The sequence below is a fragment of the Diabrotica undecimpunctata genome, chromosome 1 (genome assembly GCF_040954645.1).
Source record: "Diabrotica undecimpunctata isolate CICGRU chromosome 1, icDiaUnde3, whole genome shotgun sequence".
In the NCBI taxonomy this organism is placed as follows: Eukaryota; Metazoa; Arthropoda; class Insecta; order Coleoptera; family Chrysomelidae; genus Diabrotica; species Diabrotica undecimpunctata.
Window position 1 is genome coordinate 202,003,351 of NC_092803.1, and position 72,089 is coordinate 202,075,439.

The following is a 72,089-nucleotide window of genomic DNA, read 5'->3' on the forward strand; positions in this document are numbered from 1 at the left end:
CCTTCTTTACTGACTATATGACCCAGATAATTGACTTTACCTTGAAATAGCTGGCACTTCTTGGGGTTTAGCATCAATTGGGCAGCTTTAAGTCGATTAAAAACGTTTTCTAAATTCCTCAAATGATCTTCGAATGTCTCCCCCAAGACGATTATGTCATCTAAATAAACCAGGCATGTTTTCCAAGATAACCCTCTCAACACATTTTCCATAAGCCTCTCAAATGTCGCAGGAGCATTACAAAGTCCAAATGGCATAACGTTGAATTGCCACAATCCAGATCCTGTGGTGAAGGCTGTCTTTTCTTTATCGACTGGGTCCATTTCTACCTGCCAGTATCCAGACTTCAAATCTAAAGTAGAAAACAATTTACTTCCAGCCAATGTGTCCAATGTGTCATCGATCCGAGGCAGAGGATAACTATCTTTCTTGGTAACGTTGTTCAGCAAACGGTAATCCACACAGAACCTCGTCGTTCCGTCTTTCTTCTTAACCAGGACCACCGGAGAGACCCATGGACTCGTAGAAGGTTCTATCACCCCGTCTTTCTTCATTTCCTGAACAATCGTTTCAGCTTCCTCTCTCTTCGCCTGTGGTAATCGTCGAGCTGTTTGACGAATTGGCTTAGCATTACCAGTATCAATTTTATGCTTAACAACGGTAGTTCTTCCCGTCTTTTCTCCTTTCGGTACGAAAATATCACGATACTGCCGAAGAAATTCCCTTAATTTCCTTTTCTCCATCTGATTTAGAGACTGTCCTGCAACTGCAACCATTTGGTCGAATTTGTCGTTGGAATTATCAGATGTTGTCGCCTGACGAATTATGGATGTCACAGGTACACAAGTTCCTACTTTTGTCTCTTTCTTTATGGTCACTGGGTAGTCGTTGACATTGATAAGTCTCACAGGAATTTCTTTAGCCGAAGTCACCAATTCCTTTCCAATTATGATTCCACGGCCAACCTCATCGTCGTGGTTCCAAGGCTCCATCATAACAGGTCTCCCTTCGTCTACAATTCCCTGTAGTCGCGCTACTATGATCGTTTCGCTTCTCGCAGGCACGACTGTATCTTCTGTAATGGCTGCTTGCACAGTGTTGTCATTATGTGGATGGAGAAATACCTCCTCGTTGCCAACTTTGATTACCTTATTCTTAAAATCCAATTGGAATCCATGCATATTCATTACGTCCATTCCTAATATAACCTCCTCTTCGATGTCAGCAACTATAACAGTATGGACAAACTTTTCTGCCCCAATTCCCAATTGTACCTGGATTTCTCCATGAATGTTGGCATTTTCACCTGTAGCGGTCCGAAGTCGTAACCTCGTTGGTAACAGTTTCTTTCGGCTGTTTATAACTGTCGGGCGTATAATGGTTCTGGTCGCTCCGGTATCCACCAACAACGTATGCTTTTTACCATTTATGTCTCCATCTACATATACACTATCTTCACGACATTTCAAAGAAGCTATTAGTATGAGAGGGTCTTTGGAAAAGTTCTGGGTCGAAGCTGCCCCCCTAAGGCTGACCCGTTCTAGTTTTCCTGATGGTGAGTTTCTTGATTTGCGTCGTACCTAGGGTGCTTACAGGAGCTTCGTACGTGTCCTATTTCGCCACAATTCCAGCATCTGATGGTCTTCGTTTTCTTGTATGTCATGCTTTTCATCATATTAACGAGCTGGTCAAGTTTATCTTCATCTCCTTCCTCTTTTACAGTCCTAACTTTACTGTACCCGCCAGAGGCCTGCGTAGCTGACTCGTATTCGAGGGCGGCGGATAGGACATCAACCAGCGTCTTGTGACGAGCTAATCGTAGTGTTCTCTGCATTTCATGATCACGAAGACCATCAATAAACGTTTGAACGGCCAATTTTTCCATCATGTCTTCGGGAGCTGTTGGATAAGCATATCGTACTAATCTGGCAATATCTACCTCATATTCTTGAAGAGCCTCATCTTTCTTCTGTCTACGATTTTTAAGCTGTGACTGATATACATGCTCCAAATGTTCGTGGCCATATCGCATATTTAACCTCTTCTTCAGTTGTTCGAAATCATCGGTCTCCTCTACGGCTATGGTCTGAAGCACATCTAAGGCATCTCCTCGAAGAGCGATAGTCAGGTTTACAGCCTTTTCTTTTTCAGACCATCCATTTGCTCTTGCGGCTGATTCGAACTGTTTCATGTAGTTGTTCCATGATGATTTTCCGTCGAAAGTTGGGACTTTAACATGAATAGAACCTCCACTTCCTTCAAATTTCGGCCGTGTCTCCAACTTAAATTTCGTCTCGTCTTCTTTTATCTCCACTGTAATCGGATTGTTACCTCTCTCTGCTGTCCCTGTTTCTTCCATCTTCCTTTCCATCTCTTTAATCTTTTCTTCGAAGGCCAACTTATCGGCAGCAACTTGGTTTTTTAACGAAGATATTCTATCGTCCAGGGCAGACATCTCAGAAGTGACTTTAGAGATTTCCGAAGAGATGTTAGCAGAGACTTTGCTTTCCAGAGAAGAAATCTCGTTAGAAACTTTGCTTTCTAAAGAAGCGATGTCGCCGGATACTTTGTTCTCCAATTTCGAAATCGACGAGATGACAGCATCATGTTTGTCTTCAAATATATAAGTCTCTGGGTCTAGTCCTTCTTCTAGCAAAGCGTTCTTTAGTCGTTGGACTAACTCAGCCTTTTTTCCGGTGGAAGATAATTCTCTGTCTTCAAGATGTCTTCTTAAATTAGTCACTGTCAGCTCATAAATCGTAGCCATTTTCACAATTTATTTTATATTCACTTGTATTATTATTATAAGTCTAATTTATGTTCGATCTCACTCTGACACCATTTGTTGTGAATTTATTAAAAGGTTCAATATTTATAACACTTACGGATTTAATTTATTTCTTTATTTATATTAACTTATCTGACAATAATTTATTAATATCCGTACGTGACAAATTCGCGAGCGCGGGTGTTCAGAATTAACTGGCCCTCCATATAAAAATGTTGTATTTATATACGAAATCCTGATATACTAGAACAGCATCGAAAGATCGCTTTGTCTTGCATCGAAAAATCGAGAAATGTCTAGTTGGAGAATTCACCATAATTTTGAATCTAGAACCTCCGCCAAATTTCTACAACAAAACAGAATATTATTAGTCATCATATATTTAGGCCAGTATATATTTATCGTAACATTACCACTTAATATTACATGACCAAATCAACATCAGTTTTCTGTTTAGGACAAAACTTTTTTGGCTAATATCAACGAAATTTCGTATATAATCATATCCTATTGACAAAATATTTTATTTTAAAATTCCAAATTGGCATGTATTAGAATAGTCCTTGACAATAACCATTAAGGTTAATTTACATCATTAATAAACTGAAAATTTAACATCGAATAGCTATTTTTAACAATTTAACGAACAGCTTTTGCAAAAAAGAAGAAAATCATTAGGATATCTTAAAATTTTACTACAAAACATTGCAATAATCAGATTTACTTCAATTTAATATTACAAGATCGTTAAAAACAGTGGAAAAAAGAGCGCAAAATGCTACGATTGTAACAAGCTCTAAATGTTATCGATTTGTACCACTTTATGACTTTATTTTAGTTTTTATTTATCAAAACAAGCTGTTACTTGTACTGAAAGCTGCAATATTAAGCAGAGTTGCTGTTCCAAAAAGTGGTTTTGTTTATTTTAACAACCAATTAGAGTATTAAGTTACGGAAAACAGCAAGTGATACAAATATGTACCATTGGCCTATAAAGGGTTAAAAAGAATATTTCTTTATTGTTTTATTGACTTCTATCTTTTCTCAGCACATAACGCAATTGAAATTTAATATTTAATTTCATTTGCAATCCGTCTTTTGTTTTGCAATTTTATTGTAAATTTGTTCTTTTATCTCATATTTTCAAAATTCATACAGTTTCTCCCCTAAAATAAGATAAAAGCAAATACCATTTAATATTAACGATAAGCCAAAACAGTAAAATCTTGTGCAATTTCCTTGAAATACCCTACAAAGAAAATAATTTTAAATATTTAAAATTCTTCGGGGAAAGATATGCCAAAGAAACTTCCGGTGGATAATGGAAGGCCGATATAAAGGAAAGCATAACTACATTTCCGTAATAAGTAAATAAAAGTTGGTTTAAAGCAATCTTTTAGACATTTCTGTGGAGGAAATTTATGCTAATATGCAACCGTATTGATTGCAATTTAAATATTTTGAAATAATATGATAAATATTATATTTTTCATTTAAAATAAACTTAGGTGAGCTCGTAAAAACTTATTTTACCGTCAAAACTGTTCTTTTAAATTTTGATATTAAATTTTCGTTATTCTTCTCAGTTTAGTTTTCTAAAATGCTGCTCATACGAAATGGACTCAGACGGGTTTACTATGAACGAACCGGTAGGCGCTAGAGAGTAAATTTATGTCGTAATTCTTAAAGCACGTATTTCCGATGTATCCGTATTTTAGATTATGGTCTTCATGACCATGGTCTGTAGTTGGGAGATAGTGGCTAGAGTTTCTTTACGAAAACCTTTATTATTTGCTTAAACCCATGGTATAGTTTCAAGTTTGTTATAAATTACAAGGAGGTGACAAAGAGAACTTAAACTACCGTTGCCATAATCAACAAGTTGCCATAACAGGAAATTTGATCTAAGTACAAAAATTCACGGATGTAGAAAAAAATGAACAAACTACGCCTTTGTTAGACACACCCTGCTCACTCAACTTCTGGGACCAAGGCTAGTCATTGAAATGTTCTTTTCTTCAATACTAGCAGGGATCGTGAAAAGAAGCGTTTATTCAAAATGTTGTTGGACTATTAGTTAGATAGTGAGGGTATGAGATTAGCTAGACTTTGAGAAGTTCTTTTTATATCCAACTTCTTTGGTTAAATAATAGATATTACCTGATGTTCAGCATGTTCACTGGTAATTGCAGATTCAGATAACATCTACATTTCTTCAATTAGTGAATATATCGAAGATATCGACTATGCCATAAGGAGGATAAAACGTAATCATTTGTTCTTTGTCAGTGTACAACTGTGTGTCGATTCTTTGGAAATGCGTGTTGCATTTTGCTTTATCACATTAGCCCAACTTATTTTCCATGTTTTACTTTTTAAAAAATGTACAGATGGTACTTTTTTAATTAATTTTATAACTTAACAATAATAAATTTAACCCAAGTTAGGTTGAGCAAAATTGCATTCTACATTTGTCACCAATAGCTCAATTCCGGCTTTGCGATGGGTCAAATTGCAACCATAATTGCAGCCAATGGTATTGCCCGAAATTGAGTATTGGCTGTTGTGCAAGCTTCAATGGCAGAGCGCCATGGAGCAGACCTAATTAATTTCGTATAAATATAGGTGCACAACAGCCAAAAATTCGTTCTGGTCTGGACAGGGATCCGCAGAACCAGCCTTCTTGGCATTAGAGACCTTCTGGTTGATTTATATTCCAGAAACTCGACCTTTTACTTTTTACCTAACCGCTATCCTTTTATTTGCAGGATTTTTGCAAGTCCCCTAGCTGGACTTAGAATAATGTATATTTAATCGTATTTTTCTAGGTATTTTCGAGTTTTGTCAAAATATTTTATTTCGATTTATTTCATCTTTTTGACTTGGTTCAAATTTGAATTATTTTTATTATTTCTGTCAGAATTCTTTGTAAGTCCATAAAACTTAGAATAGTTTTCATATTTTATTTAATTGGGTATTTTTCAGGAATTTTGACTTAATGGAATAATTTTGGAATAATTTTGATAAATTATTTCTTTTTCAGGTGTCTAATGTTTCATGTACAAAATAACTTTGCAGAACATTCATGTACAGAATATTTTTACACATTTCATAGGTCTCATCGATTTTCGATAGCCGAAAATTCCAAATTATTAATAACTTACTTTAGGTTAACACTAGCGGACCAACTCGACATCGAGTTTTTTAAATGAAATTTTTATTTTGCGAGAAAAAATATACAATATATACAATGACCGGAAGTAAAAATATTTTTATCAATAACTCAAAAACTATAAATGAAAATTTCGTGAACTTACATTTTTGAACTCTACGTTGAATTCTCTATTGATTTGACTAATAAAAACAAAACCGGAAGTCGACCTCAAAACCGGAATGCAATTTTTAGTTCATCAAATGTCGACATTGATATCATTTAGCAGTTAATTTTGCATGCTGATCACAAATCCGGTGTCAGATTTGCTCTATCTTGACGTTTTATGCGCGTTTCGGGTCACTTCCGGTGCCGGATCGCAACTGGAAGTACATATTTAGATTCGTCTCGACGAGACCTTTCGATCCATATATACATTGTGGGATCTAAAACTTAAAGTAAATTTTAACTTCCGGTCATCTCAAAACCGGAAGTGAATTTTTTTACCAAAAGTATATCTTGACAATCTCATACGTAATACTAATAATATTCCGAAAAAATATTTTAATTATCTAATATGGTTTTTGAGTAAAGTGGTGGAAATTGTCAACTTTTCTGAAATCTCAGCGACTTTTCATTCATTAAATAATTTTAATTTTTTTTTTATTTTTCTATTTTATGTCATTAGTCTTATCACTAATCAACAATAAGAGAACCAATCACTTCTCTTTCAGATTCTTAGTTCTAAGACTAATCAACACATTCTTCTTACAGATTCTTATCATTAGTTATCTTTTATTGCATTTTATTTTAAAAAGGTAATCTCATTTAGCTTTGGACATATATGATCTATATGTCCACGGACCGTTACCCCTACCTGCTCTGGTCCAATCAAGCTATGGATAGTGCGACTGGACTACCTTCCCTCATTCCCGAGGGTTCACGCCAGCTACATATTCATCGATATCAGCAATCATTTCATTGCAAAAACTACATTTCAGTTAGTTTTGATATTGTTTCATCGTTCAGCAAATTACCTTTGGCCAGTGTCACTTTCTTAAAAAACCATTAGAGCTCCATCTATTTTGTTTCTTGGGATTTGTTTGGAGATTTATTGCAATTAGGTTTTGATATTAATTTCTTAGTTTTTAATGATAAATCTACAACGTGATTTTACGTGATTTGAATATCTGACCGTTTAAAGTTGTTGGATTTTTAAATCCCTTCTATTAAGCGCTAAGTGGATAACCTAATCCACACTCAGTGTCAACCTGTCAGTGTTTAACGGTTTTGATCATCACCTACAATTTACTTATGAATAAGAGGAGGCTGCCACCATTAGAATACATTTTTTGGATATTTAACCAATATAAATATTAACAATCTAAAAGAAAACTCTGATCACTACCAAAGGACAATTGATGAAAAATTACATGACCAAATCGACAGCTCTCAATTAATGGAAATCATCCTTGATAGTGCTATAGAAATCGGTGGCCCGCAACAACAAAATGAACATAGTAAACTGTCTGAATAAATTAAAATAATGCTAACATAAAGAAGGAAAATGAAAGTAAGTAGCAACATAGAGAGAATACAATACATAGCACTTTGTAAGACAATAAAAAAATATTAAGGAAGATATAAGAAAATACAATAAGAGACGTAAAAAATGCAATAGAAAACAGGAAAAACTATAAAAAAACAAGAAAAGAATTAATCATTGGCAAGAAGCAAATTGCTCTAACAAACAAAAACACTATAATTGCAGACAAAAATAAAATAATACAACTCGTGACTAAATTCTACAGCGAACTATACACAGCTCGTGACATACTTGAAAAATCAATCAGTAACCAAGAAGATGTACCAAAAGTCCTTCCGAAAGGAGTAGAATCGACAATTACAAAAATGAAAAGCGGTAAAGCAGCTGGAATGGATGATATAACAGTGAAAGTGCTTAAATACGCTGGCAGTAAAACCTGGAAAATCTTAGCAGATTTTCTATTAAACTTATCTTATCTATTAAACTAATCTTATCAAACTACAAGAAATTATAAGTGACCTTAGTATAGCCAGCAATGAAGTTGGCCTCAAAATGAACTTGACAAAAGCAAAAACCACGTACAATGAGCTAATGGACGTCCAAGATGTAATATTAAACAACACTGCACTTGAAACAGTAGACAAGTATGTATACCTGGGAGAATAAATCAATAAATCTGGCTCCTTACTTCCACAAATCAACGGAAAGATGAAGTTGGCTTGGGCATCTTTTGGTAGAAATGCATTTCTATTCAAATCGAAGATGCCAGTTAACCTGAAGAAAAAAGCATTCGATCAGTGTATACTACCAATCCTGACATTCGGCTGCAAAACATGAACACTAAAGAAAGAGATAATATCGAAACTCAAAGTCACTCAAAGTCACTAGGTATAAAAAAGAGAGATCGAAAAACAATAGAATGGATCAGACAGAAAACCAAGGTTATTGATATAATCCATAGAATTAAATCTTTAAAATGGTAGTGGGCGGGACATTTAGCGAGAAGAACTGACAATAGGTGGTCCACTACAATTACAACGTGGTATCCAAGAGGCATCAAGAGACCAAAAGGAAACAAGCCGGTACAATATGACACAGAAAAGCGAATTTCTTTTTCATATATATATATATATATATATATATATATATATATATATATATATATATATATATATATATATATAATATAAAGTTTTATTTTGAGGTTGCAGTCATTAATAGGGCAGGAAAGTAAAACTCTTTGTTCTTTAATCAAGCTTTCGCAAAATTTATTTGCTTCTTCAGGATATGCTAAAATATGGTATCAGTAAATACAACGAAATTAGAACTAAATAGCATTGTATAAAACTAGTATAAAAACTTACAACATGAGGTTAATCCATTAAATTTTCAAATTTACAAAACATTAAAACTTAACTTATTTTAAAAATTATACAGTTATGTAAGTACAATATTCCAATTTAATTTAATTTTGTAAAAATTCATTATGACATTGATTATGTTGATGTCTGATTTATGTCAGAAAGACACTCGTTTTTGTTTATTATATTTTTTGTTGTTGATAACTAGCTCTTGATTGTTATTATGGTTACGTACAAAGTGGCGCCAAATATGAATATTTAAATTTTTTGAAATTCTAATATTTATAGTCAGAAAATCTAATATTGGAAAATTATAGTATTAATTTTCGTAAGACAGAATGTAATTATAGATATTGCTTAGTTTATTAATATCAGTTTTTTTATTAACGCATTGATATTTATTTATGCATACCATTTCTAAGAATTCTCTTTTATTTAATTGGTTTTCATTGGTTTAATTGGTCTTAATATATTAGTTTCATTGAAATTAAATGAATGATTTTTATTAATTGCATGATCTATTAATGCACACGTATTTTTATTATTTCTAAGGTCACTTTTATGTGATGTTAGTCTGCCTATTAGATTTCTAGATGTGTGTCCGATGTATGACTTATCACAATTTTCGCATGGTGTTATATAAACTACATTTGAGCTTTCCATAATGCTAATAGGTGATTTAGTTTTTGTATACAATGATGCTAATGTTTTAACATTTTTAGTTGCAATTTTAATATCAGAATAGTTAGCAAAGACTTTAGTTAGTTTGGGTGTTAATGTTGGTATGTAAGGTAGTGATGTGAAAGTAAATTGAGATTGCACGATTTGTTGATTTGGTTCTCTTGTTTGATTTATGTCAATCATTCTATTATTAGGATTGTTAAATAAAAATTTATTAATTATTTTAATTGGGTACGAATTCTCTAATAAAATGTCTTTAAGTTCTAATAACCCTTTGTTGATGTTATTGATGTGTGATAATTTGACTATTCTGTTTTTTAAAGCCAATATCAAATTTATTTTCATATGAGGTGGATGTTGTGAATGATAATTAATAAATCTGTTACTAAATATAGGTTTTCTGTACCATTCAGTGCTTAATACATTTTGTGCATTACGTTTGATTTTTATGTCAAGATATGGGATGCTATTTTCTATCTCTTTTTCACATGTAAATTGTAAATGTTCACTATAATTATTAAAAGTTTGTAAAGTTTCATTTATTTGGTCTGCAGGTAAAGCAAGTATTAAGTCATCTACAAATCGTTTGATAAATGGGATATGAAAAGGCAACTTTTTTAAAGAATCTCTTATTAAATCGTCTAGTACATAATTACATAATATACACGATATACTTGAGCCCATAGGTGTGCCAAAAATTTGTTTATAGAATGCATTATCAAAAATCAATACATTAGAATCAAAAATGAATTCTAAAGTGCTTAAGAACGTTTTTTTGTTAATTTTGCAATTTATTTTGATTTTATCCCAATGTCTGTTTATACTATCATTAATAATATGTAGTGGTAAATTAGTAAATAAAGATATAACGTCAAAGCTTACTATTATATAATTATTTGGTAGTTGATAGTTATTGATAAAATTACTTAGTTCAAAGGAATCTTGTATAGAGAAACTATTATCTAAGTTATATGACCTTGTAAGAATATCATTCAAAAATTTTGCTAATTTACTGTTTGGTGAATTAATTGAACATACAATTGGTCTCATTGTTAAGTTAGGTTTATGTACTTTTGGTTGTGCATAAAAGCGTGGTGTGACAGAGTTATATATAGTGAGAGTTGAGGCTTCTTCTTTAGTGATAATTTTTTTATTTTTCAATTCGGTAACTATTTTGTTAGCTTTCTGTTGCAAGGTACTTGTGGGATTGTTCTGTAATTTTTTATAATATTTAGGATCATTTAAAAGTTCATAACTTTTATTATAGTAATCATCTTTGTACATTGCAACAGTCACATTTCCTTTATCACTTCTCACGATGTATATCTCAGGGTGTTCTTTGATAAATTTTTTACATTCATGATATAAACTATTTAAAAAATGATTATTATTTTTATTTTTGTGTAAATAGTTAGTTATGATGTTAGTGCATTGAGCTCTGACTAAGTTTTTTTAATTTTCAGAAAATCTAGTTATTGTACTTTCGATATCAGCTAGTATATTTGAAATTTTAAAATCTTTAAGTGTTGGTAATAAACAGAATTTTGGACCTAATGCAAGTATCTTTCTTACATTATAAGGGAATTCAATGTTCGTTAAATTTTTAAACCGTTTTTCTTTAAAAGTGATAAGAGTTATAAGCTTTCATTTTCAGATTTTCAAATTTATGTATGTTATTTTGTTTTATGTTATGAAATATTTTGTTGTAAGCTATTTTTTGTCTACGAAAAAATTCAGTTATAATATATTGTGGTAATATGCGTTGCAATTTATCTTTAATTTCTAACATATTTTTTTCTAAAAAGTTTAGGTCTGAAAATGTAGCTTTTATCTCTAAATTAATAACTTGTGTTTTTAACTTTAAATTAAAACATTGTACTTGTTTTCCCGTTCTTCCTCCTCGATAGTGTAGTAGGTTATTGGTATTAGCAATGCCATGTACGATGTGGTTAGGGTGTAAGTGGTGTTTTCTACATTTGACTAAGAAAGTTTTTCTATTTTGCGAAGATGCCAATTTGTTGTTATATTTTGCCCAAGTTTTTAGTAACTTTTCAGTTGTAGGTCCATACCTATGTTTGATGTTTTCATAGAACCCCATCTTTAATTATAAAGTAGTTAGGTATTATTGACTGACATAAATCAAACATCAACATAATCAATGTCATAATGAATTTTTACAAAATTAAATTAAATTGGAATATTGTACTTACATAACTGTATAATTTTTAAAATAAGTTAAGTTTTAATGTTTTGTAAATTTGAAAATTTAATGGATTAACCTCATGTTGTAAGTTTTTATACTAGATTTATACAATGCTATTTAGTTCTAATTTCGTTGTATTTACTGATACCATATTTTAGCATATCCTGAAGAAGCAAATAAATTTTGCGAAAGCTTGATTAAAGAACAAAGAGTTTTACTTTCCTGCCCTATTAATGACTGCAACCTCAAAATAAAACTTTATTTTACATAACGTGTCAGTCAATAATACCTAACTACTTTATATATATATATATATATATATATATATATATATATATATATATATATATATATATATATATATAGAAAAGAAATTTAATCTTTGCAGATTAGTTAAATAGTAAACTCTTAAATATTGGGGAAATCTGCAAGGAGATTTCCCCAATATTTAAGAGTTTACTATATATATATATATATATATATATATATATATATATATATATATATATATATATATATATATATATATATATATATATATATAAAAATGTGCACTCGTAAGTGAAAGGGATATTTTCGGTCAATTTGGAGATTAAAAAAGAAAAGAGTTGTGCTACTTTATCTTTTTATTGAATACGTTTCGCCCACTGTTCAATGGGCATCGTCAGTTCATTATATATATATATATATATATATATATATATATATATATATATATATATATATATAATGAAAAGAATGATTTTAAACTACGTAAATTAAATAAATTAAGTTTCAATACGAGACTTCTGTCGCCAGAATTTATATCCTAACAAGTAAAAATGGACACTTATTTGATATTGTTGTTTTCAAGTATACAATACATAGTTTTTGACGTATATAATCTAAGTTTGAGCTGTTGTGGCACATCAAGTGAATTCTAAATTCCAACAGAAACGTAACGTACGGCGATTAAATTTTATTGCAGTGGCCTTTATGTTGGTTAGAACATTTATTGCTTAACATTGTTTTATGCCGTGCTATATAACCCTAATCCTAAACTGGTAATCTATATATCGCCGTTGTTAACGTCATAGGTTCTGTGCCAAAACGTAATATTCCTTTTACTGCGTTATTTTAACACGAGTGATGATATAAAAGTTGCTGCGATGTTTGAAGGTGTATTTCTATATTAGTATGGATATGGTTATTGTGTGTCATTGTTATTTATTTATTTAGAATGTGGCTACATCATAAGTTAGCTATACATACCGAGAGATGTATATAAAAATATAATAAATAATACATTACAAATATTGATAGTACCAATACCAATAAATTTTACAAACAAGCATTGAAGTTATATCTCATCAATAATTTGCGATATGCGGACGATACAGTACTCCTAGCTTCTATACTAGCTTTATTTATAGTCAAGAAGATCTGCAAACACTACTTGATAGTGTCGTTAGGAGACTACATTATAATGCACAGCCTAGGTTTGGCGTGATTGGTTGGTGGGTGGGTCCCAATTTAAAAATTGGCGGGTTTCATGTTTATTAAAGTGACAATTGAGATATCTCTCTTAGGTTATTAATTTAACTTAGAAAAATTATAATAATTTTATATTTATTTTATCGTTTGGGACTCTGAAATATTTTCAGCCCGAAAATAACTTAGACTTATTTTGCTAACATTATTTTCTCTTTTAGGGACTTCGAAAATATTTCGAATATTTTATTTCTTTTTCAGGTTAAAAATAACTTAGATTATTTTTCTGATATTTATATACTGTTTTGGGACTTTGAAACATTTTTACTATAAAAATAACTTATTTATTTTATTACTTTTCAGGTCTTTTCGACTTTTAATACGAAATTTTTAATACGAAATTTGTGAATAACTTTTTATTTGTTTATATTTTGTTGCATGTCTTTGTTGATTAGTCCCGGAGGCACTACGACAGACACAAATTTCGCATTTTTATGAAAATCTGACAATTTTAAATAACTTTTGTTTCCCGAAATTTTTGGGACTTAAAAAATTTTCACTTTTTTTCAAATTTTACTTTTTTTTTATTTTTGCATTAATTTGTCTTAGGTGTCATAATTAACGACCCTCTTTTACAGATTTTTAGTTCTAAGACTAATTAACACTTTGTTTTCAGATTCTTAGTTATAATACTAATCAACTTTTATTGCAGATTCTTACTTGTAATAAACCTATTGTATTTTAATAAAGTTATTTTTCCCGCTAGCTAGGGTTCATATATAACCTATATGTCCACGGACCGTGATCCCTATATGCTCCGGTCCAACATAGCTATGGATAGTGCGACTGGACCACCTTCCCTCATTCCCTAGGGTCAAATCCAGCGACAATTAGTAATATATGTAGTAAAATTTCATAAAATATATGTATAAATGCTTAGTTTAGGCCTGAATTTTAAAGCTGTGTTAAGTAATGATGTTATAATGATGTTATATTTGTAGGCTTTTATATTAGAATTGTATTTTTAAATCGGGATGTACTGGGCCCTAGGCGAGGTTTAGAGGGGTTTTCCTTCGCCATTGCACCAATAACGGCCCCCCCTCCTTTGATTTCCCAGATTTTTATTAAAGAATAAAGATATTTTAAACATAGCTGTTTAGTGTTATATTTGGTTTGCAATAGTTATTTTCAGTAAACCTCTGCTTCATTTTGTTGACAATGACAATTTTTCATAGTACTCGATTCACAATATATCTTTTTATTATCCTACATTTGTGGTGAAATCTAACATAATTCAGTATTCTAAAAAATGAAAAGGGATAAATGTCAATTTGGATTTATGCAAGGAGGCAGGTCTACATCAGCAATTTTTATTATAAAACAGCTAATTTAACAATTTAGAGTGAAAGACTTGCACATAGTATTATTAATCTTGAGAAAGCACATGATGAAGTTATCAGAAACCTACTGTGGCACAGATTTAGTAGGAAAGGAGTGCCGGCTGAATATGTGAGTGGGGTATGAGCAAGTAACAACTATAATAGTGTTAAAACTACTATATATAGTTAGAATAACTATTATAGTGTTAGAACGATACAATTGTAGGTGGAACTGGCCAATTTTGTGTGAAAATAGGGCTTCATCCGGGTTTCGCCCATATTTACTCTCATTTGTGCTGGATTAGATAACAACTGAACCTCCTTGGTATAGAGTAGCGGAGACAGGTCCTTAATGAAAAATGATTAAAATTAAGTTGGATACAAACAAAAATTTAGAATATTCTTTTAAAGATGATATTTCAAGTCCAGATACAGTAGTTGGCTTGAATAGACAAGAACTCACAAAAGATGATAATTTTCGGCTTTTAGGATCGGTATTACCGTTTTATTTATCATACTTCAATTAAAGGTAGAGGAAAGAGGCAGAACAGAAATTGCATGTTTCTGAAAAACCATAATCTCGGAGAAAAAGCGGAGAGGTACTTAGTCCTTGGAAGAGAACATAAAAGTTTACAGGAAAATAATTAGAGAAGCTGATCCCGCATAAAGAAAGCTAACAAGAATAATAATGTTAATGAATGTTCTAGAAATAGAAATAATAAGAAGAACCTCTAAATCTTAATAAAAAAAATTACCTAATCAAAAAAATTAAAACAATATCTATATATCTAATAAAAAAAAATCGGTTGCCTGTAAAGTCGGTTTTACGGGCGAAGATTTTACGTGACAACGTCTTTTTCTCGGTAGAATATTTATTGATATGAATATTATTAAATTGCACAATAGGAACAAGGAATTGAATGAAAATAAGAATTGCACAAATTTTAACTATAGAAATATATTTTGTTTACTAAAACATTGTACATGTAAACTTAAACTTAACTAACTTCTATTTGAGTGATTTTGTTGAGGATAGGACGATGATAGGAGAAATAGCATCGCACCAGCGGACCGATCATGTTTGAGTGGGAGAGAGACGCAAGGTATTCGCCGGTCCGGCGGGCCTCTCTCTCGTTCGGTGACTCATCGTAACAGACGTGAGCGGGCGTTACACTTTTTCATGAGTGACTCCGAGCCACAACCTAATTTAAGACGTTGTCACGTCAAAAAGCATCACTAGCATATCAAAATAAAAAAACACAAGTCAGAATTTAATTTTACCTACATAATCTCAAAGAAAAAATAATTACATTTCTAATAAAACTGTAATAGCCAGCTTAATCCTAAAATGTGAATATCATCTGCTTTGTACCAATACCACAGTATATTGCTAATAAATTCTTTAGCGATATACTGTGTCACAATACCTCAATTGTCATTTTAATAAACATGAAACCCGCCAATTTTTAAATTGGGACCCACCCACCAACCAATCACGCCAAACCTAGGCTGTGCATTATAATGTAGTCTGTCGTTAGGAGTTGTAAGGAGGCAGGTCTGGATCTGAACATACGGAAAACCAAAATACTCGTAATAAGTAAACAACAGCATATAAAATCGTCTATATATGTAAATAATACCAAACTTGAGCAAGTTGATAAAATCGTTTACCTTGGACAGCAATTAAATTGTAACGCAGAAAGTCACAGCGAAATTAGATCTAGGATAGAGCAGGCTAGAGCGGCTTTTAGAAGGATGTCCAAGGTGTTATGTAACAGAGACCTTAAATTGGTATTGAGGATCCCCTTACTTCGCTGCTACGTGTTCTCAGTCTTACTATATGGTGTCGAGTCCTGTACTGTGAATAAAATCGATCTAAATCGCCTTGAGGCTTTTGAAATGTGGTGCTATAGAAGAATTTTAAAAGTTTCCTGGGTGGAAAAGATTCGAGACTCCACAATACTAGAACGTCTCAGCAAGACTACTGAGACCATAAAAAGCATCAAGCAGAGAGAGCTGGAGTATTTCGGACATGTAATAAGAGGTCCCAAACATAAGTTGCTACAAAATATCATGCAAGGAAAAATTAGCAGGCAAACGCAGTCCAGGACGAAGAAGAACCTCATGGTTGAAGAACTTGCGAGATTGATATGGTGTTGGTACAAGCATGCTATTTAGGGTGGCAGTGAATAAAATTAAGATAGCTATGATGGTAACCAACATTCTGAAAGGACATGGTACATAAAGAAGAAGAATTGGGAGGCTTTAGGGTTATATATACAATGTAATTAATGCTTCTGGGTTTTGCAGTTTTCTTGATAAGTAAGCGTTTTGTCTGTAAAGACACATGCGCATTTTGAGGTTTGTTGTAACTAAAAAATTTGCCTTTAAACAAGATTTTAAGTTGGCAGTTGGTCATACTGTTCAACAAGTGCAAGCACGCTCTTTGGCCTTGGCAGCATTAGTCTGCAATATTCTGTTGTAAAAATATCTCCAGAAGGTAGCAGGAAAATCGGTTTTTAGAATTTTTTCTAATAAGTTGTGTATTGTAGCAAGTACGCAGTGGTCTAAGTATCCGAACTTTAATGTTTTAGTTACGTCTGCTATATAATCTCTGATGAGAAGGGAATCCAACACTGATAGTTGGGAGAGAACATTATTCAGTTTTATTCATGCATACTTCTAGTCGTTATACAGTGTTAAATGTAGTAGATAAAACAAAAAAAAAGAGTAGATGTGGTTATTTGTTTTGAAAAACAATTTCCTGGAAGTTAGTCGGTGCGGGTACTTACTTTGCGTACCTTGTTGCTTTAAAATATAATGTCCTCATAGTTAGTCAGCGAAAGGACTTGGTCTGTGTACCTTGTTTCAACTTTTGCACTTTGTACCTTTGGTTAAGCTTGTTTTATAGTAATCTTATAAAAATATTGTGGACCATGTTGTTGTATTTTAAAATTTCATTATGAATGCCTTCAAAGCCAGGAACCTTTCTTAATTTTATTTCATTGAGGTCTTTCATGATATTTTTATAGGTGAATGGGTTACAATATTTTATTTTAAGACAACAAGTAGATTTTAAAGTGTTGAGCTTTTTTTAGCGTTAGTTATTTACAAGTTATTTTAAGGAGCTCTAGAGGTAGACACACTTTATGAGACGCCACTTATTTGATTTTTAAGAGTTTTTAAAGCAGAGGCCAGTCTTGTCTACTCGATTTTTATAAAATATAGCATTCCTGCAGTTAAAATAGTAAAGTACTTCGTCTGCAATTTTAAACTTTTCTTATTTGTTGAAGTTGTTATACATTTTATTGTGTCCTTAGTTCAACCAGTAATATACTCCTTGTGGTACCATCCAGGAATTTCTCTTTTACTGCAGTCATTACATTCTTTCCTTATAAATCTGGTGTAGTTAACGTCCTTTGGTGGACTATATTTTTGTCAGCAGGCCAATTAGTTTTCCTGAAACTTTGTATGTGGCATAAAACTAATGTTATAACTAGGATACTAGTGTCAATTTTGACCAAAACAGGGAGGTATTAGCTGTAAGGTACATAAACCTTCTCGATGCTGGAGGAGGTTGACTAAACAAATTCATACATGGAATTTTTCAAAAAACTTTATTGGTTAAAACTACATCAGCTCGGTATTGGTTTCTTACCATGACGACCACATTTAACTGTTGTTTGAAGATTTGCATTCGTAGTAAGCTACTCCCATTCAAAGGAAGAAAAGCTCTTTATGCTACCCCTAAAATTAAGAGGCCTAACTACATGAAGTACCGGAAAATCCCTATTATTCAAGGAATCCAAAGTAAAAAGTCAGTTTAGCCACTCTTTTGTTATGTGCTGCGACGTAAAGGGGTGAAAGGATAACTTGAAAGGCAGCTAAGTACCACTCCAACGGAGTGTGACTTGTTTGATCTTCAGATACTGTTTTATTGGAATAAATATGTTTCTAAGGCAGCTGAGTTGTACGCTTGTGTGTGAGTAATTTAGCAATAAGGTTTATATTGTCTTAAAAATCATGACAAAAGTCCCCCTTTAAACGTTAATGATTTTATGTTTTTATTTTTCAGAAAGTAAAATTATAAATTAGTCATCCAACTGAAGCAACAAAACTACATTAAAACTACGAAATTCTCTGTTTGTACTCGATATACTCAATATTTGGTTAGTAAATGGAGTTCCATCCGTTCTAATACTAAACACAAACTCAGTTCCATTAGCATTTTAAAACACGTTTCCACATACATTATTTACTGCACTGTTTCCTCATTAAAATTGTAAATTTGTTTATAGTAGGGTATCATTTTAAACAGTTAGTGTATTTATTTATTTGCAGTATCCCTGAAGTAATTGTCCTAAAAGCCTACAAAATACTCATCCACTGTTTCACTCAATTATTTCTTTCAACTAAAATACACTTTAAAATGTTTTAATGTTTAAATACACATAAAAGTTGTACGATGCCAGACCTAATGAATAGAAAAGATATTCATTTCATATGTTCGTGCTTTGATTCTACCATTTTGACCTTTAGAACATTGCTAGTATGGACCAGTGCTATGCTATAATTCTTCAATGCTAGTTACATGAATTTTTGCATCTTGCTAGCTGAAATTTGAAGTATATTTAACGAATTTGGATCTGTTTTGAATTATATCTAGACACTCGAGCTGCTTTGGATGAATTAAAAAATCGAATAAGAGAAGTCTCCAATTCTGTTACAGCCGAAACTCTTACATCTGTCCGCAGAACTTTTTATAACAGATTGGGAAACTGTTCAGCCGTAGAAGGTCAAATATTTGAATCATTTCTGTAAGGCATAAAGAACTAATTCTTATTTTATTAGGAATTATTTTTAATAAAAGTATATTTTTTGTTTTATCTTTTTAAAGAAATGCGCTTTTATTGTTAATTCAACCATAAAAAATTGTTCACATTATTAAAAACCGATACGAATGCACCGCCTTATAAAGGTCAGTGTATTTTTATCGAGTTTATGTTATAAGAAATAAACCAGGTAGGGGAGAGGATGGTACAGTGGCCACCTTTCGAGTAAATTCAAGATAACTTTAATATAAATCATAATATATTAATGAGTATCAACTCAAACAACGTCAAAGCACTTGGTAAATTAAAAATGTACTCTGTAATCCCAAACAAAATACAGGTTATGCACGAGTATCTAATTTTGTTTTTTCAAAAAATGTGGCCACTGTACCAAACTAGATGGTACAGTGGTCACAAAGATAAGGTACAGTGGTCATTACTTACAATTCTTATATTCTTATTTGTAATATTCATAAAAAAAGAAAAGTAATATTAATATTTAACAAATATTAAAACATGATAAATCCGCTTTAAAAGTAAACAAATTTGCTGTTTGTTGTGTTGCTCCAGCAATTTTTGGTTGGGTTAAAATGAGTTCAACATCTTCTTTTGTAATTGTGACAGAATCTGTAACTGTAGGAAATGAAAACTGTATTCCGTGACGCCTTAGAAAATTTATATTGTATTCTTGACCAGAAGAAAAAAATTCTGTAACTTTTGCATTCTTCTAGCACTATTTGCATTCTTCTAGCACTTCCGGTTGTACCAGAAGTCGTCATTAAGTTTCTTATTTTAAATAAAAACTGTGCTTTTTGTTATTTTTTTAGAATCTACGTAAAATTCTGGATCGATTTTTATTGGGATACCATTCTCGAAAAAATAGCCGTTTTTGAGATATTTAAAGTTTTTGAAAAATTTTTCATATTACACATGCAACTTCAAAAATTAATATTGTGGTTAATATTTATGCTGAAAAAACAAAAATTCTTTTTCAGCGTGTACTAAACTCTATTTTTATTTAAGCATAAAAAAATTTGCCAATGTTAATACTGGGTGTTCAAAAATTTGTATTATATTTTTATTTTTATATATTTTATAAATATATCTATAAAAATATATATCTATATAAAACAAAGACTTATTCCTACTTCCCACACACCTTCCCAAACCCACCGAGGTAGGTTGTCCTCCTGCGGTACAACCAGCCCCGGCTTTCCTCCGCCCCCTGGTCTTTGGAGCCAGGTCTCGACTATTTCGCGGTATCCTCCGTCAGGCAATGGGAGATTTCCTTGTATTTACATTTAAGTGGTAGGTTAGCCCATTTGGCTTTATCACTACCGGTCAAAGCAGTTTTTTTTTTGTGTCTTTTATTTTTTGAATACGTGTCTTTCTTGTAACATGTTCTTTTGCTTTGTACATGTCATACATGATATTTCTGATTGAGATTTTAATACCTTGTGGCAAGTCGAGGGTTTTCGGATTCAAACGAATCCTTTTATTTTTCTTACTTAATATAAATAAAATAAAAGTTTTTTCAATAAATTATCATCACAAAGCATTCAATTTGCGTTTTTTCACGATTTATGAAAAAATTGTTTTGGTAGCGCTAATTTATCCTCAAGTACTACAGCCGACCAGTAGGAGGTTAGGTACCACAAAGCAGGTAGAAAAGGGAAAGCATAACAGAGTGGCTGTAACTAGAGTCATAAATTATTTTTCGGGCGTTAATCCGAAATACGACAGGGTAAAACGACTTCACTTTAGTACTGCATTTTTCTATAATTTTGTTAGTGGGTTTGTCCGGTTTGTTATCAATAAATAAGTAAAATGATCTTTAAAGCGAAACATCAACAAAAAGTTTATGAAAGTTAAATAGACTTGAAATGGCAATTTAGAATACATATTTTACAATAGAGTAGAATATGATATCGATTAAAGATTCCTGGCCCATAACGACTATTAGAAACAAAACTACAAATTTATTATCCTAATATCGGGAAAAGCCGCTCATCTCCATGCGTGGTTTTGGGTAATTTGTACGTTATCTTTAACCCCCTACAGTGGAATTCACATAAATTTAGCTACAAATACCTATAGCCTTTGTTGTAGAACTTAAATGTATATTGGGTATATTGATTTTATATGTTAACTAAACTTTTAATATACATGTGATTAATTTGCCTTACAAAAAAGTTTAGTCATTTATTTACAGTTACGATATACGATGTTTTGTACAGGATCTTTTAAAAGCGATGTGTAATATTTTTTACTAAAACTCTTTTAAAATTTTTAAAGAGTTTTTTAAATAAAATATAAAGAGGGAAAATGATCATTTTGCCCAGAAGGTGATTGCAGTTGTAATTAAATAAATTAAATAAACGATGTGCAAAATCGACACAGCAATAGCAGTTTTATTTGGCAAAAGTTTTAGATACTTTGGAATCAATAACAACCTTTGGAAAAGTTGCAAGATTACGGAGTAAGAGACAATGCTTATAAATTATTTAAAAGCATTTTGCATAATGCAACAATGAATTCAAAATTAAGAAGTTTTAAATGATGTTCTTACTTTATAATGTGGTACACCACAAGATACAGTAGAACATATTTATCCGAAACCGCAAACAAGAGAAGTGATAGAGAGGATCATATGCGGCGTTGCCTAATCGATTATTAATTAAGAGGTTTGTTTTTTCAACTGTAAAATTAGGTAACTGATAAAATATGTTATTAGGTCAATTATTTGTAATAATTATTAAAATAAACAAAAGCCTATTAAATGAGAAAGCTAATTATAAGTTATTTAGATAAAATAAATTGTTTTCAATGGTAGTGATTAAATTTTAAAAAAATATACTAACCAGATTTTATTCAAATATTATCAAAATCGCTGTTTTCGCTTTTATAATTTGATTGAAAATCTTCGCTGTCTGAACCTTCGTCTATATTGATAACCATATTATCCAAGTCTACAGCAATTAAAGGACCTTTTAATATTAACTCCAGTTTGGTTGCGATGACTTTTTCAGTTATTTTTTCTAGTCTTCCACAGGAAATGTTTGAAAAAATGCGTCCAATAGCTGCTGGATGGAAAAAAATGTATAGTCTATATTTCTGGCTCACACAAACGATTTCAAATCTATTTAAACCATTTCAATAGGGTTCAAATCAGGATGGTGTGGTGAGAGTCATTATGTCTTTGTGCTTGTATAATTTTATCAATTACATATTTTACATAACGAAGTTTATGCAATTTTATTATGTTATACAGATAAGATCATAACCTCCTTGTCTCAAAAATGAAACTGAGGGTAAAAAAGATAATAAAATCCAAAAGTTCTAAGGTGAATACTCAGTTACCCAAGATAAATGAAATCCTTGCTGAGGCTTTAACTCGTATCAATCAAGAAATGAAGAATCTAACATCAGAAATAAAAAACACCGAGAATGTGAACATTATGTAGAGCAAAATCAAAGATGCTGTTATAAAAACACAGAAAGAAACTCTACAAAAGAAAACAGAAATCCAAAAACCTTGGATGAATCAAGAAATACTGGAAATCATGAAACAAAGAAGAAAATATAGAAACAATTACCCAAATAAGTACAGATAAAAACATAAATTAATAAGAAACAAAATAAAAGAAGCTAAGGAAAAGTGGATGATGGAAATATGCACCGAAATGGAAGAATTGCACAAAAAGCATGATCAATATAATTTACATAAAAAAGTGAAAGAATTATCTAGAAAATCACGAACAAATACACCTAACCGATTAATTGACAAAAACAATAAACCTATTAATAACCCAATTAAAATAAAACTAGTATGAACTAAATATATTGAAGATCTTTTCGTGAACACCAGAACGGAACCAACACAAATTGATAACGAGGAAGCTCCAATAATATTAAAATCTGAAGTCCAACATGCTATAAACAACTCAAAATCTGGCAGAGCCCTTGGGCCAGATGAAGTTCATATCGAGCTGATTAAACTTTTAGACGAAGACAATTTAAGTGCAATAACTATACTCTTTAACAACATATACAAATCTGGTGAGATACCTACAGAATGGCTACTATCAACCTTTGTTCCGTTACCGAAAACCAAGAATCCCAAACACTGTAATGACTATAGATTAATCAGCTTGCAAAATGTCGAGACCAACAAAAAGAACTTTTTGTTGGGTTTATAGACTATGAGAAAGCTTTCGACACAATTAAACAAAACATTCTCAAGGAATGTCTAAAGAGAAAAGGACTCGACAAAAATGACATTAACATAGTGAGAAATCTCTATTGGAATCAGCAGACTGTGGTAACAACATTAGATGGAAATAGCACGGATGCGTAACAGATAAGTAGAGAGGTGAGACAGGGCTGTGTACTTTCACCATTACTATTTAATATATATTCCGAAGAGTTATTTAAGCAAGCACTTGAAAACTGTATAGAAGGGATCAAGATAAATGGTGAAAATATAAATAACATCCACTATGCTGACGATACAGTCATTATCGCTGAAAGTGAGACATACCTACAGACGTTACTAAACATAATTTGTGATACTGGGGAACGGTTTGGTTTAACAATAAACATAAAGAAAACAAAAACCATGGTTATTAGTAAGAGGGTAAGAGGCATAGTCATTACAAGGATCCAGATAAAAAATAAAGATATTGAGCAAGTGGACAAAATGAAATACTTTAGTCTGGATTACGGAAGATCTAAATTCGAAATTCGCTCAAGAATAAAGCAACCAAGAGTAGCCTTTTTCAAGATGATTAAATTTCTGAGTAACCAAAGAGTCAATCTGCAAATCCGATATCGGATGTTAAAATGTTATATTCACTCTATTCTCCTTTATGGTGTCGAAGCCTGGACTGTTATTGTTGACTTAATGAGAAAACTGGAAGCTTTTGAGATGTGGCTTTTTAGGAGAATTTTGAAGATACAATGGACCGATCATATTACGAACGAAATGGTGTTGCACAGAATGGGAAGAGATAGAGAACTTTTGACCACTATTAAAAGGCGAAAGACAGCATATTTGGGGCACATACTTAGAAATGATAAGTACGAGTTGTTGCAGCTTATTATGAAGGGTAAAATCGAACGAAAAAGGGGTCCTGGTAGACGACAAAGATTCTGGCTGAAAAACATTCGCAACTGGACCGGGTTAAACACACAGACACTCTTAAGAAAAGCAGAAGATAGAGACGAATTTGCAATGGTTACAACCACCTTCATTATTGGAGATAGCACTAAAAGAAAAAGATACATATCAGGCTTCAACATAGGTGCAGTATATGGAATATTTTTTTCTCGAAGCCATTCCTGCATAACATACTTCTTCGATGAGGATGTGGGACATTTATCTTCCTGTATATTATGGTATGGTGCATTATCCAACACTATTACACTATTTGGAGGCAATTTACTTAAAAGTTGTTCTTTCAACCATTTTTTAAAATTTGTAAAGTTTATGTCATCATGATAGTCCCCAGATTTTGACCGCGACTTCCACCTCAAATAAGAATCAGGAAGAAAACTTTTTTTATTTCCTGTCTCAACAATAATTAAACTTTGCTCTTTTGACACGGGTTTCTAAGTCCATTATAAATGAAATAATAATAGAAATTATGTATGCGGGCATTTGTTTAAAATTAAGGTTAAAAATAAGAATTTAGTGTACTTCAGTGAAAGTGCCATTTTAATAATTAAAAGTTGTTCCACGAACGATTAATTATCTAAAGATTTGAAAGGACACAATGTGAGGTATAAAAATTTTACATGTAGATAGGAGAGATTAATAATAATTTACATAATTTGTTAAGGAATAAGAACGAGAAATTGTTTTCTAAGACTGCCGACAACAATAGAATTATGCTTTGGGGTATTCCAAATTAGTGTATGACGTAGATTTTGTTGCCAAGCCAGAAGCGTGTAGTATGTTGTATGTATAATAAAACGAAAGAATAAGACAGAGGAAGGGGATTGGTCAAACGAAAGAGTCGGAAAGATATGTTTTTTATTGGACTGTGTTATTTGGTCAAGGAAGAAATTTTAGGAAATGGTATGAAAGAAAACAAAAGGTTTGGTTTTAAAAGAGGAGACAATTTTAAAGAAGGGACTCGATATAATAATAATCATATAAATAAGTAATGTCATCTATAAGTTCATGTCTAAATAAGTAGTGAATAAATGGATACATCATAAAGTAATATATATTCACCACTCTTTCTCTACCAATAGTCAAGATCTAGTTCCATAAATAGCATCGCCAGGAGGATATGTATCGCATATCGCTGTCTCGGTGGAACAATAATGCAACTACAAAAGTGTAACTTTTTAGAATTAAAAAATGCAGAACTTTATCCTATTGGTACAGGTAACACTGCTTGTAAATCATAAGTAGCTAGATGTATATTGTTATCAGAATTTTTTGTTTTCAGTTTATCGTTAGTTTTTTCTTTACGACTTCGATCCTTTTCCTCTAAGTGACTTTCAATGGTTGTTTGCATATTTTCTTTTTCTTCCGCTCCAGCATTTTTAAAAGATTCGCATTTGTCACAAAGATCTTTCTTCGGGATAAAAAGCTCTATATTAAATTCGCTGTTGAAAATACGAAAATAACAATCGTAGGTTGCTGACTTTTCTTCTTCTGCTTCTTTTCCTTCCTTTATATAGTTGCTGTAAAGTTCCGCAATAATTAAACCACTGTCTATGTATTGCCTCGAAGAATCACTTCGAATACAGTGACTTTCAATTCGTGGAATTGAATTTATATGGCTACGAACAGAATCCAACATTTGTCACTTATTTTCTTGTGACTCTCGTGCTTTCCACGTTTATTTTCTAGTATAATAGTAGTTTTTTCACTTGAAACTGCTTTAATTATAAAGCGAATAGTTCTTTCAGTTATTTCAAAAGTATTAATGAGAAGCGTTTTACATAACTTTTCTTGTTTTCCCTTGCCTATAATGAAAAATGCACAATTTTTATTTCTGGGAGCGGTTTTTGATGTAGAAATACGTAGGTAGCTCAACTTATGTGGCTAAATACAAAAAGCCAAAATATCTCGCTGTCTTTGCAAGGACCCTAATGCCCGATACTCTTTAAACTGGGTCTCTCTCAGCTTTTCAGATACCCTACTTGCACATTGCAAATGGCATTTGTCGGTACACACATTTTTTTAGCAGCTACAGGTTTTCCTGTTTTAAAAGTATACCCCTGTCCAGAATTCTTTAGTCTTTTCTTTTTTTCTTTCCATCAATTATCCACATTGCTTTGTCTTTTTTTCCCTTCTTGACTAAGAGAGCCAAATGTTGGTGTTTGGGGATCTTGGTGTATATTTTTCTTACATAAAATGCACTTATGTCAATGTTGCCTCACAATAAGCAGAAATCTAGATGAAAAATGACACAGAATACAGTTAGGTCAATGCTTCCGCATATTTGTGAAAAAACCTAATAGCAACAATAACATAAAATACAATTGAGTCAATGTAGCACCGTAGGTACAAGCACACACTCTACCTATCGAAGCACAATTATATATTCTGTCATTGTTTCTCCTAGATCGGCTGATTTTTCAAATATGACGCATCTGCTCCCTGGTGGCTAAAAGCTGAACAACACGTCTGACAGTGATCTGACGAATGGAGTAACCAAGTTTGGACGCAATGACGACATAAACTCATTTTGGATAAATTTGCAGTTACGTCAGTGTTCCACCGGAACATCAATATGTTTTATCTATTTCAATCATCAGTGTATTGTTCTAGATCTAGGATCAAATAGTTATAATTGTCTGTTGTGTCACCTCGGGGGAACAAATAAGGGTCTAACCACCTTCTGTTATCTCCGGGTGCTCTGTAGAGGGCTTCGAATATCGCAGTCGAGAGCTCCTCTACCCAAGTCCATTTACTGGGTATGGACTTGTAAATATTTATCTTCGGATGGCTTGTCTTGAAAAAGACAAGATTTTTCTTACATGACAAAGGTACACCAAGTCGAAATAAAGCATCAGGTCGTGGTCTTCTGAAGGCTTGTCTTGAAAAAGACAAGATATTTCTTATATGACAAAAATATAGGTCGAAATAAAACATTAGATTGTAATTGAATAATATCTCAGCCACAGAGTATAATTGGAACCGCAGGAAGCAGCGCCCCAAGAGCACTAAGCTCTCGGAGAGCCCGTGAGGGACTGACTTGGCTGACCTGAAAATCGCCAATATTTATATGCGCTGTTAGAGCGATAAATAGGGATTTCCAGGTCAAGAGCCAATGGGAAAATTCGAGGCGGGGCGATGCGCATCGAAATGCGTACTAGTCCACAGACTATGGCATTCGATGACAGTTGTATACAAATCCATAATTTATAGAAATAACACACAACTTGCATTGTGAGTCTATTCTGGGAGAATTTTAAAAAATGGCTACAGGCAAATAGAAGAAAATTACAATTTAGTCAATCAATTTAAACAAATTGAGCTCTTGCCATCTCCATTTCAAAATATTTTATTATATAGAATCAACAATATTTATTTCTATAAATCAATTTAGTAAAGTAATTGTAAATGTATTAGTGTTTCCTGAAAAAACACAACAGAATTTTTATAACCAGCTTTTATTGTTTTCGAAGGCGTATAAATCGTATGTTTATTATTCCAGAGACAGGCGAAAGTGCACATAGAGAATTTGAAAACCTATTAGAGGGTGCCTACGAGATACACACAGACGTGAATAATATTCAGCTATTGGTGGAATAAATGTGTGTTTTTATGATAAAGAAACAGACACCGAATTCTAATAAAAAAGAAATATGATTGAGAAAAGTAGCATGTGGTGTAGTGCGTTACTAATGATAATCAAGTGGAACTAGCGTGTGAATGTTTTAATCGACACATTTGTATCTATAGTGAGAATATGGGATTTAATTTAAAAGAGATATTTATGAGTTTAAGAAATAGTCCAAGATCCCAGAGCAATCAGACATAACTTATTTTCACACAGATGAAACCTTAGAGCCTCAGTAGCGTATCGCGTGCTTTGAATACCTGCGTATTTATGAAACTTGCTGAGTGACACCTGGGCAGGTACCAGGTGTGAAAGGTAACTAAAAATAAGAGCTATTTAACTTAAATTTACATAACTGATTTTTATACATATTTTGTAGAATATTATTTTGAAAATACTGTAATAAGTGTCAGACACTTGTCATGGACCAGAACTTTTGTCAGACGCTTTAAAGCTCCACTAAAATTAAATGAACTTTACTTACTTTTACATGTCTGATTTTTAAATATGTTATTAATGGAACTATAATAAAGTTATTTTTAATCAGTCAGACAAAATAGAATGACCAAACATCCCTCAAACACAAAAATTAGTTAACTAGAAGTATGAGTGCGAGAGTGCTGTGCGCATGAGCCTCAGAGTAAAAAATTCAAATACATTAAGAATACTTACTGTTTTCGATCCGATTAAATATTTTTGCATCTCTATTTTAATATGATGAACTCTAGCATTAAGATAAATATTAAAGTAAATTATTGTATTGAATATATTTGGGATAATTAATTAATTCGGAGCAATTTGGTTTCATAAGAAATTATATTTACTTTATTGTAAAAAAGATACTAGTTAGGATAATTTAAAAAGAAATAATTTTTGTAAAAAATCTTCAACTGGGATTGATTGAAACAAACATTTTTCTATATTTTAATCATCATAATATTCATTGTCGCAATTATTACAATTTTCATCATTCAACCAACATGATGCTGCTCATCCGAGTCATCATCTTCGTCATTATCAGTTATGTTGTTGCTGGCTGGTTTTTCTGCAAAAAAAAGTTCAAAGAATTAAAAAGCAGAAAATCACAAACATAATAAATTCTAAACCTGAAAACAAAGTATAATACCTGAAGTTTGAAGGAATTCACTAACGTTTGCTGGTAATTGGTCACCATCAAACCAATGAAAGTGATATTGGTTTTCTTCTAATCCCTACCCATTGTGTTCAGGAGTTAAAATGGTTGGTTGTTTTGCATTTGCATTATTCCATATGCTAAAAATGTAATTAGCACGGCGGAATTGTTGGAATCACTCACTTTAGCATGGTGGTAAACTGCTAGCATCAAAATTTTTTAAATTTTTGCGATCGAATTCTTCGTTAATATTAGATACGCTGTAATTATTTAAAAACAATTGAAGCCGGGCAGCATTAATGTTGCACGTATCAGGAAAACTATAAATTTCGCAGATAAATTTTTGGATTATTTTGAAAATATCTTTTTGGGTGGCTTCATCGGTAAACAACTCTGATTCTCCAAACTGCATGAAAGCTCGCTGATATTCATTTTTCTTCATTAATATATTGAATGGTCTTTATTTACCCTTTTTAAAAAAGGCGGGATTAAAGTCACATCCAGTTAGAGCGTGAAACCCTGGCAAACTTCTACATAAAGATGGTCCCAAATACTCGTAAACCTTTGTCAAATTAATGTATCTCTGGTTATTTCCGGTGCCCGCGTTTCACCATACATTCGAATCATCATTTTTTAAATTATGCGTATATCGTAACATAATTATCGCAATGTCTCACTCACTCTGAAATGCAAGCACAGCACTCTCGCGCTCATACTTCTGGTTAACTAATTTTTGTGTTTGAGGGATATTTGGTCATTCTAATTTGTCTGACTGATTAAACATAACTTTATTATAGTTCTATTAATAACATATTTAAAAATCAGACATGTAAAAGTAAGTAAAGTTCATTTAATTTTAGTGGAGCTTTAAAGCGTCTGACAAAAGTTCTGGTCCATGACAGGTGTCTGACACTTATTACAGTATTTTCAAAATAATATTCTACAAAATATGTATAAAAATCAGTTATGTAAATTTAAGTTAAATAGCTCTTATTTTTAGTTACCTTTCTCACCTGGTACCTGCCCAGGTGTCACTCAGCAAGTTTCATAAATACGCAGGTATTCAAAGCACGCGATACGCTACTGAGGCTCTAAGGTTTCATCTGTGTGAAAATAAGTTATGTCTAATCGCTCTGGGATCTTACTCTAAAACTTTTAATGTCATACCAACTAAATATTTATTTGTATATTGGTTATCTTTTTCTTCTTCTTTTTTTCTAGATACGACTTTGTCTGTTTTTTAACATCTTTCCAGTAAGTAGTCATTTCATAATTTTCGTGGTCTTCCCGTTGATCATCTTCCTATTGGAACCATCTCTTGCCATCTTTACTACTCTGTTATAATTCGGCTTATATAATCGTTCCATTATACTCTTTTATTTCTGACTCAGTCCTTGATGTTCTCCACCTTGCCTCTGGGTCGTATATCTGTACTTTTACTCTGTCCCCTAGTGTCTTGCCATCAATGATAGGTGAAAAAACGACTTCAATTTCTTCGACTTCTGACAAACTTTAACAGCTCGCAGGTATATTGATTTGTTTCTAGAATCTGTAGTTAACCTCTGTATAGGTAAAATGGTGCAAATTTAATTTTCATGCATGATAATTGACCTCCACATACCAGCACGATGACTACAGACTTACTTGAATCCGAAGATATCACTGTTCTGGAGTAGCCTGCTTGCTTACCCGAGCTTAACTCAACAACGCATTTGTGAGATATTCTTAAAAGAACAATTAAAGCTCACTAGGAAAATCTACAAAATACCGTACAACTAGTCTAAGCTGCTCTTAAAAAATTGAAGCACAACTAAATGTTGACAATTTGATAAGGAACATTCCCACGTGAATTGAAGCTTGCATTGGGTCTAGGAATTGTAACAATGACTATTAAAAAATATAAATAAATAAAAAGAATTTGAGCATTATTAGTTTTACATTAAATTTTTTGGGCTAGTGACTTTAATTACATATAAGTGTGTTTAAATGTATTCAACAGTATGGGTGACAAAAAAAAACACAAAATGCTTATTTGGATTATTTTTTTTATTTTAAGCTAAGTTGATACAAATATATTATTAGAGATGAGTATGCAAATTTGAAACATTTTCATAAATAAATATTAAAGCATGCTGAAATAAATCTTCGAATAATATGGTTAGATAAACTAGAATAAAGTCCGTGCTTAACTATAATTACCAATAAATAAAAGTAATGTACCAAAAAGACGCTCGTTTTTAAAATAAATCTCTGCTTTATATCTTGCAGAAGAAATACTACGTATATGCAGTTTTCTTTGAAATATTATCTAGTTTGAAACGTAGATTTAAAGTCAAACTTAAAAATATTAAATTTGGGCTCTATAATTTATTTTTTTAACGTTGTTAGTCATATAATTATTTTATAATTAAATGAAATGAATGATTTTATAAATGTTTACAAAAGTACTTATTATTTATTTATTTAGTTAGGTACATAGATGTGATAGTCCTGAGCAGTAATATAAACCGCACATTTATGGACTCTTATGCTAAAATTTCACTCTAGTATATAATGTTTTTTTTTCTTTTTCTTATTATTATTAATATTATCCCAGATTTAGCCATACGGCTCACACTCCCTCTGAGGGGAAAATTCTCTCATCCCAGATACCTACGGTATCAAAAGGATTGAGCTTTGGTGGGACTCTCTTCATGTTCTCTAGGAGGTTTGTTGGAATAACACCAGTAGTAGATAGAATAATAGGTACTGTCTGGGTACTTTCCATTCTCCATTGTCTCCTGATTTGTATTTCTAGATCTCTTTACTTGGCGATCTTTTCGTTGTATTTAACTCGTAAATTATTGGTGTTGGGTATCGCCACATCAATAATTGTTGTTTGCCTAGTAATTTTATTAACTAGTATGAGATCCGGTCTATTCTGCGCCACTGACTGGTCTGTAAGCAAAGTGCGGCCCCAGTGTGGCTTGTAGTTGTCATTTTTAAGCATTCTGTCAGGTACGTATTCGTACGTACGTATCATACTGCACTGCGTGGATGATATTTTTGCGCCTTTGTGAGGAGTGTTCTTACTTTCCGCTGAAGACCCTCTATATCTGTTTTTGACCACTTTATAATACTAAATGAGTAGCTCAGCACGGAACAGGCGTACGTATTTAATGCTTTAAACAAATTTTTACTATTAAGATATGACCGATTTAGTTGTCTTACTCTTCGCACGAACTCCGAAGTTATTTCAGTTTTCATTTGTTTATGGTCAATTTTCCGCACTTGTTTTACTCCGAGATATTTGTACATATCATTTTCACACATTGCCTCGATGTTTTGGACATATTTGGCATATCGAAACCTTTCCTCTGACTATATTTAGTATACGGCACTATTATTATTATTAATAACAAAGGATGGCAGAGAAGCGAGAATTATAAAGTTACAATTTAGTACATCATACAAAAATTATGAAACAATAAATAAATAAAGCTGTTCTTAAATAACACAATCCTATAAATAAAATAAAGCGCTATTAAGTTTATTTTTAAAGATGTTAACACTGGTTGGCGATATGGTGATCTTGGACCCTGCAGTAGTTTGTTCCCTCTTTAATTTGTAACGAATGCATCTTAATCTTTTGTCTTGATTTAAAGTAAATATGGTGTTTAGGTTAACAAAATTATGTTTTAAAATACGGAAGGACATAATGAGGTCACTTCGAAGACGTCGCTGCTCGAATTTCGTGAGATAAACCATGGATAGTCTATTTTCTGGTTAATAATCTAGTTGAACAGATGAAAAAGTTTAAGTATCTAGGCTGTTGGATACATGAAACCTTAGACCAAGAACAAGAGGTTAAATGTAGAATAGAACAGGCAAGAAACACCTTCTTAAAGATGCGACAGTTACTCACTACCCGTAATCTTGATTTGTCCCTACGATACCGCATGATAAAGTGTTATGTATATAGTGTACTATTACACGGCGTGGAAGCTTGGACGTTAACAGTCAGCTCGTTACGACGTTTAGAGAGCTTTGAGATGTGGGTATTTCGTCGTATGCTGAAAATTTCATGGACCGACCGCGTTAGAAATGAAGAAGTTTTAAGGCGTATGAATAGAGAACGTGAACTCACAGAAATTATCAAGAAGCGTAAAATGTCTTATCTTGGACACATATTTAGACACGACAGGTATGACTTCCTTCAGCTTATTATAGAAGGGAAAATAGAAGGCAGACGTGGCCCGGGTAGACGACAAATGACCTGGCTGCACAACATCAAAGATTGGACAGGATTAGACTTTCTTTCAAAGTTTAATAAGACTTTACAGAGGTCATCGCCAACTTTCGCTAAGAGGACGGCACCTAAAGAAGAAGAAGTCTATTTTCATAATTAGGACTTACACGGCCGTATGACAGTTTTGTGGCTTAACGCAGAATATTTTCAAGTAGACTTTTATCACGACTGAGATCTGGATTCAACACTGTTGCAGTTTCGCAACTGTTAATAAACATTTATTAAATATTAAGACTTTGTGGTAGTTTTGATTCTCCCCGTATATCAAAATTCCATGTACAAGGGTGCATTTGTGTTAAAAACTACATATTACGAGACGGGCCATCTGCAAAATGACACACATTTGAGATAAGAATAGGAATAGTCGAGTTTTATCTCTCAAACCACACACATGTGTGTGCGTTTGGGTTAAGAGTACCTTAAGACACTTGCCAGCGGTCCTTTGACCGAGGAAGTCGGTTTGATGCAGAAAAGTTGAAATTAGAAATTTTGTGGTTTCTGGTGTACGTCGATGAAGACGTCGTTGGACAGCGGTTGGTGCTGTGATTTATGGGGTAAGCTACAATACACCATAATTTTGTTGCTGCATATATCAAGTACGTTTACTTGGTATATAGATGTCATATTTGCTTCGAACTTTTTATCAGTTGTGCCGCGATCGTGATTGAACTTGATTGAGAACATTTCATTACCTTTATGTAGATTTGTATATTTTTCATATTATAATAATTTCACTATTCTTTTTGTATATATATCACAGTGTTGTGTATTTTATTACCTAATATTAACTCATAATGTGTATTATGAGTATACTTTTGCATTGAGTTTAATAATTTGTTTTTATATGACATATATATTCATATTTTTTATTTTTTGTATATTATTTCTATCTATAACGTGGTATATATACAATCGACAGTTTTGTTTTGTTTATGGTTCTCTTTTGGTGTGTAAGTTTGTACTACATATATTCTTCTTCTTTCAAGTTTATATTCTTCTTTATTTATAATTGTAGGTATATTGGGTTATGTATATTTATGATTGCTTTTACTTCGTGTTAAAATAGAGTTTTATACAGTCCACTGGTTTCATTTCTTTTCTTTATTTGAATATACATACCCAATCCGAAAGGGGGAAACCAGCGAGTTCTAGATTGAACAAAATATCTTCTCTCCCCCTTCAGGATGACCAAAATTGTTATATTGAGGTCATCGTATGTGCAGAACGCAACATAATGGTCCTTCGAGCCGGATTTTCTTCTTCTTTTTCTGTTTTTTTGTTTGTTTAGGGTTCTCTGATAGTAGATACCTTTTTTCCATGTTCTTTTTCATGTGTAGTTGCGGTTTCCTTGTGGTAGGAGCCTTGTCGGTTATGATAACCAGCTAATATGTCGTTGCTTACGGTTTCCTTATGGTAGGGACCTTATCAATTATGATAACCATTTTATTTGTCTTGCTCACGGGTTCCTTATGGTAGGAGCCTAGTCGGTTGTGATAGCTATTTGTTGGGGTATTTCTTTTATCTGAAAAGATACCCAGTCGTCTGCCGAAAGACGATACCTAGTCTGCTGAAAGACTATTTCTTTGTCGAGGATCTCTTATGCTAGAGACCTTATTGCGGTTATCACAACCATAGTATAGTCGGGTATTTCTTTTATCTGAAAAGTTACCCAGTCTGCCGAAAGACATTTTACGTTTTACATTGTACAAGGTTTATTTACTGTATACCTTTTTGCGGTTATCATAACTATATAGTCAGGTATTTCTTTTATGTAAAAAGATACCTACTCGTCTGCCGAAAGACGATACCTAGTCTGCCGAAAGACTATTTCTTCTTTACATTCTTTGTTACAGGTGCTCTTCTGACAGAGACCTTCTTTTTGCGGTTGTTATAACCATTTATTTTATATTTCTGTTCTACGAAAAGATACCTAGTCTGTCGAAAGACTATTTCTTTTTATATTGCTTTCTCGAGGTTCTCTTCTGACAGAGGCCTTTTTGCGGTTGTTATACCCATTTTTTACATTACGATATATCTTTCATACTAAAAGATATCCAGTCGTCTGCAGAAAGACGATTTTCTTTACATTAATTTTTAAGGTGCTCTTTTTACAGAGACCTCTTTACGGTTTTTATAACCATTTTACATTGAGACTTCTCTTATACTGAAAGATAACTGGTCTGCCGAAAGACTATTTCTTTTTCATATCCTTTATTCAAGGTGCTCTTATGACAGAGACCTTCTCCGGTGTTTTTATACCCATTTTTGCTGATTTTTTCGTACTTATTACAGTGAAGTATTTCTTTTGTCTAAGCATATACTCAGTCTGCCGAAAGACTATCTTTTTTATATACATTATTCAAGGTGCTCTTATAACAGAGACTTTTTTCAGGTTTTATACCCATTTCTTGCTGATTTTTCGATAGTGCTGTTAGTGAAGTATATCTTTTGTCTAAGCATATACTCAGTCTGCCGAAAGACTATCTTTTTTTATATACATTATTCAAGGTGCTCTTATAACAGAGACCTTTTTCAGGTTTTATACCCATTTCTTGCTGATTTTTTGATAGTGCTTTTAGTGGAGTATTTTTTTTGTCTAAGCATATACTCAGTCTGCCGAAAGACATTCTTACTTTTACTTTTTCAGGGTTTTCTTATGCTAGAGACCTTTTTGCGGTTTGTATAACCATTTACATTGGGGTATTTATTTTGTGAAAAAAGATACCCAGTCTGTAGAGACATTTTTTCTTTTGTGTTCGTTAGTGTTTGTGAGGTTGGAAAAAGTATTTTCGGTTATTGCAACCATTTTTTTGTTTAATTTTTTCTGATTGTTTGGACATTAGTATTAGATTGTAATCGTTTTATGTTGGGATATATCTTTTCCTTGATAAGATACCTGGTCTGTGGAGACTGTTCTTTTTATTTTTGTTTGTAGTTGTCTTATTATAGAGACCTGCTTTCGACTATTACAAGTATCTCTTTGGTTTGTTTCTGTAAAAAATCCAGGGATTTACAATTATTCTTACTCATTCACAATCTTTTTCTTTTTGTCTTATCAGTTTTAAATATTAGCTGCTCCATTTTTGTCTAAACAATGGATACCCTCAAATTCAAGAGACGGTCTGCCAAGAATGCAATTATTCGTCACTGTAATTGGATTGCAGAAAATGTTTCATTGGTCGATATTGATTATCTTTTGAAAGTTCGTCGTGAGTATTTACAGGTTGAGTATGATAAATATGAATGCGCACAGGATGCAATCGAGAACTTATTGGTAGATTCCGCTGAAGATAGTGAGGATCGAAACATTGTAGATGATTTGTTTTGTAAGGCAATGGGACTTATAATATGGGAGCCCGTCCTCTCATCCTTTACGTATTATAAAGTAGGTAGTGCATCCCATTGTTCTTCTAGGTTACATGTGGGGGAAAGACCTCCCACACTTATTTCAGATTTATGCCATCTACTCAACCTAGTTAAATTTTCTCAAAATCATATGTCAAAAGACTCATCTTTTTCAAAACCTCAACCTTCTTTCGAGACATCCACGTCTAAAACACCTCGTGTGATGGCCCCTAGTTCGTCAGGTCAGCTATCCTCGACTTTAGCTCATGTAGATACTGTCCCTAAGGCGTTACCTACGGGCCTTAGCAGTATTGCATATTCCCTTCCACCTGTTGCAGTGGTAAATGATAGAGAGTCCTACAAGACTCGTGACGCTCATACAAGCACGAGTTCTTCTACGGGGCTATCCTTTAATGATTTACATCTCTCTGGGCCTCAGGTCCATTCTAATATTCAATCCTTGCCCAAGGATTTTTCTTTGCACGACTTCCATGATGGGGTGTCTGATGATGACGCTGCCGATACAGCTTCGCGGGGAGCTAACCCCGATACACTTGCTCGATCGAAATCTTGGCTTTGTGAGCCAAAATTCTTGTCGTCTCGTGACAGAGACGAATTTAAAGAATCTATTAACTTAGATATTGCGACCATAATTGGGTCAAAAGTTCCTAGAGTGGTACTACACCCATCTCTAGATTTAACATTCGGAGTACATATGTTTAAAACGTACTCCTATCTTTCTCGTTTACGCCGAGTAAAGTCATTTGTGTTTTGTTTCATCAGAAACGTTCGTAAAAAGCAAGCTGAATTGCTTATTGTTCAAGACTTAAAAAGTCTCTCGTTTCCTCGTATCTTGGAATCGTTGCCATCCGGTATTGCCAATCCGGATAATCAGTTGGATATTCGGAATTTATTTCCAGAGGAAATTATTCACCGTACGACAGTTAGCGGTATGTTGAGGAATGCTACCATTCCTTATGCTCAAAAGCATCCTTTTCTTCTTTCTTCGAACAATCTAGTTGTTCTAAAGATGTTTGAAACACACGTATTGGGACATGTAAGGCCCCAAGGTACGTCCAATTGTAGAGATCATTTCGGACTTAGTTGTTGCACATTTTATAATGTTGAAAGTCCCATCCATCATTGTGTTACTTGTTCGAGATATCTTTTTATTGCCATAGATTATGGGATATATTTTTGCTTAAAGCTTGGGTAGCTTTATTTGTTTATTTATTTGCGCCACGTTATAAAAATAACGGTTTTAATGTTTGGAGACTTATGACATTTTCTTTTGACATTGTACGAATTCTTTAAAGTACAAAGAATTCTTAGAAGTAGCACCACTTTTGTTTTTGTTCATTTCAAAATTGCATTACTATGTATAAAAGCCTTGTTTATTGAATAGCATAAATGTTCGTATTTTATCTATTCTCTTTATTTCTTTATTTATCGTAATTTTGATTTATTATAATTGACTAAGTCTACTCCTAGCTTAGAATTAGTCGCCGCCTTTTTATCTTTTTTATCGAGAGGGAGCTAAGTCTCAACCTGAGATATAATTTGCTTATTGTTGTTCGAATTATCATAATTATCTTTTATGGATAAAGCTTATGGAAGAATATAGTTTCTTCGTTTTTCATTTTACATTTTTGTCGTGATTATGTCTGTCCAGGTAGATTGCTAATATCTAGGGACAGTGTTATAATTCATACGATATTTCTTTGCGTTTGCTGCTTATTCGTTTCGAATATTGTAGTGGCCATTCGGGCTACAATTATTCTGTTTATTGGTCCTTAACGTAGTTGTTGTTACGGAGAACCATTTCCTTAGGTTTGTTAACCAGGATATTTGTCTTCTCCCATTTCCTTGCTTTTCGAGAACTATTAGAAGGTTATTTGTAGTATTTGTTTTGAGTGCCGTCTCTCATCATGTGTCCGAGACATTCTGATTGTTGCCTTCTAATTATATACATCACTTTTCTTTCTTTCCTTGCTCTTTGTCATACGGTCCCGTTGGTTAACTGGTCCGTCCATGATATCCTGAGGATTCGCTTGTATAGCCACATCTCGATGGCGTCAGGTTCATGTATTGTATCCTAGGATAATAGAGGAATGCACTTCCTATAAGAGAGGAAATCTGTTTTATGTATAGTACTGATAATTGTATAATTGTAGTGATGTATATTTAGTACGTAGTTATGTATTTCTATTCTATTATCGTTTGTTGTATAAGATTATTGTTGTATGTATAAGTTATTGTTCTTTGTACTCTTTTGTAAATGTATTTCTTCGTAGTATTGTAAGTGTGGCGTTCGTTTCGTAATCAAAGAAGTGTTTACGGTTTCGTAATTTGTACAGTGCGTCGGGAGTACAAAGTACAGTTATGTTTTATTGGCACGTATGCCAACGCGGGGAGAATGTTGCAGTTTCGCAACTGTTAATAAACATTTATTAAATATTAAGACTTTGTGGTAGTTTTGATTCTCCCCGTATATCAAAATTCCATGTACAAGGGTGCATTTGTGTTAAAAACTACATATTACGAGACGGGCCATCTGCAAAATGACACACATTTGAGATAAGAATAGGAATAGTCGAGTTTTATCTCTCAAACCACACACATGTGTGTGCGTTTGGGTTAAGAGTACCTTAAGACACTTGCCAGCGGTCCTTTGACCGAGGAAGTCGGTTTGATGCAGAAAAGTTGAAATTAGAAATTTTGTGGTTTCTGGTGTACGTCGATGAAGACGTCGTTGGACAGCGGTTGGTGCTGTGATTTATGGGGTAAGCTACAATACACCATAATTTTGTTGCTGCATATATCAAGTACGTTTACTTGGTATATAGATGTCATATTTGCTTCGAACTTTTTATCAGTTGTGCCGCGATCGTGATTGAACTTGATTGAGAACATTTCATTACCTTTATGTAGATTTGTATATTTTTCATATTATAATAATTTCACTATTCTTTTTGTATATATATCACAGTGTTGTGTATTTTATTACCTAATATTAACTCATAATGTGTATTATGAGTATACTTTTGCATTGAGTTTAATAATTTGTTTTTATATGACATATATATTCATATTTTTTATTTTTTGTATATTATTTCTATCTATAACGTGGTATATATACAATCGACAGTTTTGTTTTGTTTATGGTTCTCTTTTGGTGTGTAAGTTTGTACTACATATATTCTTCTTCTTTCAAGTTTATATTCTTCTTTATTTATAATTGTAGGTATATTGGGTTATGTATATTTATGATTGCTTTTACTTCGTGTTAAAATAGAGTTTTATACAGTCCACTGGTTTCATTTCTTTTCTTTATTTGAATATACATACCCAATCCGAAAGGGGGAAACCAGCGAGTTCTAGATTGAACAAAATATCTTCTCTCCCCCTTCAGGATGACCAAAATTGTTATATTGAGGTCATCGTATGTGCAGAACGCAACAAACACTGGCCCGGCAAACTCGAGAATAGGTCTGAGTATATTGAGTAAAGTTGACCAACAGAGGTTAGAGATTTACGTGTAAAAAATTTACGGATCAAAAACAGTTTTGAGTTTGCACGTTTACACACCGACACTATGTGATCAGACCACATTAAATCACTATTAATTATCACTCCCAGAACGCTGTGAAAGGTCATGGAGTTTAAGGGATGTAGAATAATAAAGTACGATAGTGATAGGTTATTTTTGCCGATATGTAAAGCAACGCATTTTAATGTTAAGCTGTAGTAACCATTCTGAGGGTCATTTGAATATTGCATCAAGATTGTATTGAAGGACATATTGGTTAATAGTTAGATTCACATATAATTTCGTATTATCAGCCTAAATTAAAACATTACTCGATAAAATGAACGAAAGATCACTAGTGTAGATACAAAAAAGTAGCGGTCCAAGTACTGATCCTTGTGGGACTTTACTCTTGACTGGCTAATCTATTAATTGGTCTTCCCCAACACGAACCCTGAAGTATCTGTCGGATATAAAATCTTGAATCCAAATGTTAAACTTTCCGCGGATACCACAGTGATCCAATTTAGCAAGTAATCGAAGTTTTGGAACACGGTCAAAAGCTTTGGAGAAGTCTAAGTAAACTACCTCTACAGGACCTCGATTGTGTAAAGATAATAACCAATCATTTACTTAATGAAGTAAGTTTGTAATCGTTGAACGACCTTTGATAAAGCCATGCTGTTGGTACGGGATGACATTTTCTTGAAAAAGAAGCTTAGACATAGCTTCTGAAATAATCGATTCCATGACCTTGCCGACAATAGGAACCAGTCTGATTGGACGATAATTATTGTAAGCAAGTTTATTTCCTTTCTTAAAAATAGGAGTAACCGAAGCCAATTTCCACGATGAGAGAAAAGAACCTTGATAAAAAGAAGCACTTATTATGAGAGATATAGGGATGGCTACAGATACTGTACAATGTTTAAGGAAAAAGGAGGTGAGTCCATCTAATCCCGGTGATGAATTATTGCGTACTTTCCATAAATGATGTTTAGTTGCATCCGGTGTGAAAGAAATTTTATCAAGAGTTTTAGACAAACGTGGACACTATTTGAGGAATTACATCATCAACGAAGAACATAAAGACCCGTCAGCTTTTTAAAGTAATGGTATGAAAACTTTAGAAGATAAAGATATGCGAATGTACCGATAAACTTTTTTACAATTACCACTTGAAATGCTAGATTCTTTAAATGCTAAAATCTGTTCTTTACTTTAGCAACGATTGTTTGACTCGGTTATAAAAATTACGGTGGTAGCTTAGAGGTTAATCCAAGATTTTAGTCAATTTCTGTATAGCTGCCGTTCAATTGTATGATCAGAATTTCTTGTAATAGTAGTATGAAGAAAAGAGTCCCACATTAAAGATGGATCAGACTGATTAAGAAAAATAGATTGTCATTAACTGGAATTAAACTAAATTTACATTAAATATTTTACATCAAAGCGGTGTTAAACTTAATTGAATGTGAGCAGTACTAAGCGAGTGGTCAGATAGACCCAGAGGAGAGAACACTTCAGGTGTAGAAATTAATTGATCGTTATTTGTGAAAAATAAGTCACTGAAGGATTATTGTTGGCTCTAAACTTTGTAGGGTCAGGTTTTAAGTTCATGATAAAGTTTTTGAACAAATTTTGGGAATTGATAGTATCAGTTTTGGAAATAATGGGTCAGCTAATCTCTGGAAAATTGAAATCTCCAACAACAATGAGATTTTCAAGAGATGATAATTAGTTAAATTTGTCAATAAGCATATTGTCCTAAGTAAGTATTCTATCTGGAGGTCGGTATTCTTCTTCTTCTTCTTAAGCCTTAAGTAATCCAACTTTGGAGACAGACCTCCCCCAAATCAATCCAGTGTTTTCTGTTTTGCGTCACTTGCTTCCAAATGTCACTTCCGTGACTATTACTTGGATCGACAAATTAAATGGTCATTGGAAGTTAAATCCGACAAAAATTCGGGTTCTAATACTAACCATATTGCCCTCTAGATGTCGGTGAAATTTACACTGTGTAAATGTTTACTATAGACCTCAGTCTGTCTGCTTTACTTGTTTCCCTCATTTTCGAAATATTGTTGATAAGTTCGGTTTGCGTTTTGTACTTTTTGTATATTACATTATTACATTTATTTTTACAACCATGGGTTCGAAGAAGAAGATGATGTCTATTGAACTAAAACGTAAAATCATTGAAAAACGTGAGCAAGGTGTACGAGTAACTGACTTGGCGAGGATGTACGGGCATACCACATCAATTATATGTATAGTACTCAAACGGAAGGAGGTGATAAATGGTATAATGCCAGTTAAGGCGTTACAATAATTTCTAAGCTCCGGACTTCTGTTCATGAACAGATGCAGAAACTAATAATGGTGTAGGTGACAGACAAGCAGCTTCAAGTCACGAGTGATTTACGAAGATTTGCTTAAGCAGATCCCACACACTTCCACAAATGATAAATCGAAAAACTCGTTTAAAGCCATTTGGGGCTGGTTTGACAACTTTAGAAAAAGGACCGGCATTCACTCCGTCGTCAGGCATGGTGAGGCAGCAAGTTTTGATGTGAAAGCAGCTGAGGTTGTGAAACGTTTTTCGAACTGATAAAAGGAAAAGGATACATTCCCCAGTAAGTCTTCAACTGTGACGAGACAGGAAATTTCTGGAAAAAAATACCGAATAGGACTTACATACCGGCAGAGGAGAAGACGATGCCAGGTCACAAACCCATGAAAGATAGAATAATTTTACTACTTTGCGCCAATGCGAGTGACGACTGTAAAATCAAACCTCTTCTAGTGAACCATTCATAAATCCGATTTTCTGCCTTTTAAGCCTTTAAGTCACATAAAATTTTAAAAGAAAAACTGCCAGTTATGTGGAGGGCAAATTCAAAGACGTGGGTCACCAGGAAGTTCTTTGTGAAGTGGATAAACCTGGTGTTTGCCCCATTTGTAAAAAAATATCTACAGCAAATCAACCTACCCACGCAAATCCTTATTGTCCTCGATAATGCCCCTTCTCACCCACCAAATCTCGAAGATGATTTACTCCAACAGTTCAAGTTTATAAAAATTCTCTACCTACCAGCCAACACCACTTCTATCTTGCAGCTTATGGATCTACAAGTGATTTCTAATTTTAAGAAGTTGTATACCAAGCACATTTTTCGGCGCTGCTTTGAGGTGACGGAGAATACAAACCTTACCCTTTGAGAGTTCTGGAAGGACCACTTTAACATAGTAATATGCCCTTGAATTATTTAGCAGGCCTAGCTAGGTGTTACAACAAGAACCTTAACCACTGCATGGAAGAAGCTGTGGCTTAAGGTTGTAGATGAAAGGGCCTGTGAAGGATAGGAACCCGAAGTGTCAGTGGTAGATGAGATTGCTTTTCTTGGAAAATCCTTGAGTTTGGAGGTGGATGACAGAGATGTGAACGAACTTGTCGAGGAACAGTCTCAGGAGCTGACAAGCGAGGAGTTAGACGAATTACATTCGCAGCAGCATACGGTGGTTAACGAAAAATTAGTTTTGAAGAGGAGCCAGAATTGGAAGATGTTGTCACTACAAAAGATATAAAGGAGATGCTGATAGGATATTCGACAAAAAGATACAATTGGTTGTGCATCGGTGTTATTCAACGAACCTTGCCTAACACATTTCCGAAATTTCCGCAGTTTTTTTAAACGATCTGCAGATGAAAATGAGCGAGCAAAGTGTGATGAGAAAAGCGAAGACCACTGACGTAAATTAAGCACTTCCATAAGCACTTTACTTTTTCTTATGTTTTAACAGAATATGTATGTATATAAATAAATGTTTCTTCTTCTAAATACATTTTTCTTATGTTATGTTATGTTTTGTTATGCTTTCTGTAGTTTTCTGGGTTTGACTTGAGCTAAATAATTTTGGTTTTGATTAAAACCATTATTTTGACGACGTTTCGGCAAGGTCGAATTTGCCATTGTCAAGTCAAGTAGTAGCGCTTTTCGCTGATGCTTAAAGTTGACTTCAAGTTTTTCGCAAGTAAGTTAATTTATATTCAATGAATCTGTTATAATATTTTTTATACAATATTTTGTTTACACGTTTTTCCATTTATAAAGTGCATATATTGACATGCAGAACTTTCTTTTTTAACATGTTATTCCAACAAAGTAGTTTCTTATATATCCCATCAAATTTGATTAGATTTCAATATATGAGTATTAAACTAAAAACATCGTTTGCGATAGTTGATTGCTCGGTCTTCCGCTAGCCAAATAATGCTGTCATAAATATGCATGAGAATGGTTGCCAGCGTTCCAAGACGATTAATTCTATGCCGCTGAGACCGTTATCACAGAATCTAATAAGAATCATATGCATTTAGGTTAGAAATGTAAATAAACTTAAGACTCATTCGCCAGCCTCAACTGTTATGGCACATTAGTTTTGTTTATTGGTAGTTTCGAACAAGATAACATTAAATTTCTAATTTCTTCTGACTGTAAGCAATACGTATGAACGACTTTAGCTTTAATCAGGCTATAATAATAATTCTTGGTAAATTTTACCAGTGTCTACATTATGTCAAAAAAAAATGAATCATTATAATTATCGTGGTTTATCCTAGGACGATGCATATAAACATTTACCGAAACATCTATTAACACCTAACTTTATACAAGACAATTTATAACATTCCATAAATTGTTAAAAATGCTTTGTCGTTAGATGTAACTCCAAAAAATATACAGTCCGGTTTTCGTATAACTGGCATTTTCCCGTTTAATAGGGACGTTTGAACTTATGAAGATTTTCTGCCATCATTTCATGAGCTTCAGTCACAAGGAGCCATACAAATATACGAACACCACCAAGTACTCCAGCATAAGTTATCAATAAGGGACCAGACTGGGATCCACAACCTTTAACTCCTCATTCTTTAGTTACAGGACTCACTAGTCCTTAAGATATTCGTCCTATATCTAAAGCTTAACCCAGAAAAATACTGCAAAAAATAGGAGACTAATACATACCGCTATTTTGATGGACACTCCTGAAAAGCAAACACTATTACAGCAAGAGCAACTGAGAAACTTAAAAGCTAATAAAAAAGGAAAACAAAAAGTCAAAAGGTCAATTGTTTCAAAAGAAAGCAATTAAGAAAATTAAGAATGTTTCTGCAGTATATGTTGTGATTCGCACACTACCTCAAAATCAAAATAGAAATGGGCGCAATGTGTAGATTATAATTTTTCATTGAGAAAATTAAAATATTCTTTGAAAAGTATGAAAGTTACTATTCTCCGTTCATAAATTGTTAAGAGCACAAAATGTGCCTCAAACTCATAAAACGATGAGTAAACCATAGGCGTTCCTGAGGTATTTATTCATTAAATAATAATATAATATTTTTTAATACTGTTATAATATATAAAATATTGATAATATTTTAATACTAATATATTTAGCAAAAAAACAATTAAAACTTTCACGGCTAATGTTATGTAGTTATATTATATTAATAAAAATAATAATTTAACCATTAACAATTTTGTAAATAAGAATACCTTATCTCTTTGGATATTTCAATACTAATCTTCGCATTTAATCACTTTACTAGAAAACCTGGAATTCATATCCGAAGGTACTATTCGTTGCAAGATAATTAGGATGGAATTCCCCAGATTTTTAATAATTTAATGGGTATGCTTTGGCCACGTGACTCGTTTGTTCAGTTTATATTCGAAACTTAACTTAAAAGGGTGAAGTTATTAAAAACGAAAACAATTTTTTTGTTTAGTACGTTTTTGATCGCATGTAATTTACGGCTCGTCGGTGTGTCCGCGTCTACGGCAGTAATTAGCGTCTCGAATATTTCTTTTGCGAATTATATGCAGTGCGTGAGTGATTTTTTATTCCATATACCTACGAACATATACGTACCTTTCGCTCGTGCTTGTTTTGTTGGATTGTTTGTGATGGCTTCATCATCAACATCATCAAGTTTTACACCGGTACTGTTGCGTACAGTCAATAAGTCTGTCTATTCACCAAGAGAGAAGACTATTGTCCTGAATGTTCACGATGCTCTGGTTTCTCAGAATCCCACAAACACTGTTCGCAACATAGTCGAAAGTTGTGCCAACATGACTGGCGTAGGAGAGTCAACTATATATAGGTTGTAGTGTAACAATTTGCCCCTGCCATGTAACAACTTATTCAATTGGGGGGTAATTTGATACAATTTGCAAGTGGCAAGTTTTTTGTAAATCTAATATTTAAAATAATTATGTCGAAGTGAGTGCTTCTTACATTAATTTTTATGAGGTGCCTATTTTACATATTGAATACATAAAAAAATTAAATACAAAAACTGTAACGACTAACCCCGGTCTCCTCTATATAGTTTTTAGATATTTTTTTTCTATTCTTTCTTATATACCTATGAGGCGTGACGAAAAAAAACTAACGTCAGGATTCTGTTCATTATAACCTATTGTATCAGTCCACAATAAAAATTCGTTGCAAAACAGGCCTTTTACCATAAAATATTACAATCAAATATTGATTGTAGTTTCAAAAGCAGACAAACCTCAAGTGTCTTGGTTGCAAAATCGGACAACGACGTTCGACCAATGGACTGAAATCACATGACGTAGCGCAGCACGTGTCTGCTTTGTTATTACCAGCAGCGTGATCATTACTAGTTTCTAATCATAGTACGGTACAGTGCTTTGTTACAATATTTTAGAGATGAATAAATCCTTCTTAAGTGAGGTTAGCATGGGTTCTGGAAGGAAGAAGAAAGTACAGAAAACAGAATGGAGAAGATCTAAAGCTAAAGTTAACAGGTAAATATTATAACGATGAAGTGCGTGGTGTGTGTAAATGTTAATGTTCAACACTCTCGATGCGGGATGTCAAAAAGTTCCATGAAGATTTTTATAAAACTGCAGATGAACTCACACAAAATCGGTTCATTTCTAGCTTTTGTATAATTCATAAACCAAAACATTAGCGACCTAGAGATGCAACAAAACTGAAGGAAAAAACGGTTTATTATTTTGTTCGAAAACGAAATTTAGAAGAAGTCCAAGTGTGCCGAGATGCTTTTCTTGGATTGCTAGGTATAACGAAGCACCGCGTCAATGGTGTTTTAACACGTTTCGAAGTCGATGGTAATTTAAAAGAGAAAAAAGGTGGAGACAGAAGAACAGACTGTTTTTACTGCAAAAAGATTAATATGAATAAATTAACAGCAGTAAAAACGTTTATTAAGACATTAAAAGCAAATGAATCGCATTACAAAGTTATACAAAATGTATAAACAACAAGCTGATGATGCTACCCAAGTCAACTTCAGCTATTTTCACAACGTATTTAGCCAATTCGTTAACGTGGGCTTTGGAAGTCCTCAAATAGATGTATGCTCAACATACATATACAACATACATATTCAACATACGTATTGAACTAAAGGAACGAAAAAAATTCGAAAATGATCTTAATTAATATAAAGCATAGCAAATTAAACAAGAACTTCATTTAAGACGCGCCAAAACTTTTGACCATTTGAAAGAGAAGACTGACGGATTAATGACTTTTTCATATGATTGTGAAAATAATTTGGTGCTGCCCAAAGTACCTGATCAAAGGGCTTACTATAGCCGTCAACTTTATCTATATAATTTCATCGTTATTAAAGGTTCTTCAAAGGGAAACTTAAACAAAAATAATGTATATGCCTACTCTTGGATGAAACATGAACGATACAGGATCAAATGAAATTGCGTCAGCAATATATAATTGTCTGAAAAGGAATAAGCCTACTATAACTGACATTCATACTGTACATCTAGTATCCAATGGATACTAGACGTACAGTATGTATGGACAAAATCAAACTGAACAGAACAAAAACTGTATAATATTAACTATGTGTGCAAAATTGCTCCAGGAAGCTCCCAAGAACATAACTGAACTTCAGGTCATATTTCCGGTAACAGGTCAGGTCATTCCTATATACCTCCTGATGAGTATTTGGTATCAGTGAAAAAAAATTAAGACAGATAGGCACCATAATAACTCCTGATACATATTATGCTGTTTTTGAGGAGCAGGAAACATTGTTTTTATTAAAAAAAGACTGGATTGTCCAAGATTTCAAAAAAAAAGAAGTTGACGCATTCATTAAAGCACATAGTTCATTACATTTCAAGATTTCCCAAATAAAACGCCTTATATTAAACCGTACATCCAAAAACAATATCCTTGCAATGGAAGAAATAAATAATTATTCTTCTGCGTCAAATGCATTACATATTACTAAAAAAGGTAAAAAAATATGTGTTTCACTGAATTTTAAAAAGAAGAAGGATTTCGAGACATTATTATGCTGTCATTTTGGTAATGATTGGTCATCTATGCCTGAATGTGATTTTTACAAAAACATTCTCGATAGTGGTCAGAACCAACACACCACTGAAAATAACGATAATGATGATAACAATCCACCATGCGAATATTTAGAAGAAAAATAATATTCCATGTTTAATATAAAAATTGTTCTTTTTTAACAAAAAAAAACATCTTGTCTATTTTGTCTTTTTAATAGAATAAACTGTCAAAGTAAAAAAAATCTCATTATTAATTATCCCATCGCTTTGTCATTTGCTTTTTCAAAGCAGGATATATCCAAATTATTGTTGCAAACTCGGACGCAAGTAACCTTAATAACAGTGTAGATTATTAATCAGTAAAGATAGGTTAATTCTTCTTTTCAGTTATAAAGATTTGTGTGCCATCTTCCTCATGGTAAAACAACGTTAAAGATACCCATCAAATTGTATTCTACAGTTTTTTGCGTTTTTCTCTAAACTACTTAACTGTGACATATCCGGTTTTGCATCTATACGCCTCATATAATGTTTAATAATTCCAATGTTTTATAAGGACACAAAAAATTTAAAACAAAAAACTAAGCAAATCAACAATTCACCAAAGAAGCCAAGAAATAATGAGAAGCAGATATTGGGATGACATGGAAAATGAAATAAAAATCAAAAAGGAAAAGACAGTAAAGATTTTAGTTTACGTACAGGGCGCTTGCTCATCCGCTTATACGTATTTCTGCCCAATAGGCCTCTACATAGAAATAAAAATCATTAAAATAAAACAACGAAAAAAGTAATAGGAAGGACACAGCTCACATAGTCAGCTCCTAAATACAATAAATTGTAAACAAAGTAGAGGAAAAATAATTAGGGGCGACGTGTAAGTCATAATCCAAAGAAATTTATCGGCGACGCTTATGATAATGATGTTTATAATGAATTTTTTAGCTCAGAAGATACACTATTAGTCACCCATTTTTTCTGCATATGATACAAACAAAAAGTTTATAGTTTATCTATTAGAATTTTCAGAATAGAAGTATACTTCAGCTGACGTATAAACATCGCTTTACACTATCTTAAATTTTTCGCAGAACCACAACTAACAGCGACACAATACGGAAATCGTTCTACATTTATTATTATAAAGCATCCCATATTTTCCTCGCGTATATTATTTCCTTCCGTATAAATTTCCAACAATGTATCAAGCCTCCTCCTCTTTGGTTTAAAATCAGCGTTGACACACAAGTTTGGTAAGTATGGATACGGTGTAGAATGAAGCGCCCTCTACTATAGAGATTTATTACCTCCGTTTCGTTGTTTCGTTGGCATTGCCTCGAATATACAAATCTGCAGACGGTGAACAAATATTACGTTTATTTGTTACACAAGCTGCCGAATGCATTTACTTGCAGCGACGAACAACATTGATGCCTACATCCAGAAAAAAATTTGGAAAATGTGTATTAAATTAGAAAAAGGCAGTATTTTCTTTGTATTTGAGAATAATTCAACAGACACGTGAAATTAATTACGTAACTTGATATATTTAAAAGGAAAGCCAGTTAAGATTTGACTTCACGTATAGTGCCTCTGTATATCCGCTCATACGTATTTCATCCTAAAAGGAATCTTCGGAGTGGCTATTTACAGATGCTCTGAACGTGAAAACAAGCTTTCCTGTCGCAGTAGAAGCAACGTTAAAATGGCTTCTATGTGGACGCAATAGCTACATTTGATAATAAATCACGAAACGAAATCGGAAGATTTCGACAATTAGAAATCTTTGGATTTAATATTTCGTGATTTGATATTTTTAATTTGGAATTACATGATATTAAGATATTAAGTACATTATATTATTATAAGATCTTTTTACAAGTCCATACAAAATGAATACAAGAATTTATAAAAATAATATTATTCATATTCTTCTTCTTTAAGTTCCATCTTCTATCGAAAGTTGGAAATCATCATGGCTATGCAGACTCTGTTGATTGCCGCTCTAAAAAGTTCTGCACTACTGCATTCAAACCATTCCCTTAAGTTCTTAATCCAGCATATTCTTCGTCTTCCCACATTTCGCTTTCCTTGGAATTTGCCTTGCATAATAAGTTGTAATAATGCGTATCTTTGCCCTCTCATCACATGTCCTAAGTACTCAAGTTTTCGTCTTTTGATATTTAATATCATTTCCGCCTCATTTCCTATTCTTCTAGTTACTTCTACGTTTGACACTCTTTGAATCCATGATATTCGTAGGATTCTTCTGTAACACCAAAATTCAAAGGCGGCCAACTTATTCAGATGGACTTGTTTTAGTGTCCACGCTTCCAAGCCATAAACAAGAGTAGAGAACACGTAACATCGAAGCATTCTCAGGCGTAGTTCTAACCTTATATCCCAACAACAAAGAAACTTTTTAAGTTTAATGAATGATACATTTAGTTACAAAGTATGTTGAAAGGTTTTAAAATAATATGCAGAAAGTAATGTACAAAATAATTGTGGCTAAAAAGGGTCAATTATTGGTGGCAACAAAACAAGGTGATTTGAAGCAGCAAACGGTAAACAAATTGAGATGAAAAATGTATGGGTATATAATAAACTTTTATTTAATTTAATTTCAGTAAAAAAAGCAAAGAAGCAGGTCTTCAAATTATATTTGAAGAGAAAAATTTTAAAGTAATGAAAGGAAATCATGTTGTGAACTAAGAAATAGCTTGTATGTTGTTAAATTAAGGGACGTGTACGAACTAGTCACTTCATAGCTCGCCATAGAATTATTAGATCCTCCGAGATATAGCAAACTAACTAAATCGCTAGAGTATAATAGACCACTGTGTATTATTGACCTAAAGAAAGAGTTTGACAGAGTAAGACTCAAAGATGTAATCCATCTTCTGTATAATAGAGAAGTTGTCCTAAATATTATAAAAACTATCGATAACATCTACCAAAACAACAAAATGAACTTATAGAAACCTATTGAAATAGGCAGCGGAATAAGACAAGGAGATTCATTGAGCCCCATGCTCTTCAATTTGATCATAGATAAAATCATCAAAACCGTTAACCAAGGAAGAGGATACAGAATGGGAAACCAAGCAATGGGAAAAGAAATCAAAATACTTTGTTACGAAGATGACGCAATATTGATGGCGCAAGATGAAGATAGTCTGCAAAGACTGGTCCACAGATTTAACATGAGAGCAAAAGAATTTAATATGACTATCTCATCTCAGAAAATTAAAACAATAGAAGGCAGTAAAGAACCAACCAGATATAAAATAGAAATTAATGGCATCAGTATTGAACAAGTATTGGAAATAAAATACCTGGGAATTACACTATCTAGCTGTGGAAACCTGGACAAAGAAGTGAGATCAAGTACAAAAAGCAAATAGACTGGTAGAATGCCTTAATAATACTATATGGCGAAACATATACATTAACACTGAGATGAAATCAAGAATTTATAAAGTCAGTATAAGACTAATAATGTCATACGCCTCAGAAAGAAGACCCGACACAGCCACAACGCAAAGGCTACTGAAAACGGCAGAGATAAGAGTACTGAGAAGAATTACAGGAAATACGCTGAGAGATCGAAAGAGAAGTCAAGACATTAAAAGAAAATGTAACGTACAGTGTATAAATGAATGGACATAAAATAGAATAAAAGAATGGAATAACCACATAAGCAGAAAAGAGGAGACTCGTGTCGTCCAAATAGCATTGTAATGATTTGTGCCCTCCAAATAAAATTTGGCAGGACCCCGGTCTACCTGGCCTGTCGGCTATACGACCGTTAACGAAACCTCTGCCCCTACGAGACCGACACCAAAATGAAGGTGCCACGCTACGTACACAAGGAAAGTCTCGTGGAGCTCCACCTTCCCCGTAGTACCTATGTTGCGATTACCTCACCTACCCGTTATCCCGCCCCCGGGCGAATAGGCCAGGCAGGCGGAGGAATTTCCACCTCGCACGTGGACAGGTCGCCGCCGAGGATCTCTCCTCTACCACTCTTAGATCTCCTGGCGGCTACGTGCCGGGGCACCCACACCACGCCTGACACAAGACCAGGAGAGGTATATACGGGCCCACCTCTTTCAACGTCGCCAGGCTCTTTTGGAATGAGAGTAGAGTGGTCCCACAAGAGTCTCGTCTCGGATACTAGGAGTGTAGACCGGTGACCGTGTCGCCTAAGCGACCGTGTGCGTTTCTACAAACCCGATGCCTCAAGCGACGGCTCTCCACCTCTCGATTCCTACCCATTAGTCGCCTCTTACGACAGGCAGGGCTTTCTGACCTCGGCCGTATTCTTATCTCCGCGAGCCGAACGGAGCGTCCAAATAGCAAGAGATAAGTCACCAATCGGCAGAAGAAGTATCGAACGACCGCGCAAAAGATGGAGTGACAACCTTCCATAGAGGTAATAATCCGCCAATGAAGAAGCAGAATTGCTTATAAAGAGAAAGAAAAAGAAATTCACTCTAGTACCAACACCAAAGTTCTCAAACATCATTATTAACTACAGGAGTTATTTGCGCGTAAATAAGTAACATAATAATTAACTTCAGAGTAAATTGGCTGTAGATCCGTCCCTGTAGAAAAGGAATACGTATTTTCCGTGTTCTTTTCATTAGAAACTTCTTACAAAGATGTGTATTTTTAAACCAACAGTTACTGCTTCCTACAGAGAATGATTGTTTTAAATTCAAGTCAAGGATTTTATTGTCTGTCTGACTTTATTATTTTATTACACGAAACAGTCATCCGTTTTCCATTTTTGGAAAAACGAAATCTATAAAAAAAGCTCTTTGTTTAAAAATTAATAATGTTACTGTTTACAATATAGACTTTGAAAATGAAGTAAAAAATTTAAGCCTAATCCTAAATAAACAAACAACTAGAAAATTGCTTTTTCTCTCCATTGATACGGCTTAGAGTTCATGACCTCACAAAATTAATTTCAAATTTAATTTAATGCAGATTTAGTAACTTAAACAGAAAAGAGATATAATTACATTAAAAATAAGCTTCTTGGTTAGTACCTTTGTAAAAGATTTATTCTATTTAAATCGCGTAATTTTTAAAATAAAGACAAATTACAAACCGTTTTTAGGTCTATTAAAAAATCTAGCTGATAGGCCACTAAAGGTTAAAGACTGGCAACAGATCTAATCAGATACAAATAATCAGTATACAAATCCTTAGTGGCTTCTTCAAAGTTGCAGACAGTCTAAAATAATAATAATAGTCTCCTTTTTCGAGTATACCATTAGCGCGTATTTGAGATTATAGTATGGTAGACTACTACCTCTTGGGATTTTGTTTTTAAGTGTGCTGCATGTGGTAAAAAATGATAATTGGTTCAAGAACAGTTCTACAGAAACTAGACACAGAGTAATGAGAATTATAGGAAACTGCGACTATACGTTTACTTTCATAATGTTTTCTTAAAAAAATCTAAGATAAGTACTGTTTGGGAAAGTATGTAGTATTTATTTTTATATATTACATTTAATTATTATGATTATATTATATTGATTTATGAGATGCACTTGTCCCATGAACCACCTAGCGGTCAGAGGGTTTCTGACCATCTCAAGATTCTGACCATCTACCGAGACAGCGTACAGTAAGCACGGGACGTCCCTTCTTTTTGCGCCTCGGATGGCGTCGCGACCTGGTACCCACACTAATCCACTGGCTACGAATACATCAATATTTCAAAAGGTAAGTCGATTCTTTGTACAGATAACAGTAATTAGTAAAGCTAGTTAATTTAAGTAATTTATTCATAATTGATAGTTGCTATTTTTCGCTAATTTATTTTGAGGCAAAATATTGCATTTTTTCTTCGATTATTATTCTACTATCATTTAACCAGCGACCTCTTAAATTTTATACAAAACAAGTACTGTAGGCCATAATCTGAAAGGTATTAAATCTCTTATGTTCAAAGTTATGTTTCAGAATCAAGTTGTGTAAATGTGTGAATTTATTGAAAAATTTTGCAGTGAAAAAGAAAATTTATTAATTTGTGGATTTGTGGTAGGGCCTGCGTAGCGCAAGCGGTAGGATGCTTGCCTCGCATGCCGGTGGTCCGGAGTTCGAATCCTACCTCCGGCAAGAATAACTAGACATTTTTAAAATGTCTATAGGCCCCAGGTCGACTCAGCCTGAATAAAATGAGTACCTTGGGTAAAACCAGGGGTAATAATAGGCGGTTGAAGCGTAGCACTGGCCATGTTACCTTCCTTGTATACCGTAGGCCCTAGATATAGCAGACTACCCTGCTTTACTCCTAAAGCCGCGAGCGGTATAAAACGGGAGACTATTATTTATTATTAATTTGTGGATACACATACTAACACAAACTATCGAAAAAAGCTACGAACATGACATAGAACTACACATATTGTTCATCGACTTCCAACAGACATTCGACAGCATATACAGACAACAGTTATTAAAAGAAATGAAATGGATGGGATTGTCAGAAACGTTAATAAGACTGACAAGGATGACAATGAAGGACTCACCAACAAAAGTTAAAAAAACCGAAGGATATACAAACGTCATCAATATAGAACGTGGCGTAAGACAAGGAGATAATCTGCAAACGGTCTTATTTAATATCATACTAGAAGTATTAATTAGAGATCCAGAGCTGAAAAAAGAACAATTATTCAAAATTGAACACAAATCATAGGATACGTATCTACGGATACGATCTAGCATTAATAGGGCATTACAAACAAAAACTAGAAGAAACAGTCCTAACGTTGATAAGAGAAGCAAAGAAGGACAAATAATCAATCAGAATATAACAAAATACTTAAAAAGTATAAGAGACTATTTAACAGAAATAATAATAGGTGAAAGCAAATTCCAAGCAGGATCAATTACTTTAAATACTTGGGGCTGTTACTGGACGGTGAAAAACAAAGACAAAAATATATAGATCAGCAATTAGACCAGTGATAATATACGGAGCAGAAGTAATCTGTCTTACGAAAATAAATGAAGAAAAACTAAGAATTATTGAAAGAAAAATTATAAGAATACACGGCCCAATAAAGACAGAACAAGGAGAATATAGAAGACTAATAAACCATGAAATGAGAAATATAACCAAAGGGAGAGACACAGTAAAATTTTTTAAAGCACAAAGATTGATATGGTTTTTACACATATAAAGAAAAGAAAAAGACGGCACTAAGAAGGAAAAAAAAACCGAAAGCCAGTAATAAACAGACCAAAAGGAATGTTCGCATGTTTTAAATAACATTTTTGAAGATTTACTATTTACCTAAATGTAATTCCCACTATAATATCAGATCATTTAATTTTTAATTATCAACAAAAATGTAATTTATGATGACAAACATAAATTTAATGGAAATCGTTATATGATCTTCACAGATATCACCGCTTCAGTATAATACCTACATATGTCTTTGTCGATAACAGTGTTTAAATAAAATGAATCAGTTTTGAATGATATGTGTGGATGGAACCTTATTTTTATAATAACAATATAATCTCGCCAAGGCATAACTTTGATTATTTGGTAAACCTACATTATACGTCACAAAAAATTAAACAACAATTATTAAAACATGTTTGGTAATAAATTCACTACGATACATTATATTTCAATTGGCACAGCAGAGCGACAAAATATTATACATACAGCTATTGTAAAAGATATCTACGCTTAGTTGGTCTACTAGTAATAAAGTTATCAGAAATAAATGGCAAAGCGGTTTTTGTACGTAGCGTTAACTTTATTTGATAAAATTACTGTCTACACAGGATAATAGTTCTTTAAAAATCCTTTTTGTAGCGCGTTTTTCATTACTTCCGCTTTGTCTGTTTCTGTATAAAACATTACATTTTCTCCATGTAGAGGTAAAGTAGGTTTTTGCCTTTTCTTCGTATTTGTGATAGCTTCCATAACGCGGATTTGTTTGGGTCTAACTGCTGGATACAATTGTCTTAGTTTTCGCTTCTGTGTTCTTCTAATTATTTTTTGACTTCCCTGTTTATTTCGTTAGCAATTCTTTTATCTTCTTGGTTTCTTGTTCTGTTGGCTCATCTTCTTTTCCTGTTTCTTTCTTTTATCAGTTCTTTCATCTCATTGCTGAATTCTTTGAATCTTTCTTTTGTATTGGGTGTTTCATCTTCCTTGGTGCTAGCATCGATAGCATTTTGTATTGCCCCTCTAGTTTTAGGACATAATCTTCTAGTTCTGCTTTTTTGTTTATAGCTAATATTGCTCCAATGATTTTGCTCACTATTCTTTTGTAGTTTCGCCAACTTGACCGTTTTTTTCTTGTAGGGTTGCTTGTAGATTATTTCTACTGCTCTCAGGGCCAATACAATTGGGTTCTGTGTTGAGTCTCCCTCGTTAATTGATTGTATTTTGTTTTGTTGTAGCATTTGTAAATTCCTTGGTATATATTGAAATCCCCTCGTATGTGTTAAAATACCAAGAAGTATTTTCAATCCTCTTTGCGTCGCGAGTTGATACGAAAACATTTTAAGTTTGTTTATATCACGGACGCATATCCTTTGATATTTTTCTTTAATTTAAGCCGCTCGATACTGCGTTTCAAACAAACATCCATTTAGATTGCTGAGAAAGTTTCGCCGGAAAGATAATTGCGTCGAGGCGTGGTCAAGAGCGGTTGACAATTTGTGGTTCTATCGAACCATTTGGGCGATCTTGCGTTTAGATCTCCAATAATGATGGTGGGCTCCTCCGTGTCCAAAATTACATTCAGATCCTTACTAAATAGCGGATCGTTTGGTGGTCCAACATATGACGAAATGATTTTCAGCACGTCGTTTCCCGTTTTGATCCTTACTATAGTAGGTTCCATAGTGACCAGATCATTTGGTGTAGGAACTGCTTAATGTTCGATTCCTTTTTTCACCAGTATGGCTGTGATTCCTGAGCTAGCCCTATAGTCATTTGTGTAGACGTCATAGCCCGAAAATTGTGTTTTTATTTTTTCCGTTATCTTATTTTTTGGAAAGCTATGATGTCTATTTTGAGTCTGATGGCAAACCCGTCCGGAGTGTTAATTTTCTATCTTAGCCCTCCAGAATTTCATGAGTGTATTTTCAGATCGACCATCCAATTAGCTGGTCACCGATACTGCTTATTGCGCTCAGTACACCAGTCATTTTCTCGAACATAAAAGTGAAGTTCTTAATTTGTTCGTGCAGGGTTGCCATAAAATTCGCTACTTTCTAATTTTCTTTTGGTTCTTCTGTCTTCTTTACTGATTGGGCATAGCTTTTGTTGTCGTTTTTAGTTGTTGGTGCATGTTCCACTGTTCTGCTTTTTATTGGTACATGTGGGGTCTGTGTTCTTTTTTTTTGGTGCTTGTATTTTGGTATACATTGCCGCATTAAAAGCGTTCAAAAATAAATGTTACCGCTCTACCCTTATTTCTGTCAGGCCGAATCGACCTATTTCTGTAGATATTTTAAAAAGCTCTATACATTATAGTAAAACTAGATAAAAAGACAATGAAAAAAGATTATGGAGGTTATGGATCATAGAGTCTCTAGTTTGTAGAAGGAAACAATATTTAATGATTATGTAAGAAATATCAAAACTAAAATTTATTTTCTGAATTATTATCCCGTACTTAATTTAAGTTTTTAATATACAAGATATATATATTTTCCATACACTTGTGTTTTATTTGATCCTATTGTCTAATAATTTATTTTCAATTAAAAGCCGAAATACTTTCGAAATAAGTTTATTTTTCAATTAACTTAACCCGGTCCTGTGGGCTGAATTCGACGTCTTTATTTCGGATACTTATGGACCACCAGAGTGTTTTTCGAACTCTACGTGCTCTTTGTTTCCAACTTCCAGGCATGACATAATTCGCTTAGAGGATATTTTTGTCCTTAGCAGAGGATAATCTTATTCTTTAAACGCTGAATGGGTGAGTTTTATCTTTTTGTGATCTAAAAAAGTTGAGAAAAGCGAATGCTGATTAGAAAGAAAAGCGGCTTAAGTGTTATTGTATTTGGTAGGTTGCTTAAGAATGCACTTTTGTAATTGAAACCGATCACCACAATAAAAGAGAGCGTGTATTTAATAACCTGTGAGTATTCGCATTAGAAATTTAAAGTAATCTCAATGATGCATTCATCATGTATATCCTTTTTTTCAAATAACAAGGTTATTTAAGCCTGATATACCGATATGTTACTGTACCGGGTGGTCCAATAAGGTGAAAATACATTTCACATACTTATAATTTAATCGACTGTTTAATAAAATGTTATGTTCTTCCACCTTTCAATAAGCGCTATCTACTGTCTTTGAATTGGAAATATATGTATGATTGCTTAATGAAATTTATCTGTGAAAGGAAAATTAACTTTTAAACTTTAATGATATTTGAAATTCTCTCCTCTGTTTTATCCCAATTGTTTTTAATTTTTAACCGTGACCTATTTGTTGATCTAGTTTATCTAAATGTAATGTCTTGATGGGTACCTAGGAGAGAAGCGAGGGAGCACGTTTACCTATAACAATATTTATTTTAATTTTTTATTGCAGTAATATTTTTTTTCTTTCCATTAATAAAATTGTGGAGACTGGCTGAGTGGCTAAACATATGTATATTTAAAATATTTTACTTATTAACTTAACACACGCCGTCTACGTTCTCAACTTAAAAACATCTACAGAGAAAGAAACACCGAATTCTAATAATAAAAACCAGAAAAATGGGAATGAGAATGGAACAGACTTACAAATGGATCCAATTTTTTTTTCTTATATTTTTGTTTACTAATTTAAGTGAAAATAACTGATTTTCAGAATTATTTTTGTTTTTTAAAACCATTATGTTTTATCAAAGACCTGAAAAAGTAATCTGTATAAAGGTAACTTGAGTTATTTCCTGGTAGAGTATTTTCATATAGTCAAACATATTTCAAAGATATTAAATATTGATTATTTTTTTAGTCCCAGAAACGAATGTTAATTTTTCCTGTTCGGATCGCGGTGCAAAGCAATAAATAAACAGTTTCGTATCCAGGCCTAAATATGTGGAAACCAAGTTGAAATTCACACACAATATTGTCAAGAATAATTTACGTTACCAGCTATTTCTCCGGTGATGTTAACAGCTATGATAGATGTTTAGCGAATTTAATGTCAAAACCATTAAACTCTTGGATGATATAAGCATAAGCAAGCGGCGCGATATTGTATACTGTAGTTTAAGTTACGAGATGAAAATGAAAATTGGAAAGTTGTAACGTAAGATTTGCGAGCCAAATTCGTGTTATATGAAAAGTGAGATGGGATGTCAATATCAGAATACGAGATGAAAATTAGGACCAAAATTGTGCAATTATCTACATTACGTATATATATATATATATATATATATATATATATATATATATATATATATATATATATATATATATATATATATATACCTAATGTAAATAATTGCTCAAATAGATATATAAGATATATTATAAGAGTAAGAAAAAAGAAGTACTTGTGACTCGTTTGGAAAAAATATATAAATGTTTTGGATGGGTTGGAGTCAATAAAAGGGGCTATTGGTTAACTATTTATTATTTCGAGCTTTCAATTGTGTTTACAATTATAGTTGCGCATTTTTTTACATAAAAACTTTTTATACGGGGCGTATCAAATAACCGTGGCCAATACCAACTTGCTTATTTTAAATAGAACACCCTGTATATTAATTAATTTTTAAATTTCTCAGATCATTTTAGATATTTTTTGAATACAATGTCCTATACCTATCTTTGATTGTTTCGGAAATATTAAGTAAAATGCAAAAATTCACATTTAGAAAAGAAAATTATTTATTTGTCAAAAGTCGCTACCAAAGTCTTAAAACTTCTTGCCCATTTAGGTCTTGGTAATAATAAAGTAAACAAAAACTATTTAAGCATTCCTTTTTATTGATACGTTAAAAAAAACAAACATTGTTTACTTTGGTTTAAAACGCTAATGTTTTATTGTTCCATGACAGAAGTAGTTATGAATATAGTGCTATAGTCGTTTAGATTTCAAAAACCGCAACCCAGAAAAATGGTCCATTTAACAGAAATGCACAAAATAACAATTATATAGATGATTGGCTATGGAGATAAGACACGGGCGCAAATGGAAGCAGCTCGTTTATTTCACGAAGCATTTCCTGATTTGCCGCAAATATCTCAAGGAACAATTAGTAAAATAGAGTTGCAATTTCACGGACTGGGCCATGTTAGGAAGGTGAAAAAAGAAGCTGCCAATGCAGTAAGTGACGATACCAAATTGGCTGTTATGCTTGAGTTTGAGGAACACCCACGTACATCTGTTCGAAAAGCAGCCCCAGTACTCAATATTAGCTATTCATAGGTTATTCGAATATTACAAGAAAACAAAATGCATCTCTATAAAATTATATACACTTATGAGCTCATGAAAGATGATTTTGACAGAAAAACGTATTTTTCTGAACAAATAATGGTAATGTTAGACAGCAATGTGATCCAATTAGAACATGTTCAATGGTCATGTACTCTTCACGGTCATGTTAATCGGCAAAATTGCCGCTGTTGGTCCAGGGAAAATCTTCACTGGATGAGAGAAGGCAATATTCAATACCCTGAGAAGGTTAACGTCTGGACAGGGATTATTGAAGATCAGATCATAGGTCCCTTTTTCATAGATGGCAATTTGAATAGCAACAATTATTTAGCATTGCTCCAAAATAATGTAGTAACAACGTTGGCCAACTTGTATTATTATGATCCAGAAAACCCACAAGTTCCAGCGAATATGATATGGTTTCAACAAGATGGAGCACCACCCTACTACCAAATCCATATCCGGCAGTACCTCAACCAAATATTTCCAAATCGGTGGATAGGGAGGCGAGGATCGATGGATTGGCCACCACGATTCCCCGATTTGACGCCATTAGACTTTTTCTTATGTCTATATGACTATATGTCTATATGTCAATATATGTTAATTATGACTATATGTCAAAAGTATTGTATACAAAACTAAACCCACTGACTTAGCTGACTTACGAAGACGAATAGAGCTTGCGATTAGATCGGTCACATCTGAGATGTTGAGTAATGTTAGAAGAAATTTCTATTCACGGTTAGGGTGTTGCCAAGACGTTCGTGGGGAGAATTTTGAACATTTCTTACATTGACGTTATTGTTTGGATTTGTATTATTTAAAAGTTTTTGAATATGTTGTAGCGACTTTCGGCAAATAGATCATTTTCTTGTCTAAATGTGGATTTTTGCATTTTACTTAATATTTCCGAAATTGTCAAAGATATGTATAGGATATTGTTTTAAAAAAATGTCTAAAATAATCTGAAAAATCTAAAAATTAATTAATATACAGGGTGTTCTATTTAAAATAAGCAAGTTGGCATTGGCCACTGTTATCTGATACAACACGTATAAAAAGTTTTTATGGAAAAATATGCGCAACTATAAATACTAAACGACGTGTTCGACCGTTTTTCGAATACTTCCTAGTTTATTTAATAGCTAATTTATTCCATTTGGCTGACACACAGTGTGTATATAACTCAAGGATCACTCGAGGAGTGGCGGGTTTTTCGGTCAAAAGGTGGAGAATACGACAAAGAAGGTGGCTACTTCATCTATTTATTCGAAGACGTTTCGCTCTCTAATCAGAGAACATCATCAGTTCATCTAAAAAGAATGATAATGATAAAACCAAACATCCATAGAGAAGTTAATACAAAAATGTTACCCCAAAAAGACATGTAGCAGTCAAAGGTATAAAATCCCCGGTTGGTGATGATATGCAACAAGATTTTACTAGCTTGTGTTATTATTGACAGTGTGCGGTAGTTTTCGCATCTGGTAGTAGTTTCCTTTTTTGTGTAGCGGGCTATAAATTGAGGTACACTAATCAGATTGCCGTTTTCCTGAATTCCAAACAGCGACACAGATAGAATGGATGATATGTAACCCTTTGTTACCTAGTAATTGTAGTATTTCATATGGTATTGAATCAATGCCTGGGGATTTATTTCTCTTAAGCGATTTTATTGCATCTTGGGGGTAGTCAGAGGCCACTGATTTTCTGCTGGTACCTCGTTATTTCTATAATATAGCTCTTCACACTAGTTTCGCCATGTTTCAAATATTTTGTCAGTATCGGTCTTTAGATTACCTTCATTATCTGATACAGACCACGTTTAAGATTTAAATTCTCTGGTAAAGAGTTTTATTTTCTGAAATAAATCCCTTGGTTCATTTCTCTATCTCTCTGCATATTTGAGCTTTGTCTTTGCGGCACTGTTTTCTAATTTCTTTCGATAACGCTCTGTATTCACCGTTTGTTTCGTATCTAGTTTTATGAAGAGAAATGTTCTTTTCTGCGTTGAATCACAGTCTACATATTACTGGATATCCACGGCTTACGGCCCGTGGAAACCGTTGCCTTACAGTCTTTTGCAGCTTCGATTACCTTATCTTTCAGATAGATCTAAGTGCTCTCAGGGTCACTATCTACTTGGTCTAAAGAAAGAGCTTCTTCTAGGTGTTGTTAAAAATCATTGATTTTTGATGAATTTAGAGACATGACTTTTCTTAGGGCTCTTTTTTTGGAGACTTTTAAATGAAGTCGAACATTTAATACCAGGAGTTGATGGTCGCTTGTACAGTCTGCGTCAGGATATGTTTAACAGTTGATAGCCGACGACTATTTGATTTCTTGTTCGTCCATCTGGGTTGCACCATATGTATAATTTTCATTGATTTTGTCCATAATTTTCAAAAATTCTGCGTGGAAGTCATTGAGCCCTTCTTAATGATGTTGATATCAGCTTTTATTCCTCTAAGAGAATGACGATACCGGTGGTCCGGTATCGTCATTATTATTTTGTGTTCTAGTGACACTCCTATTATCTTCAAATGTTTTTGTCAAATAGTTCGTTCAGGTTATTTTTATTTTTTCAATATCAACTTTTGGATTTCCTCGACCGTTTGTTGAGTGTCCCAGCCCTTTTAATTTATAGAGGCTTACTTCTTCTTTGATGTTTTTAAGAAAACTGAAAAATTTGTGTTTATATTCCAATATCTTGATTTCCTTACATCGTTCTACCAGAATTATGTATTTATGACAGTGAGGGTAATAACAGTACAATATTTATTAACTTTTTAATATGTATTTTCAGGGCAATTTCCAAATTAAAAAATAAATATTTATATTTAACGTCTGTAATTTTAATTAGCACTTAAAATACTAAAATTACCAATTTTCATAACATATGTCTCCAACTATTAATTCTGCAACATTTAAAAATGTTTTTCATAATTGAATTACAAGTAAAAAGCGTTTTTAGATAAAAGACTAAGAACAGCTGAATTTATTATCAGCTTTCTGAAATGCAATTAATCAAGATCCGTAAACAAACAGACGGTAAAGCATTCTATTTGGTCTTCTTCTTACCCTTTCAGATGGTATTTGCAGAAAGTTTAGTAATCAGTCAGTATTAGAGGTTTATATCGAAAATATCTAAAGAAGTAAAAAACTTTTAAAAGAAAAATATCAATTTTTGAGTGATTATAGTTTATTATAAATTAAATTCTGACAAAACTCTCTACATACAAAAATAAGGTACATAATTGTCTTCCTTTTTTTTATCTGTTTGACACATTTGGCATTATACATAAAAAAATGAAGGGCATTATAAAAAAAAGACGAAGGTAAACAAATCAAAGGAACAGACAAGTATAAGTATTTAGGTTTCATAATATCAAACAAAGGAACAACGGAGGAAGATATAAAAAATAGACTAGGACAAACAAGAGACTGCATACGAAAATTGAACCCGGTACTATGGGATAAGAACATCAGCATGAAAACAAAGAAAAAAATATATAATACCATGACAAGAAGTATCCTCACTTATGGGTGTGAAAATTGGACAATAAATAAGAAAACCAGAAACAAAATAAGAGCAACAGAGATGGAATTTCCAAGGAGAAGCTGCAGAGTAACAAGAAGAGATAGGATAAATAACATGGAGATTAAGAGGAGAATGGGCATGAACTCCGACATAATAGACTACATCGAACAGAAGAGGATAACCTGGTACGGACATGTCAGAAGAGCAGACCAAAATCGGTGGATAAATAGAATAACAGAGTGGAGCCCGATAGGAAGAAGAAAGAGAGGCAGACCCCGAAGATCTTTCAGAGATGAGGTGAACGAAGCAATGAGTAGAAGAAACCTACAAGAAGGGGACTGGCTAAACAGGAAAAATTGGAGAAAACGGTTGAGTGAAGGAATACAGTGAAAACTGTGGAAATCCTTGTATATATATATATACATAAAAAAATACTGTGTTCAGAAAAAAATGCAGAACTTTCGTGATAATTATTGTTTATGCTATGTTAGAATCTGTAAAAATTTTAAATAAAAATGTGTAATCGTTATACAGGGTGTCACAAAAAACTTATAAAATATAAATTACACCACGATTATTGGGGATGAAAATAAGTCGATTTAGTCTAACTTTTCTACATGCAAAAGTACAAAAAAAGTTCAATAGAAAAAAAAAAAAACAATCTACTACTTTTAATCAAGCAACGGCAATGCTTTTGAACTTCTCTCGTTCACTACTTGGATTAAGAAACTAATATTTTAACATTATTGATCTTTTTGATATCTTATATACTAAAACGCTAAGCCCTTTTCTTGTCCACCACTTTACTCAAAAACCATATTAGATAATTAAAATATTTTTTCGGAATATTATTAGTATTACGTATGAGATTGTCAAGATATACTTTTAATACAAAAATTCACTTCCGGTTTTAAGATGACCGGAAGTTAAAATTTACTTTAAGTTTTAGACCCCACAATGTATATATGGATCGAAAGGTCTCGTCGAGACGAATCCAAATATGTACTTCCGGTAGCGATCCGACACCGGAAGTGACCCGAAACGCGCATAAAACGTCAAGATAGAGCAAATCTGACACCGGATTCGTGATCAGCATGCAAAATTAACTGCTAAATGATAACATTGTAACAAAAAACATTGTTTTCGACGAAATATTTCGTGATATTTAATACACTTTTTACTTCCATTATTATTGATGAATGTTATGTATATTCTTGCTTATATTGTTTGTATTGATCTCTTAATTTTTCTCGCAAAATTTAAAAAATTCGATGTCGAGTTGGTCCGCTAGTTAACAGCTATTTATTTATTTTGAGAACGATTTCCGAAGTGGAAATTGAAACGTCAATAAACGTATTTTAACCTTTAATTGTGGCTTATTCCCATTTAAATAGTAATTAGGCTATTTATTTATTTCAATTTAATTAATATTATTATTGATAAATTAAAATATGTTAGCACTTGAACTTATATGCCGATTAAAATTATTTGAATTCACTTGTCTAAAATCTTTGTCAAAAAAACGTTCCTCTAATTCTGTGCAGCATTGTATTTTTAATGTCTTACGGGAACAAAACCATCTAAATGAGAAAATAATCACCTCTTTGAAGCCGTTCTCAAAATAACAAAATTTATATACTGCAGCGGACTCCGATTAAAAGGTCGAAACATTAACAAAGACTTCTCGTTTGGCTGCGACTCTAACAAGGAGATACTACACACAAAAGGCTTTGAGGAAATAAAAAAATTGAAAGTCAAATATATGGCTAAGTCACCTTAGCTTTATATATATTTATACATATTGTTGTAGTTCTAAAATAGGTAAAAACTAAAATAAATTATTTGTATAACAATATAAATATTTTAACCTATACAGGGTGTGACCCTGTATAGGTTAAAAATTTGTAAATATAATGATTTAGAATTAAGAAATGGTTTCGCAGAAGAGTGGACTTTTATAATGATTTAGTTTCTAAGAACAATTTATGTAGAAAAAGATTTTGGATTATTTAGAAAGTTACTAAATACTGTATAAAATCTTTATACACAGGCTTTTAAGTTAAATATCTTAGAAATTTGGGATTAATAAACAAAACGTTTTGGATTTGTATCAGATAAGAATTTCAAATTAATGTTTTATAGACAATGCTTTTTGTATTATTTTCCTGGAAGGTAATGGTACGAAACATACCTTGTTTTTACAAATAAGGATTTTCCTGTAAACATCAAAGGTATGTTATTCAGATTATCTTCTATAAATTTAGGGAAAAACCAAGTGGGTACAATACGCTTGATTTCTTAAAAATTAAAGTAGGCGTTTCCGGAAAATAGATAGGAGGATTGAATGTGTATGATTGGCTATGGGAAACGAGGAAAGGAGAATAGATAGTCGATGTTAAAATTGAACGAGAAAATTTCGAGCATCGTGTTTTTACCAGCCAGAACGAGCAGTCCAGTTTGAAAACAGTGTGTTAAAAGATAAGTACAAGTTGTGCTGTTTTGTGGGTTAACACCTTAAACGCCACAATGCATATTAAAAAAAAAGTTATGTGGGCCAAACTATTAAATACATTTACAGTATTAGTTTATGCATTTTAAATAGTTATACTTTAGTTTAAGTACAAAAGCTTACATTTTTATTGTTTTTTAGATTTTTTTTAAGTGAGAAGCACGTGTGCATCTCGTGGCCACAAATAACTTTTAGATTCCTGGAGCCATGTGATGCACACTTGCTTCTCGTATAAGGCAAGAATAAATCTGTCGTAACTTGTTTATTTTATACGTTACATTCGCTAGACAAATGCATTTCGTGTTAGTTATTAGCTGGTTATCGGTAGGCGAGGTTGTAGTGTGTATTATCAGTTTTCAATATGTCATATGAAATGGAGCAAAAGCGTTTGCAAAAGCTAGTGGAAGAGTTTTTCTCAGACGAGGAGAGTGATGACAGTGTTCGTGATAAAAATTTTGAATTAGATAGTGATGACGAAATAAGTAGTTCTTCGTCAAATCAAGGGGTACCAGAGAGCAAAAGACAAAAAATGCAAGGTAATTTACAAGATTTACCTTCAACATCTCAAAACTTAAGAACAGTAGACGATACCATTGACAATGTTATTTCCCAATATCGACTGCCAGATGATGAAAACTCTTCAGAAGACGATGACATTGTGATTGATCATAACCAGCCCTTAATATGGAACATGGTAGATGGTCAGAACTTGAAAAATATTACATTCAGTGTTCAAGACTCGGATATCAAAGCCGAGTTTTTTGAGATGTATGATAAAACTCCCCTTGACTTTTTTCAACTATTTGTGAATGATGACATTATTGATTGGATTGTGCAAGAAACTAATCGATATGCACATCAAAAGATAAATCTAGGTGGTCATGATCCAAAAGCTAGAATTCATAAGTGGGTAGATACAAATACCGAAGAAATAAAGACATTATTGGCCATTCTTGTCTGGGTGGGATTGCAAAGATTGCCAAAATTGTGTTCATATTGGTCAAAAAATCCATTATACGAAAGCAAAGTAAAGTGTCTTATGTCGCGTAATCGGTTTGAATTATTACTTGCCAATTTTAGTGACAATAAAAATGTTGATAAAGGACTTCGACTGTATAAACTATCACCCCTATTGGAGAAATCGGTATCAAATTTTCAGAGAGTGGTAGTGCCGGGGGAAGAACTTTGCATTGATGAAACTGTAGTTCCCTTTAGGGGCGACTGTCATTTCGGCAGTATATCAAAAACAAGAGACATAAATTAGGGGTGAAGATATACAAACTCTGTTTGGATGGAGGTTATACTTATGATCTACAAATTTATTGTGGTAATGATAAAACTGAAAATATGTCAGTTCCGGATAGTGTTGTGTTTAGTTTAGCTAATAACTTATTAGATGTTGGACGTACTATATACACAGACAATTTTTATACTAGCGTTACATTAGCACATAGGTTGCTAAACAAAAATACAAATTTGGTGGGAACTTTGAGGCAAAACAGGAAACTTAATCCTAAAGAAGTGACAGGAGCAAAATTAAAGAAAGGGGAGATTATTGGGATGGAGAGAAACACAGGTGTAGTAGTAACTAAGTGAAAGGACAAACTCGAAGTGCTTATGCTGACTACAAAGCATACTGCTGAAATGGTAAATGTCCATCAAAGGGGAAGAATTGTTGAAAAGCCAGTTTCTGTTGTCGACTACAATAAGAGCAAAGAATTTATAGATATATCCAACCAACTTAAGTCTTATTCTACAGCATTACGAGAATCAGTGAAATGGTATTGAAAGCATTGAGAGCAATTGAGCTTCTTCTAGGGTCAGCTATTGTCAACGCCTATATAATTTACCAAAAAAGAACCAACAGTAACGTGTCCATCACATCTTTCAAGGAAGAGTTGGTTTGTCAACTGGTAGATTTCACTAGACTAACTAATCCAGACAACATATGCCACATGCTCGTGAAGGTCACCATATGGTAGAAAATTTGCACAGACTAAAACTCCCTTTTCTCGTTTCAGGTGCATTCAGTGCAATAAATTTTATTGTATCACATGTTTTTGCGAGGTTCATTCATGTAATCTATAGACATTTGTATATGCGCAAGTATTATTTTTTTTATTTATTTCTTAACTAGAAACATGTATTGCTAATTTTTAAGGAACATTTACTGATCTTTTGCATTAAAAATAGTTGTTTATATTATATATAAATAAAACTTAGTTTCAAGCTACATAAAATCATATTGTTTTATTGCTAGACACTAGTATCCTAAAAATACAGGCTAAATATATAAAAGAGTTCACCAGGCCACTGAGAAACTGTATTCCAAATAAATGAATGGGTACTGTGAAGCGCGGATGTACCACGTAGCCTGAAATACAGTAATGGTATGAGATGCAAAGGTGCTTCTCATGGCGTCAGTAAGTTCAGTGACTGAGATGCACACTTGCTTCTCATGGCGTCTAACGTGTTAAGTTGGAGATTGCAGAATAGTGGAAGGCGAACCGAGACCAAGTCAAGAATTCCAAACTCTTGTGTCCGAAGAGGTTCCAAATTCCGTGAGTAAAAACTTTTGGGCTGAAAGAGTGCCACTGTTGTTTTGAAACGAGTCGGAGATTTGATTTGTGGAGATAATCTGAACGAGTGCTGTTTTTTATAGCAGTTTTGGAAGGAGGAAGCAGAGAAACACGTGTTGGAGAATTAAGACAGCTTTGTGGGAACACGATCAGGAGAATCAATAGGTGTCCGTAGGAAAACATCGCAAAAGATTTGTGTTTGTACTATATATGTTTTGAAACACATATGTTGAAACAGTTGACGAGTTTCTTAATGTATAACAAAGAAACAAAATTAGTATTGTTTATAATTACCTTTGGGTGTCTCAAGCAGTGGCTACAATTTGTCTCATTTGTTGTTGTCTGTACACATTATGTAAGTAATACAATAATTTTACTAATTTAAAATTATATTGTTCTGTTTTTTTATTATATTTGTTTTTGTTTTATACTTTTTATACTTTTTGTACTTTTTAACTGATTTTTTTAGCTTTGTCCATAAAATTGTTCAATAATTTTCAGTGACAATAAAGAATATTTCTATTCTATTCTATTCTATATCCAGTTGCAGTTATTGGGACACAAATTCTTTATTCATAACTTCTTAGAGTTATTAATTATTTGATTTAAAGAGTAGAGTTTTACAGGTAAAAATAAAATCAGTTGGACGTAAAATTAAAATCAAATAATTGACACAGAATCAAAAAATTTGTTTTATTTTCAGAAATAAAAATTAGAGCAATTTTCACATTAAATTAATTAAATTTGGTTAAAAATTAGATAACTAAATGAAAGTTTCTTTTGTTTGAAGATTAGATAAGAAATTGTGCACGGTCTTTATGTATTTTATATGGTATAACAAATAAATGATATTTGGAAATTTATAAACATTTTTATAAAAGCGAATCTTCTTCTTCTTGATGTGCCTATTCGTTACGAATGTTAGCGATCATAATGGCAATCTTTATCTTATCTGTAGTAGCGCGGAAAAGCTGCACAAATGTTGTATTGAACCAGATTCTGAGGTTCTTTAACCAAGAGGTTCTTTTTCTTTCTGGACCTCTTTTTCCAAATATTTTTTTTGCAGGATGGCTTGAAGGAGAGCATATCTGGATTTATTTCGCATAATATGTCCGAAGAATTGTAACTTTTGAGATTTGATGGTGGTCAGTATTATTAGTTGTAGTGCGTCACTCTTTCTACAGGGGATCGGTTGACGTAGAGTTGAAATTCTGTTATTCTTTTCTTGCCAATTATCATAAGCTTTGTCTTCTTAACGTTTATATTAAGTCCATATTGTTAACTGTAATACGTGATTTTGTTCATAAGAACTTGTAGGTCTTCTAAGTTATCCGCAAATACTATGGTGTCATCTGCATATCTGATGTTGTTTAGCCGGTAACCATTTAGTAGAATACCTTCTTCAGTTTCGTGCAAAGCTTCGATAAATATTCTTTCAGAGTACAGATTGAAGATTAGAGGAGACAAAATACAGCCTTGCCTCACTTCACGCATAATCTCACTTCACATAGTCAGTGTGTTCACCTTGAACTCTGAGATTTTCTGTTTGATTCCAGTAAATATTTCAAATTATTGTTAGGTCTTGGTTGTTAATTCGTGCTTTTATTGGTATTTGCATCATCTTGGCGTGCTGTACTCCAACGTCGCAGTTGACGTCTTTGAATATCTGGAATAAGACTTGTACTAAGAACAAAAACCTCTCTAGTACCAATAGCATTTGTGAACCAGAACTGGTTGAGAAAAATTTGTCTTTCACACAGCTTCTAGATTCTCTTACAAATTATCTTTAGAAACAATTTTAGCAGATGACTCATGAGGCTTATAGTACGGTAATCTTCTTATTTTTTGGCTCCTGGTTTTTTTGAAAGTGCAATAAACTCAGATTTCAACCATTCTGTTGGTATTTCTCCAGAGTTGTATATTTTGTTCAATATATTTGCGACTTCACATACCCCTGTTCTCCTCAGCTGGTGAAAGTTTCTCACACACAATAACGCCGCTACAGTTTCTTCAAAACATCTCCTGGATAAACACCTATCCCACAGGAACACACTTTCTTACTAATCGAAAGGCTATTCACTTCACCAATTAGCACGAC